The sequence below is a fragment of the Lepidochelys kempii genome, chromosome 2 (assembly GCF_965140265.1).
Source record: "Lepidochelys kempii isolate rLepKem1 chromosome 2, rLepKem1.hap2, whole genome shotgun sequence".
Classification (NCBI taxonomy): domain Eukaryota; kingdom Metazoa; phylum Chordata; order Testudines; family Cheloniidae; genus Lepidochelys; species Lepidochelys kempii.
Window position 1 is genome coordinate 263,396,747 of NC_133257.1, and position 72,089 is coordinate 263,468,835.

General features: G+C 44.9%; 1 long non-coding RNA gene across 1 annotated transcript; it reads left to right on the forward strand.

Annotated features, from left to right (window-relative positions):
* Positions 1–23,116: 23,116 nt before the first annotated feature.
* LOC140906090 (uncharacterized) lies at positions 23,117–46,709 on the forward strand. Its single transcript, XR_012157039.1, has 3 exons — positions 23,117–23,188; positions 23,830–23,877; positions 46,598–46,709. It is a non-coding gene; the product is annotated as an uncharacterized lncRNA (long non-coding RNA).
* The last annotated feature ends 25,380 nt before the right edge of the window (positions 46,710–72,089 follow it).

Consider the following 72,089-nt stretch of genomic DNA (forward strand, 5'->3'; position numbering starts at 1 on the left):
GGACTGGAAGAAAGCTAATGTTCTGCCAATATTTAGAAAGGGTAAATAGAATGACATGTCTAATCACAGGCCTTTTAACATAAAGTGTGATCTTATGTATCACTTTTAACATAATCAAGGGATTTTCCAAAAGATTAGGCACATTGTACATCTTTACAGCTTTTGGTGATAGCAACACATTAGTTACAAGAAGTACAATTAGCAATAACAACAAATTCATTGCAAGTGTCCATTCACAATCATTTCTGTCAGGCCACACCTTTGGCTCAATACCATTGAGGTTTGGGCCTTTTAGGGTTAGCCTGTGGCTTCCCTTTGCAAAATTAAGGTCTCTCTTTCCTCCTTGTCCTGAAGGATCAAACCCTGATTTCTCTTGCTTAACAGAATTCACTGGCTGATTGGGTGTGCTCTTTGTGCTAACCGCTACTAGCAAGTCCTCCTCCTCCCTGCCAGCCAAGTAATTTGCATTACCACAGACAGGAGCCAGTTCACCAGTTTTCAGATCCTTAACTGCTACCAATTCCAATGCTGGACTCTGTCTTAAAGAGGTACCATCCATTTTCACGAACAAGCCAGACTCAAAGTTCTGTTGTCCTTCCCTTACCAACCTCTGCTTCCACATGGAATCAGATGTTACGTTCACTGAGAGAATACAAGTCCTATCCAAAATGTCTAGAGATGAGTTTACCTGCCCTCCCCTGCATTCTCGAGAGAGTAACTACACAGCTGTTCTGCTCTGCAGACTCAGCTACCCAGTCTTCCCTATGAACCTGAGACACAGACTGTTCACTTACAGAATCAGCATGGAGACATTCCTCTCTCAACAACCTTGTCTCCCCAACAAGCTGGCCAAACATAGCCACTTGCTTATAGGACTGTTCAACTTTCTTAACAGCTTTCACTCCATCTGAAACCTTCTCAAAGCTATCCACACTGGATCTTTCAAAAGGAAAGTCAGTGGATCCATTCACCACAGAAAATTTCTGGCTGTTAGAAACTGAAACTTTCTTGATTAAATCACTTTCACACCCTTCCATTGCAGTAAACTGCTTGCAAAGACTACCCTGAGGATTCCTTTCCCCAGGAGCTTTTCTAAGCAGCAATTCACCCCTCACAGAAATTCTGCCTTTACCCTCTTCACCTAGGGCTTGCTCTAAAGGAACACTTCCCTGAGCAACAACAGACTCTTTCTGGGTCTCACTTACATCCAGAATCACCTCTGGCCCATCAGGCAGATTCCTACACAATCCCCCTTCAGGCAAACTTCTAGACTTTCTAGATAAAAGGTTAGAAGCATTCTCCTTCCCTTTGCCACACACACGCTCAGGAATCTTTTTCCTTCTTGCTACAAGTTTCCACACCATCAGTAGGTAACACAATCAAATCACCTTTCTGCTCTCCTTGTGCCCTGGCTAGGGTATCACCCTGATCAAACAGAGTTGCCACACCCTTTCCCAACAACACATTAGCAACAGGCAAAATACAACCACCAGAATTTTCTGGTCTCTGGGATTTTGCTAGGACACTAACTGGATGCAACCTTGTTACAGCGCCATTCTTCCTAGCAGACACAAACTTAGGACGGTTCCCTTCCTGAGCTTTTTTTGCCAAGGCCCTCATATGCTCTTTGCTCACCCATTGCAACCGCTTTTTAATCAACCCAACTCTCAATCCCAAAATTCAAATTGGGATAGCATGGGGTTCTGACCCAAAGTTTAATTGACTTGGTTCTGTGGATCCAAGCGTGACTACGCCACTGTAACGATGCTGATTCTGGTGGGACCCCACTGAGAGTGTTAATTCAGGACAAATTGCTTAAAACAGGGCAGTTACAACCCAAGGCTGGGGTTTCTATGCACACAAAGGCAAAACAAACCAGCCAGACAGAGAAGACTTTGGCTTTACCCCACTGGCTAACCACAAGTCACACAAGCAATTCCCTTAAGACACTCCAGTTTCCCCATATCACCACCAGCGCCACTCGTTATGGGGACAAATGGTTATGAAAACCAATGCCCCAGTAAAAGAAGAAAAGGTTCTCTCGATCCCAATGGACCAAGCCCCAGATCCAGGTCAATATACAAATCAGATCTTACCCACAAATCACGCTGTTGCCAATCCTTTAGAATCTAAAATCTAAAGGTTTATTCATAATAGGAAAAAGATATAGATGAGAGCTAGAATTGGTTAAATGGAATCCATTACATACAGTAATGGCAAAGTTTTTAGTTCAGGCTTGTAGCAGTGATGGAATAAACTGCAGGTTCAAATCAAGTCTCTGGAGAACATCCACAGTTGGGAGGGGTCTTTCAGTCCTTGGTTCAATGCTTTAGTGCAGCAAAGTCCCTCCAGAGGTAAGAAGCAGGACTGAAGACAAGATGGAGGAGCTGCAGCAGCTTTTTAGACTGCATGGCAAGAGAATATTTCTTTCTTTGTCCCAAAGACCAGCTGTCCATCACATGGCCTGGAAAAACCTCAGAGTTCTGTCCATAGGCAGGTCCCTGCATACCTTGCTGAGTCCCAAGGCGTGTCTGTCTTCTCTCAATGGGTCAGTTGTGTAGCTGATGGTCCTTAATGGGCTATCAAGCAGGCTAGGCAGAGCTGACACCAACTTGTCTGTGGTGTCACCCAGATGCAGAGCATAAGTTTGGAATACAGACAGTATAGAGCCAATACTTATATCTTTAAATACAAAAATGATACATGCAAACAGATAGCATAATCCTAACCAGCAAACCATAATCTTGTCTTAGATACCTTATTTGACCCCCTTTATACAAGATTTGGTGCCACTACAGGACCTTGGTTGCAACAATGTTCTATATGGTCCCAGTTCAAGTCAATAACGTCACAGGAGGAAAGATGGTATTGTGGTTAAAACACTGGCCTGGGCATAGGAGACCTTTAATTATCAGCTTTGCTAAAGACTTGTCTGAGAACATATATTAAATAGAATAGACTGTGGTCAAGTAATTTAATGTCTGTTTGCCTTAGCACCCCATCTGTAAAATGGAGATAATGCTTCCTTTCTGTCTTGTCTATTTAGATTAGATTATTAGATTCTGAGGGTATGGATTGGCTCTAATGATGTATATGTACAGCACCTAGCACAACAGGACCCTGATCTTAGTGGCCCTTCCAGACATGACTATAATGAAAATAATGTTAAGTATTCCATGTGCAATTGTGTCATTGCCTGTTGGAACAGGTGAATCTGTCCTGACTCATCTCTTCTTGTGCTTTAAATCCAAAGGTCTGGATGGATCTTCACTTTCTCGTAACACCAGGGTATGGAATGTGCTGACTTCTCCATTCTTATATTCTTGTTTGTATTGTTCTGTGCCTTTACATTTCCCGTGCTAGTAGTTGGATGGGACCCACCTAACCATTGCCTGTTACCATACGCTTCTCAATAATTCTGTGCCTTAGCTTTGACTGCTAGTCTCCGCCTAGACAAAAGCAATGAGGGGGAGAATTTGGCCCTGGGGACTGGCTATAAAAGTTTTTTTTACTGTCTTCTGAACTCAGCGCCCCTTGACATCTGGCAACAAGGAATAAGAACACAATCACTGTTGCTGAAGGGAGTGTCATGTAGGGATTGTGTTTGAACTAATAAAAAAAAATAACGTAATGATTCTCAATTAATAGTCTTAGGAAGACTCTGCTGATCAGGTATTTAAATGATGCTGTGTATTCTGGCACCTGCTATGTGGCAGTACTAAGCAATCATGAAGTATTGGGAGTGGAGATATGGAGGAAGCTATACCCTGGAGACTGGATCTGGACCTGATAACAATAACCCATCTCAGTGACAGGACAAGGAATTCTTAAAAGCATCCCAATTTGTAAATAATAATAATAATTAATAATAAATAATATAATAATTAATTTAATACAATGTCAGGTACCCGAATAAGTTCCAGGTTAATATTAATGGCTGGAGACTTCTGCTGAACAGAAAAGGCACAGCACAAGCAAAATCACTGCTAACGTTCCTGACACTTCAGCTATGGAGAGGACTGCTTTTCTCTGAGAACGGATTTCAGCCTCCTCTGTGCTTATCTCTTGCTCTCCATGTTGACAATGAAAGCACAGGCACAATGCATTTCCAGTTGTGAAGACTGGCTGTGTGATGAACTGTCGACACTTTGAGATAGCAGAGTTCTCCGTCTGTGTACACTGGACCTATACCCATTGCACTGGAAAAGGGGGAGATCAACCCAATGATAGAATGCATATAAGAACATAACATAAGAACAACCATATTGGCTCAGACCAAAGGTCCATCTAGCCCAGTATCCTGTCTTCCGACAGTGGCCAATGCCAGGTGCCTCAGAGGCAATGAACAGAACAGGTAATTATCAAGTGATCCATCCCTTGTCGCCCATTCCCAGCTTCTGGCAAACAGAGGCTAAGGACACTTCAGAGCATGGCTTTGCATCTCTGTCCATCCTGGTTAATAGCTATTGAAGGACCTATCCTCTTGTTCTTTTTTGAAAACTGTTACAGTCTTGGCCTTCACAACATCCTCTGGCAAAGAGTTCCACGGGTTGATTATGCATTATGTGAAGAAATACTTCCTTTTTTTTGTTTTAAACCTGCTGCCTATTAATTTCATTTGGTGACCCCTAGTTCCTGTGTAATGAGAAGGAGTGAATAACCCTTCCTTATTTACTTTCGCCACACCAGTCATGATTTTATAGACCTCTATCATATCCCCCCCTTAGTCGTCTTTTTTGCAAGCTGAAAAGTCCCAGTCTTATTAATCTCTCCTCATATGGAAGCTTTTCCATACCCCTAATCCTTTTTGTCACTCCAATTCCAATAGATCTTTTTGAGATGGGGCGACAAGATCTGCACACAATATTCAAGCTGTGGGCATACCATGGATTTATATAGAGGCAATATGATATTTTCTGTCTTATCTATCCCTTTCCTAATGAGTCCCAACAGTCTGTTTGTTTTTTTGCCTGCCGCTACATATTGAACAAATATTTTCAGAGAACTATCCATAGCGACTCCAAGATCTTTGTCATAAGAGATGACAGCTAATTTAGACCCCATCGTTTTATGTGTACATTTGGGATGAAGTTTTCCAATGTGCATTACTTTACCTTTATCAACATTAAATTTTACCTGCCATTTTGTTGCCTAGTCAGCCAGTTTTGTGATACCCCTTTGTAACTTTTGCAATCTGCTTTGCATTTAACTATCTTGAGTAATTTAATATCATCTGCAAATTTTGTCACCTCACTGTTTACCCCTTTTCCAGATCATTTATGAATATGTTGACCAGAACTGGTCCCAGTACAGACCCCTGGGGGACACCACTATTTACCTCTCTCCATTCTGAAAATTGACCATTTGTTTCTACCCTTTGTGTCCTGTCTTTAACAGGTTACTGATCCATGAGAGGACAGGCAGGTAAAATTGAACTAGCCTGCTGGTTCCATTTATAGCAGACAATGAGGTCCATTTGCTTGAACACTAAATTGGTTAATGTACATTCTGGGCTTCTAGTATAGATTTAGACAACCATTTCCAGGATCTCTTACTCCACCTCTCTCTCTCTCTTGGTTGCGTGCACACACAATAAAATTTCTTTTAAAGGGAGTTATTTCCCCTCCTTTTTGAAGGGATGAACCTCAGCAAATCTCCTGTCTATCATTTAAAGGCACAGAGCTACCACTGGCTGTTAATTTTATTTCAGCTGTGCCTAGAGGAGACAACTAGAATTGGAGCCCCATTGTGTTAGGTGCTGTACGTGCAGTTAATGAGAGACAGTCCCTGCCTCTGAATTCGTTCTGACAATGAAAATTGACATGTGTGCATGCAGAGAAAATGGCACAGAATTCCTTCACACCATGCTGCCATCTGACCCTAGATACTTTTGTTGTTAGACTAACTGAGAACGTGTTTGTGGGTTTTGGTCACTTCCTAGTCAATGAACGTGCACATCCCAAGAAAGCCCATTAGAATCATAGAATATCAGGATTGGAAGGGACCTCAGGAGGTCGTCTAGTCCAACCCCCTGCTCAAAGCAGGACCAACCCCAACTAAATCCCAGCCAGGGCTTTGTCAAGCCTGACCTTAAAACCTCTAAGGAAGGAGATTCCACCACCTCCCTAGATAATACATTCCAGTGCTTCACCACCCTCCTAGTGAAACAGTGTTTCCTAATATCCAACCTAGACCCCCCCCTGCAACTTGAGACGATTGCTTCTTGTTCTGTCATTTGGTATCACTGAGAACAGTCTAGCTCCATCCTCTTTGGAACCCCCTTTCAGGTAGTTGAAGGCTGCTATCAAATCCCCCCTCATTCTTCTCTTCTGCAGACTAAATAATCCCAATTGCCTCAGCTTTTCCTCATAAGTCATGTGCTCCAGCCCCCTACTCATTTTTGTTGCCCTCCGCTGGACGTTTTCCAATTTTTCCACATCCTTCTTGTAGTGTGGGGCCCGAAACTGGACACAGTACTCCAGATGAGGCCTTACCAATGCCGAATAGAGGGGAATGATCATGTTCCTCGATCTGCTGGCAATGCTCCTACTTATACAGCCCCAAATGCTGTTAACCTTCTTGGCAACAAGGGCACACTGTTGACTCATATCCATCTTCTCATCTACTCTAATCCCTAGGTAGGCAGCAGTTCTGCAGAAAAGGACCTAGTCGGTCCCCAGCCTGTAGCAGTGCATGGGATTCTTCCGTCCTAAGAGCACGACTCTTGGAAATTGACTGACATCTTTGTTACCAGACTCAAGGACTGAGTGGGTCATGGACAATGAGTTTCCACTTGTGGGATAGGGTTGTTGGGTTTTTTGGGGTTTTTTAGACTCTTACGCTGCTGCTGGCTATGCTAGTACAGTGCAGAGGGCTTCAGTCTTCAGGACTGTGATTACTGCATGGGATAGACCACGGATGCACTCGCATGAAGCTTTTAGGCTGCAGTAGACAAAACAAGAAAGAATCCGAAGCCACATACTCTCCTGCTGCCACCCAGAGGGTTATAATTGTGGCCAGTAGTGAGAGGCCGACAGAATGAGAGAGAGAGAGAGAGAGAGAGAGTGAGCGAATGTGATTGCTGCGTTGAGAGGTGTGGTCTGAAGAAAACGTTAATTTTATGAGAGCTAGGGCCAGCAAGAAAGGGGTGGGGGCTGGGGGTGAGAGTGCCAGGAGCGCGAGATGAAGGAAAAGGTGGGGGATTGTGTACCTAGTTGGAAACTGCCTAATGTCACTTGCCTGGCATTGCCAGGTACTTGATTCAAGACCACCCAGGTGGGGACACTTCTGAACGCCTTAGCGCAGCCCACAGGGCCTGTCAGAGCATTAAACAGGAGCCATCTACCCCCCCCACCCCACCCCCCCGCGTTAAAGAAGGAGTCATTTCAAAACAGAGTTGGGAAGGGGAAAAAGGAAAAAAAAAAAAACCCAGCAAGCCACACAACGTCTCCGAGAAGAACAGACGAGGTCTCACAAGCAGGGCCGTGACAGTCAGGAGCGCCTGGCTGTGAGCACCTGGGGCTCCACACTGATGCGGTATTGTCCTTCTCAGGCGTGGTGTGGAATGCCAGCTTGGCAGAATGAATCAGGCTCCCTAATTCTTTGGACATAAAACGCTGCCTGAGGTCCAGGGGAGAGCCTCGCCTTTGACAGAGGCCACCTAGAAAAGCTAGGGTTTTTTGTTTTTTTTTTTCAGTGGGGTGAGTTACCTCATCTCAGGCCTATAGGTGGGAAAAATCCGAGCCTTTCACCCTCCACCACTCTGACTTTCCAGCTAGCTGTTTGCTGCAGCTCCTTTAGAGCTACAGAAAAGCCTTTGGATGCTCTCCAAGCTAGAGAAGCCTCAGGAGGCTTCCTGAAAGTAATAAAACAGCTTGTTGCTGGTCCCTGTTTTTCTTTCCTCTGTCTTTTACTGCAGGTAGAGGTGGACAGCAAGATGCCAAACTCCAGAAGTTCTGTGGTTTTGTTCACTCAGTGTTGCAAAGTTTGGACCCAGATCCTGAACTGGCATAAATTATCCTTGGTTTCACCAGAGAGCTCTTCCAGTCCAATAGAAGCTGTGTTGATTTACATCAGCTAAGAATCTTGGTCCACAGAAGATGTTGATTCAAACCTATTTGGTGATGGGACATCTTGAACGATCAAGCTATCCTGTGTTATTTATTCAGTCTTATCTGGTTTCAGACAGGATGGAAGTACCATAAGAACTGTCCTAGCATATGGTGTTGCTTCTTCCAGCTGCAGCCAGGAATGGATATGAAATCTCTGTGTTTGTACAAAGAAAAGGAGGACTTGTGGCACCTTAGAGACTAACCAATTTATTTGAGCATAAGCTTTCGTGAGCTACAGCTCACTTCATCCGATGAATGCGAATACAGACTAACACGGCTGTTACTCTGAAACCTGTGTTTGTACGTGGTTTACGTTTTTCAACTTTCAAACAAAAAAACCCCACAACCACAGATTTGGAGCTTAGTGTGAGATTTGAGCTAGAACTTTTTTATCTGAAAGGGTTTGCCTACTTCTAATTCCCATTATCTCAGCGCCTGAAAGGCACCCCTGGCATTGCAGGGGTTAGCGGCAAATTTGAATTGAAACTTCGTCACGAAAGAACCCACCTGGTGTCAGGTTCCGTTACAAAACCTCAGAACTCAGCATGGAGTTACAAGAGGATTGGGGCCAAATTTCAAGTGAGTTTGGGGCAAATGTTGAGTGGCCTTTAAGTATTATTATTTGTCCCACCTAGAGGCGCCATCTGAGGTCAAGGTTTCATTGGGTGTGTTTACACTGCAACTGGAGGGGTGATCGCGGCATGTGCAGATGTAGCTCAGCTAGCTTTAATCGAGCTACTTGGGTACCAATTGCCGTGAAGCTGCAGCAGTACGGACCTCAGCTTGGGCTCGCTTCTTGAATTCATACCCTGGGATCTTGTACAGCCTTGGTTGCTGCTGCAGCTTCACGGCTATTGGTACCTCACGATTGCAGCTCATGCTGACCCCCCTCCCCGTCCCCCGATCACAGTGTAGACCTGCCCATTGTGTTAGTGCTGTACGGACACCCAGTAAGGAACGATCCCTGCCTTAAAGAGCTTGCAATCTCGAATGGCAAGAGGGAATCATTATCCCCATTTTACAGAAGGGGAATTGAGGCACAGAGATGAAGCCGCTCCTGCGGCAGAGCTGACAGAGTCCAATGCTGTAGTTCTGAGGCCAGCCGTCCTGTGAAAGTCCATCGGCTGTTTAAAGCAAAACTCAACTGGTGCAAATGCATAAAGCTTCAGAATCAGAAATGTTTATTTAAAAAAAAAACAAACACATAACGTTACGCAAATGCCCTGAGAGCTGAGTTTGCCAAGTTTCACACAGACCTAGTTCATCGCTGAGGAAGAAGCAAGTCTTCTGACTCTCCGTCATCTCCTAAAATTCTTCCTCAGGAAGGCTTCACACTGCTGCGGGGCAGCAACACAGGTAGGTTTGCTGCTGTGACTCCTCTAATCCCTTTCTAATGAGGAAGTGGAGCCACTGAGATGAAAGCTGGAGCCCTCGCTGTGCAAAGGTCTGCATGAGTAAAGCAAAGCTAAACTAACACGGAGAGCTGGATATTCCTGGAGGGGATATGAACCAAAATGCCTCTGGTGTTTTTGATCAAACTTGGTTCCAAAAAAATGCTACTAAGGTTCCAGGAAAAGAAAGCCAAAACCCAGTAATACCCCCCACCTGTCTACTCATTCAGAACTGTATTAAAGGTTCAGCAGAAAAGCAAAGCTAAACGAGTCCCAAATTTCAATGGCTATCAGAACATTAATTATCAATAAAGTTCCTTCTTTGTGGATGACCAGCGTTCTTGGACTAAATTATTTCTCTGCATATAGACCAGGTGTCCCAAATACGAGTATTGAAAACCCCATGGAGGGAGAGGATTTGTTTAGAATGGATCAAGGGATATAAATAATAGGATGAAATTAGGCAAAGGGAAAATCAAGACTGAGATAAACCTTAATAATAGTTTGAGTTATTAGAGTGAGTGTTATGAGAAAGGCAGCATGGCCTAGTGGCGAGCGCTCAGGACTGCAGCTCAGGAAATCTGGATCTAATCTCAGCTACTGTAGCCTGCAGGGTGACCTTGCAGAAGTCACCTCCCTGCTCTTTGCACCAAATTCCCCCTCTGTAAATAACAGTAATGATACTGACCCCCTTTGTAAAGTGCTTTGAGATCCATATTTGAAAAACACCGTGTACGACCTAGGTATATATTAATATTATAGTTTGCGAGAAATGGCCCCATTGTCTGGAGAAACTTAAAAATGAGCCCAATACAAAGTACCTGAGAACATGCTATAGGGAAAAATCATTTGTTAGCAGAATGTGATGGACCTAACTTGTGTTTTCCATCTCTATGAAGGATAAGTTCCGTGAGTTAATTATATTACTGTGGGTCCTAGAGGCTCCAGTGTGTTAGGTGCTGTACATGCATGTAGTGAGAGACAAAAACTACCCTGAAGAATTTATATTCTGCAGTCTCGGTTCAGCAATGCATGTAATCATGTGCTTTATTTTAATCTTGTGCCTAAATCCATCCCGGTTTAGCAAAGCATCCAGACTTGCTGATGTTTAAGTGGGTTTGGCACTTGCTCAAGTTCTTTTCTGAATCGGGGGATAAACAGACAAGGGATGGGAAACCAAGGCACACAAAGATTAAGGCTGTAATTTTTTTCAAAAGATCTGAGGCAGCTCAACTCTCCTGAAATGTCACCTTTGAGATTCTGGGGAGTAAATGGAAACTAGAGAGAGACTGATGCTCAACTGGCTTAAAAATAAAACATGGGGAGGAACTGTGATTTGGTATCGAGTTGGGAAGCATTCATTGCTGCAATATTTCATTCTGTGCTGTGTATTATTTATTTATTCTTTGTATTGTAGTCATGGATGAGAACCCCTATATTATTGATTGAGAGGATACACTGAAGATTTCACTACTTAAGGCCCTTATTCTGCAAGGTCCTGATCACCTCTTGGGAGGTTGGTTATTGATTATTATTAATGTCTATATTTCTATCACCGTTGCACTTATAGGCACCAAGCAGTTGTGCTGCACACCATCCAGAAAGGCAGGTCAAAGGAAGGCCCTGCCCCAAACAGCTCGCTATCTATCTTCTATGACATGATGCAACAGATGGACGAGACCCTATTGCACACGCATGAGGGGGTCTCAGCTGACTCTCCTTGTCAGCTGGTAGTGGATGGTGGGTGGCTCAGCAAAGATGAGCCTGAAAGAGGATTGTAGGGAGTTTCTCCCCTGCCTAGGGGTCACAATGGGAAGAAGTGTGCAGATGTCTGAGGGGGAGATGTGGACTGGCGCATAGCAAAGGCTGGGAATCTTGGCAAAGTCAAGGTGGGGGTTGACAGTGCTGCAAAATGATAGACCAGATAGGCAGGGCGAGGCTAAACTCTAGCGGTTCAATCTTTGCAAAAGTCAGTCATAAATAGGTATGTTTGTTAATGAACAATTTAATTGTAACTAATTTAGATAGATCTAATTTTGATTTGGAGTTTGTCAGGCAATGTGGCCAGTTGTTTGATGGAATGCAGATCGAAATTCAGAAGTTCACTGAGCAAACCACCATGATATTACTGTAGGAGTAATCGCTATATTATAGCAACCACTTATGTACTGTCATATAATAAAACATTATCCGTGTATAAATTGTTTGGTTATCATAATCAAACTCAGTGGAAAATATAAAATCCAGTTCCAGCTAAAGCAACATGGTGCTGGGGTCATCATCAAGATTATCATCCCAGTACAGATATATACACCCCTCTTGTTGGGATGAAGTCTTGTTACCTATTTGTTTTGGATTTTGCCCTTGTAGAATTTGTATTATTCTGGTGTTTTGTTTAGGGATAGTGAAAGGAATGAAGTTATCAAATTAAAAGCTTGTAAATGCCCATGACATGAAGGCCCACAATATTGTACCAGGAAGAGGACAGCAACATGATCTTCAGAGGAGACCCAGGCCCTGTTGAACCAACAACAAAAGCTGTAGAGTCTGTTGATGAGGCTCCACCAAACCAAACACTATCGGAGTGATTAGAAAAGGAGAAGGACAGGGTCATTTAGCTCAGTGAGGACAAGATCCCCACTTTATAATAGCAGCATGATGGCAGGCTAGCATAGAATAAATCCATTTGTATTGTCTGGGGATACCAGGAAGCAGCTTGTTGGGCCAGGGTCTTCTCCTGACCTTCCTTTGTTCTAGTGGGAGCTGTTCTGAGCTCACCCCGGCTGGTCATCTTCTCCAGCACCCTCTCCATTCTTCATCTGAGCGTATTCAGAAAAGCCAGGGTCTACCCCTGCTCAGTCATCCAGAGAGAAGGAGGTACACATAACTGGGCCTAGCCCGCTGGGTGCTTTTGCAGGCTGCCAGCATCTTTGTTCAAGTCACGGATGGAGAACAAGTGCAGACAATCCTAGACCAAGCGGAAAAGCCTCTGCTGACATCCTGTTATGCCCATGAAGGACAGGCAGAGACAGCAAGTGGCTTGTGCTAGTTAAAAAACCTACAGTGTGAGCAGACAATGGTCCTGGCTTTGCTCACTGAGGTACCCAACCTTGTTCCCTGTGCACTGCGGGCCTTGTCTGGGGGCCCTAAAGAGGAACCTAGAGAGGGGTGGAAAGATCTCCCTCCAAGCGGAGGACAGAGTGGTCACTGCCACGATAGCAGCTATTGGCTCAACCCAGACCCTCTGATCTACTATGTAAGCCTTGAATGGGGAGGTTTGGCACATGGCTCCTCAGCATTTGCAGACCCACTGACCTTGCCCTCGCCCCAACCCACAGCTGCAATGCCATGGCGAGACCCTCTGCAGAGCATGGAGCGGGCTTAGCAACCCCTCTTTTCATGGGTTCAACTGCTTTCTAAGCCTGAAGGGCCAAATCCAAAAGCCACTGAAATCTCTCATTGACAGCAGTGCACTTTGGTTCAGGCCAGCCATGCAACAGAGGGGCAGGACTTGCCTGAAAGGTAGTAACCCGCTTGTCTCCAGTAAAGAGCATCTTGGCCTACATCTATTCTGCCCTCCCCCTTTGACTTCAATGAGCGTAATGGCCATGTCCGGGCAGGGCAGAGTTGTGGCTACTGTATTCTATCCTCTCTTGTAGAGAAAGGGCTGATGGAAAAAGGGAAAGAGTTCTATCTTGAGAAGGGATCACTCTCACTGGTTTGAATGGCAGTGACTATCATGGGAAGGAGGGCAGAATTAGGCCCATTGGTCCCAATTCTCTGTTATATCATGGCCCAGTAGCTTAAAGGGGCTGCACAGACAGTGGAACGAACATCCAGGAATACAAGCGGATTCCCTGCACAGTGTAGAGCTAGAAAAAGGGTTCAACTTTACTGTTCCCTGGCATAGTGTGTGTGTTAGGGGTACCGTGGGATGGTGGGCGTTGCTCGAGTTCCTCTATGCTCTGGCTTATCTTGGCAGCTGGACTGTCCCCTTGTGGGAGCACTGAAGCTGACAGTAGCTTAGAGCACCCTTGAGGCTGATATAATTTATACCTGGAGCCTCATAGACACTCTCTCCCCTCACTCCCCCCGCCAATCCTAGACTGCAAGTAATCCTGAAGGTAATTTAACTGTTGCCTCCCACTTTGATCCCGAGCCAAATGTAGCTCAGCTAGGATGGAGAATTGAGGCCTGTTGAATGTAGAAAGTTCATCACTAAGTTTAAAAAAAAAAACCAAAAAAACACAGATATTCTGATAACACAGACCCTAATCCACGTATTACAGGCGCCTTGATAGAGACCTGGGATCTGTTAAAAGGGGACTTCTTAATAAGCCTGGGAGCTAGGAGATAAGGATAAGAGCTATGTTAACACAAGAACCTTAATCCGTGTGTTGATGAGGACGGGGATTGTTTTCTGTGCCCCCTGCTCCATTAGATCTGATCACAGAGGGGGTTTTTTTCTTTCGCTGTTTTTGTATTATTATTATTATTAGTCAAACTCTCAGCTATTGACTGAGGATTGCAAATCCCAGTGTAGGTTTTTCTTGGTAATCAAGCAAGCATCTAGCAACTCAGATGAGAAGGTGAACACCTGGAAATCTGTCATCAGAGGGCAAACATGTTAAAGTGATAACACAGGGAGGAAAAAACAGCCCTTTGTGCTCACTTCCCACACGGTGAGTCAGCGGCCAGCCACTTGTATTTACTAGCGGGGCCTATGTCGTTTCGCTCAGGAGCATCATAATCAAGGGGGAAGAAAATTCTTCTTTTAAGGGGTCAGTTTCAGGGTGGTTCTGTTCCCTTTGCCCTGTGTCCTGCCGAAGTCAAAACCAGTGTTGATATCTGATAAGACTGCTTCTGGCAGAGAGCTCTGCTAGGAAGCAGAGGAGCATTTGGCTTGTAAGGCGTGTCTGGTGAGAGGCAACATCACAGATCAGAAGCTGTCTCTGGCGGGTGCTCACCCCCAAGCAGCCTGGTTAGAAAGGATGGAAGATCCTTCTGAAGTGAGACTTAGGCGAGCTCCATTCAAGTCCCAGCCATAACGCAGACTTCTTTAGACAGCCACAGTTCTCTTTTTGTAAAACCAGGCTGGTGGCGATGGGGAGAGTCATGCTTCCCTACCTCACGGAGCTGTCGGGAGGGTAAATCCATCCATGTTCCTGGGGTGCACAGATACTGCAGTGTGGGAGGCTGTATAAGTCATCCCGATGGACTCTGGCAATGTTTCGCAACCAGCGGCTTTGGACCCTCAGCGGGATCAAGGAAAACAGTCCCGGGGGGTGGGGATGGTGATAGGGTGACCAGATGTCCTGATTTTATAGGGACAGTCCCGATATTTGGGGCTTTTTCTTATATAGGCTCCTATCACACCCCCCCCCCCATCTTGATTTGTCACACTTGCTGTCTGGTCAGCCTAGACGGTGATGAGTTTGTGCGAATTTCATTACAATCGAAAACAAAGAAAGACTACCCCACACCCTTCCCCTTCAAAGTCAAGTATTTTCTGTCAACCTCTTGAAACACGCACACAAATCAAATATCTAGGCTTGGCATGGTTAGCATTGATTTTTTCTCTCTCTCTCTTTTATGGTACATGTAAAGGGGGTGTGAAAACATTTGACTTCAAATAAGTGGCCACCAACCTGAAAAAGTTGAGAAATATTGGGCTATAGCAATATTGGCTTAAAAATCTGCGAGTGGAAGCAAAACATTAGTTATTTCCCCAGATTTTGTTCCTGACTCTGTGGCTTTTGACAGGCCACTTGACCTTCTTGTTCCTCAGTTTCCCCATCTGTTAAAGCAGAACAACAATTTTTACCTCCCCAGAGGGTTGCAATGGCTTCATTAACCTTTGTAAAAGTGCTTTGAGATCCTCACATGAAAGGTGCCATTTATAGATGTGGATTGTAAGGGTATGTCTTCATGGCTGCTGGGAGCAAGTCTCGCAGCCTGGGTAAGAACATAAGAATGGCCACACTGGGTCAGACCAATGGTCCAACTCACCCAGTACCCTGTCTTCTGCCAGTAACCCATGTCAGATGCTTCAGGGGGAATGAACAGCACAGGCTATCCTTGAGCGATCCATCATAGCTTCTGGCAGTGGACAGATTTGAGCTAGTGTGCTAAAAATGACAAAGTAGATGAGTAATTGCTCATTCATGTGACTAACAGGTTAACGATGTGGCCACAAGGTAGTTCAAGAATATGTGTCATGACTAGAACTGAGTGAAATTTTTCACACTGAACACTTTTTTCAGTGAGAAAAGGGGATTCCATGATGCCAAATCATTCTGTGAATTTGTGTTGTTTTTGCCAAATTGTTTTTCGTTTAGGAAAAAACCTCAGAACATTTCATTTTGATATTTTTTTTAAAGGAAACATTTTGATTTTTCAGTTTGAAATGATTTTTTTTTTTGTTTCAAAATTTCCTTGGATTTTGTTTTTTTTTTAAAAAAAGTTTCAAAAACATTTTAAAATGGTCAACATGGAAATGAAATGTTTCAGTTTGGTTGAAACAAAATGTTTCGATCGACCACAATGACGTTTTCTACTTGTCGATTCAACGAAAATTCCAAAAAAATTAATTTTTGGACCGATCCGAAATAGGTTTTTCTCCTGGACTTTTTGAAATTGTCAATGAACTGAAAAAAACTATTTATTTTTTTTTTATCAGACCTAGTTATGGTGACTTAAGAGGGAAACTGGATAACAGTCTAGAGGAGGTGTGTAGCTGTAAAGGAGGTGGAGAATTTGCTAGGGCTGTGAATGAAACTATAACTAATAGTAATGATATGCAATTAGGAAAGGGAAAAATTAAGCTGAATATCAGTAAAAACTTATGGACGGTGTGACCTGGGCCATTTTTTATATTACAGCTACATTTCTAAAGGATTCATAAATTTTACAGGCCTAAGCAGTATGTGCTTTAACTGTAAGCACATGAGCAGAAGGTGATATACAAGGTTTCAAGCAACCTATTTAGCAGCTGGACTCTATAACAATAGACTAAACTCTCTTATTAAATATCTGGTGCTTAACTTGGGTGCAAATTGAGTTCTGGGCAAAAGAACTTATCAGTCAACCAAACCCGTTTGCCCATTCACAGTGTATATCTGCACTTGCATCAAGGTATGCTTAAATTTGTCCATATTCTGCAAAGCACTTAATCCTGTGCTTAAATCCCATTGACCTCATTTAATTTCAATGGGACTTAAACGCATGCTGAAACCTAAGCACATGCTTTGCTGAATCAGGGCCGTATTTAACATGCAGGATCACAAGAAGAAGAGGGATTAAAAAAATACCACAATACATTTCAAGCAGCATAAGCCTAGGATGTCAAGGGAGGAGCCAATGTGTAGTTTTTTACTCTCTGTAGAAAATCTGTAATTGTAATTCACTCCACGATGAATCTATATGTCACAGATGATGGTGGCTGACTCCCCATGTATGCCCTGGATGAATTTGTGGGTAAAAATCATGGCTGTTCTGGGGATAAACCAACAGGAGGACTATGAAACTACATTGTGTTACAACACAATTATGAAGGATGTGGTGTGTATATTGTGTTTCTGTTAGAGATGCATTGTATAACCATGTGTTTCCTTGAAATATATTATCCATTCATTAGATGTGTCTCTGTGATGTATAGAGTTGCAGGGTTCCTGGTAGACAAAGGAGACAAAGCTGGAACTCAATCTGTGTGGAAATCTGCTTATAGAGACAATGCGGGAGAGGTAATATCTTTTTTTACCTCACCCTCTTGCATCCCTAATATCCTGGAACCAGTATGGCTACAACAACAATGGAAATCTGTTCATTTGTCTGGAATTTGTAGCTGTTTTCTTTACTAAATGCCTCCTGTTTTAAGATGAACTGTGACTCCATATATCATGGCACACGGAACTCACTTATGGAGGGGTGGGAAGATTGGTTTGTACCAATAACAGTGTTCAGAGGGTTCATTTCACATTCTTCTCTGAACTACACAAAACTCTTGGATCTATAAAGTTGTGCCAGAAATAGCATGGGAATAGGCTCGCTGATGAAATTTCTGGTACTGCCTGCTTCCCATCAGCCTGGGAATATCTCAAGAAATACCCTTTTCCTGCTGTTCCAGCACTTTTAGCATCTAGTCTTAGAAGGGATCAGGAAGTGAGCAAAAGTTAAGTCGTGGGGGTGGGGAGGGGAGAGAGCAGTGACTCAAACTTACCTTTAAAAGGTTTGGGGCCAAGTCAACAGCTAGTGTAAATGGCTGTAGCTCCATTGACGTCCATTAGATACCAAGGAACGCATGGGAACATAGGCATTGCCCTACTGGATCAGATCCATAGTCTGGTATCCCATCTCCAAAAGTGGCTGGTGTCAGATGTCCCAGAGGAAGTGGCGACACGCCCTCTAGTGGGCAGTTATGGAAGAATTTACCCATCGGGAAATTTCTTCCCAGCCCACACGGTGCAGGTCATCTCATGCCCTGAAGCATGCATGTGCAGGCCCCTGATTCTTACAACAGATTGTTCAATTGTATTTCTGACTTCATGTTGCTTCTCCACCACTTGCGTTGCTTAGCATGTCTGCGATGAGCCCTCAATTTGTTTGCTGTGACGTGTGCGTGCACACACAGGCTGCATCCCAGCTCATCCTGGGCAAAATACTTTTGCACCGGAGCCCACTTGTGACTCACTCCAGTGCTAACTTTACCTCAAGTTTGTTTGTCCTTTCTTGACTGGACTAACATTTGCATGTTTCGAGGACTACTCGTAGCCTCCCACACTGAGCTCTGCCCAGGCCCACTTCTGTCTGAGCAGCTCTGATGAGCCTCCTTAGGACATACAGCAAGGAAAGGTAGGGGGGCAGGAATAGGGGACGGGAAAGAGAACCAACTCATTTATGAAAATCCCATTCCCATGACTTTTAAATCTGCTGCGCAGACGGCTCGTTCACTGGCTGCAGGGCGCGTCAGGCGAAGGTCAGGCTCAAGAGTGGAAGGAGGGGCGAGAGGGGGAGCCAGCCCTGTGCTTGAATTAGGAGGTAAGAATTGGAGTATTAAACCCTGAAGGATCCTGCACGTAGTCTGTCTCTCTCTCTCTCTCTCTCTCTCGTCAGAAGGCAGCATTGTAAACACTGACTCTGGGACTGATGGGTGTCAGTTATCAATTTCCCCCCCCACACACACATACCCCCTCTTGCTTGCCCTCTTTTACACAGAGAAATATAGTGTGTGAGAGAAGAGGGGCAACAGGGGAAGATTTGTGCTGAGAATACAAGAGGGCTTTATGCATTCACCATTGCACGGCTGGAATGTTTCAATGCAGCCATATTTAAAAGAAAAAAAACAGGCAATTCGGAGACTGCAAAAGAGGATCCCAGAGGATGGTCCATGAGGAAGTTAGCTGGCTAGTGAGGGACAGGCCAGTTGTCACTTTGTGACTGCAAATGTATGTCTGTGGTAAAAGAAAGAGAGGCTTCCCTTCAAAACCACATTCAGTAGCTCTTGGCCGTCGAAATTCCTTCACTATCTACAGTTGATGGAGTTTGAGATTAGACACAGGCATCACTCCACAAGTCTAGATCCTCAGATCTTGCCCCCAGCTGGTTGCTCTGAGGCAGACTTGCCAACACGTCTGGTTAATAATCTTAATGCTAACTCAGGTTACATGTACAGATGAAAAAAGAACGATGCATGTTTAGTACTTTCTATTCCTCCCGCTTCGCCACTGTCCTCACACCTGCTTTTTACTCCTAAAGCAGACAGCAGGGATAAGGTGCCACAAAACTGAAACTTTTTCTTGGGATTTTGCTAAAATATTTTGATTTTCTCATTGGGAAAACTGAAACGAAATATTCCATGTTGGGGGCAGTTTGACCCAAATCAATATATTTTGGTTTGTTGAACTGACCCAAAATATTTTGTTTCTAGTCAGTTCAGTATTAAATTTCATTTCCCTGTGATGCCACATTGACTTATGGGAGTTGTGGTGCAGGGGCTTGATGCCCCCCATTCTCTTCTGTGGGCCAGGTTTCCTGACTGGACTTCATCTCCTATAATGCATCGTGGTTTCCCCTCTGACCAGCCTGTGTGGGGTTTCCTGGTGTGGGCTTAGGCTGGGTGGCGCTTGGCTCAGGCGGCTCCTGGCAGTCCGCGCAGCGGGGCTAAGGCAGCCTCCCTGCCTGCCATGGCTCCATGCTGCTCCCGTAAGTGGCTGGCATGTCCGGCACCTAGGCGGAGGCATGGCCCACATCTGCAGGCACTGCCCCCGCAGCTCCCATTGGCCGCAGTTCCCGGCCAATAAGAACTGCAGAGCCAGTGCTGGGGGAGGGGGCAGCACACGGAGCTTCCCTGGTTGTCCCTGTGCCTAGGAGCTGCAAGGACATACCAGCCACTTCTGGGAGCTACGCGGCGCCAACCGGACTTTTAACCCTGGCTTCTCCCCACAGTGGGGCAAGACGGTGCTTGCAGCTCCAGCCCTGTGTGGTGGGAGGGCATCGAGGCTCAGGGCTTCCAGCCCACAGTGCAGAGACTTGCTGTGGGCTGGATGAAATTAAGCAGTGGGCCAGATCCGGCCTGCGGGCCGCAGGTTCCCCAACTCTGCTTTAGACTGTCGCCCGAAGTGAAGAGAAACTGTCCGTGTTCTGGCTGCAATCACAATAAGAAAACACCGGAGGCAGGACCAAATGGTGATTGACCAAACAAAGAGGATGAATCTGCTTCAGGTTCCTAACACCCACTCATCTGAGGCAAGGGGACATCAGTGGCTGAAAGCAGCCTTCAGACAGCCTTCTCTGTCTCAGATTTCTGACCTGCGGGCTGATACTCGATGTGTCTTGTCACTGAACTGGCATGATCATCACTGGCTTCTCTCGCTGTGAGGAGGCTCTTTCAGATCCCTCAAAATAATCCAGCCTGAGGTCTTCCAAAGAAAATACCAAAAAGAAAGTAGATGTAGAGTTTGAAAACTACTCTCGTGTTCTGCAGATGCCAATGCTGATCAGCCAGTATTTATGGCTGGGAACTTGAGTCAATGATCTCTGAACCAAACCGATGGTGGGTAGACCCTGTGCCAGGATTGAAAGGCCCCTGGAATGTCCCAGGGAGATGTTTCATTTTTATGACTTTGGAGGGAGACCTTTTTAAGAATGTTTCCTGCACACCTTCTCTTGCAACTTGTAAATGTTGTGAGCAAAGACAGCAAGGGTGGAGCTGGCTACACATGGCAGCATACAGGAAAGAGACAAAGGCATGAGTGAGATTCAGCACTAATTTCTAGAGTTATTCCTTTTTTTTTTTAAAGGAAAAGGACTCAGCTAATTACTTGTTTCAGCCACACTTTCTGGGGGGTGACAAGGAGGGGTATTCTGTTAAGGATGGAGGTAACATAGTATAATAGTACCGTAGGGCTGGAAGGGACAGTCATCTTGTCCATTCCCTTGCACTAAAGTAGGGCCAAGTAACTCTAGACCATCCCTGACAATTGCTTCTCTAACCTGTTCTTAAAAACCTCCAGTGATGGGGATTCCATGACTCCCCCTTGGTAACTTATCCCAGTAGTGAACTATCCGTACATTCAGAAAGCTTTTGCTAATATCTAACTTAAATCTGACTTGCTGCAGATTAAGCTAATTTCTTTGAATCTTGCATACATGGGCATGTGTGTGTGTTTGGGGGGCGGGGTACCAGGCACTTGTTCCCCCCGCCTTCTGCCCCTGCTGGAAAACCTGCTGCCTTGGTGTACCCTGTTCAAGGAAGCAGGCCTTTAAGAAAAGAGAGGCAGCAAGTTTGGGACCTCACGGGTTGGCTAGAAAGGCCTGTCTAGGTCAGCTGCTGATGGAACCAGCAAGACTTGGTGCTCCAGTGCCTTGAAGGGCTGGGAGTAGGCAGCAGCCAATCAGGGCCCAGCATGCCAAATAAGAGGGGCTGTCTGCTTCTACCAAATGGCAGTTCTGGATTTTCCCGCTACCATACACCAAGAGGCCAGGATGGCTCAGGGCCCATTGCTGACCACACTTTCTGTTAGGGTCACTGAGAGGCCTTTTCCATATAGTTTGTGTGAAATGACCAAAACGTTTCAGTGGCAAGTTTTGAAAAGAATGAAAATATTTTTTCTTTCAAAAATTGCCACAGAAAATACATACCTTGTACTGATCAGCTCCAATCCAGACACTAGACTGCTCAAATCTAGGGAGCCAGGACAGCCCAGGAAGACTCCATCTATGTTGTTCAGTGGTCCATTTTGTTAGAAAGAGGTCCTTTCATGAAGCACATCACCTAGTAATACCTCATTTCACCCTTGATTAGGCTGAGCTCCATGGATATATCATGGCCACTGACTACAGTTTGTGAACCAGGGTGGATGGATTATAGGCTTGGGCAAAAAGGATCCCTGAGTCTTCATGTCTGCTCTGCCACTGATTTATTATGCAGCCTTGGGCAAGTCAATTACCTTCTACATATCTCAGGTTTAACTATTATTATGTCAATCTCAGTGGCCTGGAAATTAGGTTGGAAGTATCACAAAAACAAGTTTCACATGCCTTCCTGGTGATGGCCTGCCCACACCTCTTGCTTATTTCAGTACTTCTGCTTCAGCCCCAGGTGAAACCAAGACATGCAAAGACGCACAAAAATTGAGGAACACACATAGAAATTAATGAGGAAAAAATAAACCAAACTTTTTCAGATCCCTACAAAGAAGGTTCTGGGTTCAAATTGGATTTCTGGGGGAAGATTTGGGTTGGTTCGTATTTTGGCCAAACCAGTTTGCCCATTGTTGGTTCTTAGCTGCCATACGTGGGCCTGGGGAAATGAAAATTGCCTCCTTGAAGGTTTCCATTAATGATTTGTGCTAAACCCATTGACGCTGGGGTGGGGTTTTGAAAAGTGCCTAGGGGAGTTAGATGCCCAGTTCCCGCTAAATCTGAATGGGAGATGCTTTTGAAAACACAATTCCCTCTGCTTATTCAAGTGAGCAAATGGACTCCTTAATGCGGCTGAGTGGCCACGTGAAGAGAAAGTGACGGAGCGCCCAAAAATTTATCAGACAAAGGCATGCAGGCAAATCCCCTTATCTTTCTACCTTGCAAGCAATATCTGGGTATATATCTTATGGAGAAAAGGATTAAACATCTACAGATCTATCTAATCTCAGATATTTCTAACATGATTATCCCATGCAGTATCAAGCCTGTCTGACAAAAAGCTGGCAGAGGAATCAATGTGCCAACCTTGCCCAGAGATAATTCTTTGCAAGAATCCTATCACCTGTTGTAAACCAGCACACACAAGGCTCCATTGAGTTCACAACCATTGACAGTTGCCCTCTGACTACCATTCACTTCTCATGTGAAGCAGGTGGGTGGAGTCTGAGGCAGGTCAGCTGTATAAGGAAACAAGCAAGGGAACTCCACCTTGAAAAAATAACATGACAGCATTCTGCAGGGGGCTGCTCTGAGACAGACCAGGGCTGTGGCTTATTGCCACGTGTTTTCATAATAAAGGAAATGTGTGAAATGCCAAAGGCGGCTGAAGGAAGCATGCTGCTATGTGAGCTTTGTATCACTAGTGATTTATATTGCAGCTTTCATCCTGAGTGAGCTACCTATCTATGCAGAGAGAGAGAGAGAGAGAGAGAGAGAGAGAGAGGCGGAGGTAGCGGTCTGGGGCTCCCCCTATCCCAAGGAATGGTGAGAGGGAGCTCAGGGTTGGGGCAGGGGTGCGGCTTTGGGAGGGAGTTAGGGTGTGGGAGGGGGTGCAGGGCTGGGTCAGGATGTTGGGGGGCAGGAGAAGGCTCAGGGCTGGGGAAGGGGTTTGGGATGGGGATCAGGGAACGGGCTCCAGCCAGGCGGTGCTTATCTCAGGCAGCTCTCAGTTGGCAATGCAACAGGGCTAAGGCAGGCTCCCTGCCTGCCCTGGCTCCACACTGATCCTTTTAACAGCCCGGTCAGCCCTGCTGACCAGAGCCGCCAGGATCCCCTTTCGACCGGGCGTTCTGGTTGAAAACCGCATGCCTGGCAACCCTACTTACATTCCAGGCTAGAGGCCTAACCCCTAGATAATCCTTCCCTCCAAGTTCTGAGTCCCTCCAGCAGTAGGCTGTAGTACAGATTCACACTAAGCATTTTAAGGGTTTAATCCAAAGCCCATCAAAATCAATGGGAGACTTTCTGTGGAATGCAATGTGCTCTGGGTTTGGTCCTAAAACACTCTGGGGAGAGATTCTCAACTACTGTAAATCAACGTAGCTTTGTTGGAGTCAATGCTTTGCCACTGATTTGTTCCAGCTAGGAACCTGGCCCAATTATTCTGCCGTTTGTTTTTTGTCTAGGTCTTACCTTACATGTAGCACATGGAACGGTGACTTGTCAATCGAGAGGTGAGCCCGATTCGGTAGCTGTTGCAATGTTATCTATAGGATACCCAGGCGATAAGAACCCTTGGCTTTGGAAATCAGGCCAGGAATTTCACAAAGGATTCCTTCACACTCAGTAACACCTCTTGACCTGCCAAGCTGGGATCCCAAGGTGTGACAAAGACCCAAAATGAGGGACAACAAAAAATTCAGCTTTGCAGCAACCTTAAAATTATTACTATGAACCATATTTATTATGGGAGTGCAACCAAGACCGGGACCCCATTTTGCTAGGTTCTGTACTAACTCAGCATAGCCGACAGTTCCTGTCTGAAAGAGTTCACAATCTAAATAGGCAAGACAGATACCGGGTGGGGGAAGGGAAGAACGCACAAGCGGGGCGAACAATGTGATGGCAGCAAATGTCATCATTGTTGTCTCCCATCATCATTGTTCCATGATTTCTCTTGGTTTTGGAGGGGGGAGTTAGTCAGGAGGGGATCCATAGGACAGGGCTGAGGAGAAGGGAAATAAGAGGGACAGGAGCAAAGCTGAGGAGAAGAGGTTGGGAGGGAGAAGGTTGGAGCAATAAGCCCAGCTGCACAAGACATAGAAAGCCCAGTCAGAACAGTAGAAAGTTCTCTGAATGTCCAGATATCCCTGCTTTGGCTGCTCTTGCAGGCTGGAGTCTCTGTGTAGTGTTTCCCCAAGGCCACAGGGCTGGAGGACAGGACACCGCAACTGGGTCCCACTGCCCCGAGGGTGGTTTGGGGCACCTTCCTTTGGCCTCAGTGAGTGTTTCTATCACCTCTGGCTCGTTAATCCTTATTTCTGATAAGTAACTTTCAACAGTAAACAGGAGGGGAAATGGAGTTATTAACGAATGGTGTCCGGTCGGATGAGGGTTGTTTGAAATGCACATCCAGCACTTCTGCTTGGACAGCCCGGGAGGGAAGAGGCATGGAAATTACAGTGATAAGTGTAATATCCTGGGACCAACACAGTGACAACTACACTATATACAAGGATAAGTGTCATTGAAATGGCTTGCGTGGTTTCCCTGTGTTAGCTGCCTCTACATCCCACACCAAACTGGGGATGTTGTAACTTGGATTTTGAAAAGCTTTGCTGAGCTGGCTGGGATTAGTTACGTGGTGAACGTGAAGCATGTGTCTGCTAAACTGGGGCCTAGGAAAGGCACCCGGCAAGCTACCCCGTTGATCTCAGTCGAACTAGTCAATTAAACAGACCCGCACAATTTTGGTCCAAGCATTTGGTGTGATTTAGCCCTAAGACTATTCTGCCCTCTAGAGCTTTAAGGACAACTTGGTTATGAAGCCTTTGGGATGTGTTTGTTCTTGAATAACATCTCTGGAGGAGTCTCTATTCCTTCTTACAGGTGTGATTTTCACCTGTGTTTTATTGAGGTTATTCTATTACCTCGGAAGTTTTATTGTCCTGGTTATTATAGGAAGGAGGGTTGAGCAGAGGTGGGTAAGATGTTGAATCAGAATACTCGGGTGTTAACATAGCCAGATCTCCGAGTATTTATAACTTTATTAGCTTGATATCTCACCTGCCATTTGCCAGTTATTCTCTCACCTGCCGTTCTTATCTCTTTCCTTTAATGACTGACTGTGCATGGTGTAAAGTATCAAAGCTGTGAACGGAGCTGGAAAGGCCCTTGAAATACACCTGGTTTTAGTTGAGACTCTGCTTGAAACGCTGGTCTGTCGTTCATCTCTACTGACCTAGGCCCTGATCCTGGAAGGTCTTAGGCCACGACACACTTTTTGTAGTCCCACTGACTTCAGTGACTTGGTGACTTCAGTGGGACTTCTTACAGGGCATTGAGTTAGGAAGCTGGGCTGTAAGCCTTTCCAGTATTGGGCCTTAATTTGGAGTGACTCTTGGGTTAAAATAGAATACATATAATTTCCCCCGCAGTTTTTAAGGTCTTCTTCCCCAACATTCCTGAGACCCCCAGCGAAACTTTAAACTGGATTTTTATCTCTAAAGGCAAACTATTAGGGAGAATTAACTTTTTTGGTGTAAATTACTGATTTGGGTTCTGATCCAGGAAAGGACACACTCACGTGCTTAACATTAAGTATGTGCTTAAGTTCTTTGCTGAATGGAGTTTTAATTCACATTCAGATGACTAGGTAGGATAGCATTCAAAGAAATATTAATGGTTATTAATACAAGAGCTCCCCAACAAACTAAAAAGAATCTAAGCTCAGCTGTATGGTAACGTCCTTGTTAGCTGGATCAACCTCTTGTTGGTTATGTGTTTTCAGATTGCTTTTTGGATGCCTCTTGCTTCTAGTATCCTCTATATGTCTTTATTTTCCTTCTGTCTATACTATTGTTGTTGTTGTTGTTGTTATTTATTATTTATTAATAATTATTATTTATTTCTATTACAGTTGCACTTAAGAGCCCATGTCATGTGAAATTGTGACCCGTTGTTATTTTGGGATATGTTGTTACAGGTAGTGATGGCCAAAACATTGTAAATTTTGGCAAAAATTTGCTGCACAGTTAATTTTGTCTGGTTTTGACCAGCTTACAGACTGCTTGAGATTGTTTGAAAATTCAACATTTCAGTAAAAAATTTCAAAACGTTTCCATGAAAATCTGTTGGCCCTTTTTCTCCAGCTCTAGTTACTGATGATTATTTGGGAGGTCTGTCACTACAGAGCAGCACCAGTGAAATTTCCCAGAAGACATTTTGATTTGGGAAGGAACACAGAATAGCAGCTGAGTTAAAAGCAAAATATCAAACAAAAAACCCAAAATAACAACAAAAAACACCAGGAGAACTGAGCGGAGGGGCCTAAACATGGCCATCAGCTCATTTCAGTGTGGCCATCCAGCATAAATGAATGCAGGGTCAAGGCTACCATATGGGGGATGCAATTAAGGGAATAAAGCTTTTTCTAATCGTTAACCATGGACTGACTTGTTCTACTACCTTAGTGAAGTGGAAGGACTGTGGTAAATGAGTATTGTGAGGAGTTCACTTGAATAAAAAGATATACTACCTCTGATGAAGCCTGGAAGCACAGAAACAATATTTCTCTGCTGTGGAGATGAGGACTTTGGGGTCACATGGTGAGAGCTGGACATTTGGATTTAGGGCTTCTGTTTTTTATTTCTGGCTCTTCCACTGACTTCCTGCATGGCCTCTATTCTTTCTCCTAACTTCTCTCCATTGAGAGATTATTACAATTTGTTAAGCACCGACAGTATGCTCAGCGCTGTACAATACCGAAAATGCAGATGGTCTCTGCCCCGTAGAGCATACAGAGTAGTATAAAGAAGGGACTTACTAGGAATTTGGGTGAGGGGAGCTGGTAGAGCTGTTGACACCTCTTATGGGGATGGGGTACGAAGTGGATCTGAAAGAAGGATTTAAATGGGGAGTGATAGTGTTTGTGCGAACTGGGATTGGGAGAAATTCCCTGTGTAACTCCATGCTGTGGGAGAGTGGGTCTTTGTCGCTCTGCGGAGGTTGGGCCATTTAAGAGGTTTATGAGTCTACTCCTAAATGAAGTGATGGGACTGGGGGTAAAATTTTCAAAAGCACTTAAGTGACTTAGGAGCGTATCTCTGTTTTTCAAGGAAGACTTAGGCAATTAGGCCCGGATCATCAAAGATACTTAGGTGCCTCTCTCCCACCAATATCAGTTGGAATCAATGAGAGCTAGGTGCCTAAATACCTTTGGGGATCTGAGCCTGAGGAACATAAGTTTCATTAACTGGGGCATCAGCTCTGAAGTGCCTTGGAGTATGTCTACACAGCCCATGTCAGTGAGCCTCCGAGCCTGGGTTGGCAGACCTGGGCTTGTGTTATGGCCCTAAAAATAGCTGCGTAGACAGCCCTCTTAAGTTGTGGCCAACCCCTCTCCCTGAGCTTCAGAGCCCAAGCTGCAATGTCTACGCTGCCATTTTTTGCACCATAGCGTGGGCCCCATGAGTCTGAATCTGTCGACCCAGGCTCAGAACCTTGCTGCTGTGGGCTGTGGAGATGTAACCTAATCACTTATGGAAACGGGACCTAGCCTCCTAAGTCACTTAAGTACTTATGTCAACATTACCCTTTAATTTTTAGCTCAATTGACAGCAATTCTTGCATTTTAGCAGATTCAAATCCTGTTGTCAGGGGCAGATTGATTACATATACTTCTGTAAAATATGTCCAATAAACTTCTTTGCATCTTAGGGAGAGCAGGTGAAAAAAAATCCATTTTTGTTTCTGTGACAAGATTGAAACAAAATGATTTTGTTTGAAATTTTTTCACAGAAAACGTTGATTTTTTTTTCACCAGCAAAATCCCAAACAAAACTAATTTTTTGGGTCTCATTTCGAATCAGCATTTTCCTGGTGTTCTGCTTTTTCGAAAACCAAGTGTCCGTTGGAATTAAAATGAAAGGAACATTTTTGTTTTGTTTCATATTCTTTTTCAGCTGAAAAATCAACCAATGTAGCTGACAACAAACTGCTTTCAAGAAAAAAATTTTTTTCAGGAAACATTTCTTTGATTAAAAGAAAATTTTGGTCAAAAATGATCAACCAGCTCTATGCTCAGGATGGATGGAAAGTTTACTTAGTTAATGGAAAACGTATTGAGATTCTCAGAGGGACTGTGATTTTAAAACCCAACTCATTAATACATCAATGGGGTAGACACCAAAGAGGGAGAAGAGCTATTTAAACTAAAGGACAATGTTGGCACAAGTACAAAGGAGGGTAAACTGGCCGTGAATATATTTAAGCAGGAAATTAGAAGAAAGTTTTTAACCATCAGAGGAGTGAGGTTCTTGAACGGCCTCCCAAATAGGAGTAGTGGGGGGAAACAACGTGACTAGGACTAAGATGTCACTTGACAAGTGTATGAATGGAATTATATGGCAGGGTTGCTTGTGATGTCATGGGACTGGACTCAATGACTCGGGTGGTCTCTTCCAGTCCTGAGTCTGTAATTCATGTGTATTTCCAACTCTTTCAAAGGCTATTTGCAAAGACACCAGTCTTTCCATCCAGCCCTTGATGAGGCAAGACTGCAATAGTCATTGCTACCTTCGACAAAAGAAAAAGAAATGTTTTTGGACTACACAACATCTGGCCACAATTAATTTGGTATCTCCCATTTTTTGAGCTGACATCAGCAATAATTTCTATTGCCCCCCCTTTTTTATGTTTTGTAGTACGTGAGACATTCTTCCGTGGGGAGCAAAACCATAATGTAAGATGGTCATTCTTTGTCTGCATCATTTCTTTCCAAAATGGATTAGTCTCAGGACAACCTGATGGCTCACACACTGAAGTCCATTTTTTCCTCCTGTGTCATTTCCAGCATTTGTCATCACCTCATACTTTCAGCTTTAAGTACTGTCTGGGGAGTTGCATAACTTCTGTGCAAAATTCAGATACAAATCAATCCATAATTTAGGCATTAAAAAGAAGCCAGATTGTCCTCTGCTGGAACGCAGTCAGTTAAATCATATTTTTTTTGCTATTTGTGTTGGGTCCATGAAGACAACACTCATTTTTCATTTTTATGGCCTCTTAACATGAACTCCTTGTAAGCTCGTAACCTGCCACGTGATTAAATACACAGAAAAACAAAACCCAGTACAGGCTTAATTTTAAAACAGACCCGAAGAAGAGCTCTGTGTAAGCATGTCTCTTTCACCAACACAAGTCGGTCCAATTGGAGACATTCCTTCACTCACCTTTTCTTTTTAAAACAATGCTGAATTTGGGGATTAAACTGAGAGAAGTGAGGCAGGGTGGTTCTCTCAGTAGGACGCTGGCAGTTGAGTAAGGAGACCTGAGTTCTGTTTCTGGAACAACCATTGGCTTCATATGTAACCCTTGGGCAACTCACTTTCCTGCTCTGTGCCTCAGTTTACCCATCTGTAAAATGTGGATCATGATGGTGTTAGAGTAGGAGGGCATCCTAGCTGGTAGGATACTAGACAGGGACTCAGGAGAACTGCAGCCAATTCCTGGCTGAATCAAAAGATCTTTTGTGTGATCTTGGGCAAGTCACTTAATCAAACCTTGCCCCTCAGTTCCCCATCTTTACAATGGGTATAATGCTTCTTTACCTCACAGGGATGTTACGAGGGCATAATCCGTTAGCGATTGTGAGGTGCTGAGCTGTCATAGCAATGAGGGCCATGTACGTAAATAGATGTTTATCCACTTTGGTGAAGTGCTTTGAGACCAACCAATAAAAAGACTAGTGTTATCTTTTGGGCTGGTTGGAAAAAAGGGGGAGAAATATCTGCTGTGAACATTTTTTTTCATTTTTTCCTCATTTGTTTTTACATTTGAAATAGGGCTAATAATAATACCTTTCTCCTACCCTTTGTCTTGCTGGTCTACTTAGATTGTAAGATGTCTCTTGCTGCATGAATGTCTATGTTGCAATCGGAGGTGTGTGACGGCAGCACGGGGAGTCATGCCCAAGCTAGCTTTGATCTAACTAGCTTGAATATCAATAGCAGGGAAGGCCCAGCAGCATGGGCTCGCGCTTGAGTACATACCCGGGGCCCAGGTGGAGTTAGATGGCCTACAGTGCCACGGCTTCACTGCGGTTCTTATTCAAGCTTCGTGACTGCTAGCTTGAGGATGTTTACACACACTGCAGCCTCACCTCTGATTGCAGTTTTCAGAGTAACAGCCGTGTTAGTCTGTATTTGCAAAAAGAAAAGGAGGACTTGTGGCACCTTAGAGACTAACCAATTTATTTGAGCATAAGCTTTCGTGAGCTACAGCTCACTTCATCGGATGCATCCTGTGGAAAGTACAGAAGACATTTTTATACACACAAACCATGAAAAAATGGGTGATTATCACTACAAAAGGTTTTCTCTCCCCCCACCCCACTCTCCTGCTGGTAATAGCTTATGTAAAGTGATCACTCTCCTTACAATGTGTATGATAATCAAGGTGGGCCATTTCCAGCACAAATTCAGGTTTTCTCCCCCACCCCCGCCCCAACACCCTGATTGCAGTGTGGACCTTATGTGTATGGACCGTGTCTAGTAGATTGGGCCTGTACATGCGACTGTAACATCATAACTAAGAAGAAGAGTGATTTGTCAGATGAAGGGAATGGCCTGTAATAGGAGAAACAGCTTTGTTGAGATTAAGTCACTGAGCCTTTGGGAAAACAGGGGTTCTAGTTACTGCTACGTAAATGGAGACCGAGCAGGATCTGAGCATTTAAAACTGTTCCAGCTTCAGAATTAACATGAAACAGGAGGTCCTGAATGGTTACTAAGGAAGGCCAAGTCCAAGCTGGATTCATCCACACCGTGGCTCACCTGTGGGATAATTTGCCTGCAGAAGTAATAGTGTCCTAATGGAGTTAAGGCTGAACAGATATCAAAGTGAGACTCGTTGGCTGAGATTTTCAGAAGTGGCCATGGCATTTGGACGAGGGGCCAGATCCAGTTGGGGTGGAGCCATTGATTTCAGTGGAGCTATGCTGATTTACACCAGTTGGGGACTCTAGCCCAAAGGTTATTTGTAACCGAGATAGCCTTTGAGCCATCTACCCACCTATCCCTTACGGGACTCATGACTGCAGTATCTGATCCTTTCTCACAGCATTTTTGCACATCTGTTTCTAGTTCAGCATGAAAACTAGGAAGCTTCTAAACTAGATATTTATGCCACGCCTCTCAGTGTGGGTATCCAAGTGCTCTTCTTGGGCAGGAAAAGGTGGGCATATGTTAATGCAGCTATTGTAAAGCTCAGAACAAGATTCAGGCTTTGAGAAGCTGCGTGTATTACAGGGCCAGACCTTTAGCTGATGTGAATTGGCCATACTTTAAGTTTGGTGCAGCTGCACTGATTTAAAGCAGGTGAGGATCGGGTCTTATTTCTCATTTTATTCCAGGAGGGCCCAAGATATAGCTTGTGGATTTCTAAAATGTGAACCCAGCCACCTTCTCCCTGTACATGTAGGGTGAGGAGGAAGTAGAGAGTACTACTTGTTTATTAATCTTTGACCCCAAACAATAATCAGTTTTCTTCAATCCAGGAAGAAAATAGAATAAGTAATTAATAGATTCATAGTTTCCAAGGCCAGAAGGGATCAATGTAAACATCTAGTCAGACCTCCTGCATAACACTCTTTGAACTAGAGCATTTCTCTTTTAAAAAAAAATACAGTTTTGACAAATTTCTCAATTCTACAAAATTTTTGAAAAAAAAAAGTTTTGAAAGTTTCACAATGTTTCATTTTTGACATTTTCAAAATGAAAAAAACAATCCATTGTTTCTGGTTCAAAATGACTTTGTTTAGAAAGTCAAGCTAATTAGAGTAAACCGTGGAAATCCAAATGAAACATTTAGAAATGATCCATAGGAAATGTTTGGATTGACCTGAACTATAGTTTGTTTCAGATTGTTTCTGTGAAAATGTTAGATTTTGACTTTTCATCCCCATTCAGGACAGGAAAATGTTTTGAAATCTTGAAAATTTTCATGGACAGAAAAACCGTTTCCCACCCAGCTTTACTTCCACCATGTTTCCACCCTAATAGAAGTCACCAATGGGAATTTTTCCTTCTTTCAGCTTCATTATATTCCTCCTACTTCTACTTAATTTCTCCCTTGTGGAAGAGGAAAGATCCATGTGCAGAAGATCTCTTCCACACGTGGATTTAAGTGAGGTTGTCTAAATCCAGTTAGGTTGGCACTAGGGTGACCAGATGTCTCAATTTTATAGAGACAGTGCTGATATTTGGGGCTTTGTCTTATTAGGCACCTATTACCCCACACCCCGTCCTGATTTTTCACACTTGCTCTCTGGTCACCATAGGTGACTCTGACCCATCCTTTATCCTTATGGCTTCATTTCAGCAAAGTCTTTAAACACATGTATAACTTAAGCCCCCATCAATAACCCCACTGGGGGGGGGCATCTGTAAGGGTATGTTTACTCTGTAAAAAGCCCACCTTCAACCGTGAGTCTCAGAGCCTGAGACAACAGACTTGGCCTTGCAAGACTTGCGCGACAGCAATAAAAATAGCCGTGTCGATGTTCCGGCTCCAGCTGGAGCTTGGGTTCTGACGCCGGGGGAGCAGGTGGGTCTCAAAGCTTGAGCTCAAGCCCTTGCCACAATTCAAAGCAGTGTCTGTGCAACTAGCTTTTAGCATGGTAGCACGATCCCTGCCAGCCCAAGTCTGTTGAGACGGGCTTTGAGACTCGCAGCTGCGGGGCTTTGATTTTTGTCTTAAGAGCTTTTCTCCACTAGGATGGGGCTGAATGAAAGCACCAGCATTTCAGACTGGGCCAAGGGCTCAGCTCCTGCAGGAGTATAATTATATCAGAATCTCAGCTGTAATTTTTTCTTTTAAGTAAGTTTCGAGCCCTTCTGGTTGCAAAGAAAATGTGATCTGAGAGTAACCCAATGCATTGACCTCTGCTAGAGTCTGCAGAGAGCCTGAAATAATTGCTCTGCGAGGGATTATGCCTACAGGGGGTGTTGAATGCAAGAGCCATCCTCTTAGGGGTTCTCTGCCCCAATTAAGGGTGGGGCCATATGGGTGAAGCAATGGGGATCCTCATATTGTGATGTGCCTCGGGCCCCAGTTGTCTTAATTTGGTCCTGCACTAAGGACACTGGTGAAGTGACATTGATGCAGTTACACTGGGGTAACCCACTAACCTTGCACCAGTACAAAACAGGCCATTGTGCACCAGGTCAACTTACCCATCTTGCATTGGCCCCGTGCGTCGGGACTGGGGGTTAGCACCAGATAAGCTCGGCAGGCAGGGCCTCAGTCACGGTGCCTCCTGGGGCACTGCCATTTACGTATCACTGCTTGCTTCGTGCTGTGCCTGAAGGCACAATCTAGCCCATTTGATCCACACAGCACCTTCTACAAGCCTCTATGTGCTTCACAATTTTAGGGGGTTCTTTTTGGTGTTGTTCACCTTCCTAAACTTCTCCTGGATCAGATGAGAAGGATGTTTCCAGGGTAGAGGGTTTTGCTGTGTATATTTCAGCGAGAGATTACTCCTGCGCCCTTCTCCAGCAAAGTGGCACGGGAACGGCGTCTCTCCCTGCACCTGTTAGGCAGGGCTGGCAGAATATGCTCGGTGACACGTACGGCGAAGCTCTTAGCAAATGCTGACTGAGTGTGCTCAGAAGTGATGGCTGAAATTCATTTAGAGCGTTAGTATTACACAACCAAGTTTTTTTATTTTTTTTTTCCCCCTGCACATAATTGTGGCTGTACTCCAAGGGAGTCTGTTTCCAAGGACAAGTTTCAAAGTTCAGCTGTTTTTGAATTATCTGTCTGGATAAAAATAAAAAAAGTATGGCAATCAAATTTTTAATTTCTTTTTTTTTGCAATGGAAAACGTGTATCCCCACCCCCCCAAGCCCGGCTTAAATCAAAGACCACCCAATGCATTTTTCTCATACTTTTCAGCTGAGCTCAAGCATGAAACATGTCAGCCTCTGACCCAAGGCAGAATGTTTCAGGAAAGGCTACGGGCTGGTAAGAATAAGGGATTACACCTGCAATTGTGTTACAGCCTTAATCACAGAGGGTTCGACAATAACATACTTGTTTCAGTCAAGCTTAAATATTTATATGGCTCCTCTGCTCATAGTTCCTAAGTATCTCACAACTAGAGTCAGTTGGGGTCTTTTTGACAAGACGTTTTTCTGACGGAAAATGCTAAATTGTCAAAACCAAAACATGTTGTGGGAATGGATCAGTTTCTGTGTCACTTTCTCCGAAAGGGGTCCCAGGTCCAGGATGGAATTTCTGGTCGGAGAGGGAGAACAGTAGACCCATGCTAGCATGGCCAGAAGGTAAGAGCACTTATATGGGAGATCCAGGTCCAACTCTCCCCTCTGTCTGAGTCTAAGTAAGGATTTCAAGGTGGATTTCTCACATCCCTGGTCAGTGTCTAACCTTTGGGCACTGGCTATTCTAGGGTAAGATTTTCTCGTGCAAAAAATTAAAAGGTCTGTCTTGTTCCGACTCAAATTTGAACCCTTAAATTTTTTCGTGAAACAGAATTCTTCTTTCTCAGCCAGCCCTACTCACAACACTGCCGTGAGGTAGGGCTGTGTTACCGTCCCCTTTGTACAGAGGGGGAACTGAGGCACAAAGCAACTAGGTGACTTGGCCAAGGTCCCAAAGGAAGTCTATGGCAGAGCAGTAATTCAAACCCAGGTTTCCAAATCTTAGGCTAATGCCCTAAACACTGGATCGTCCTTCCTTAATGAGACAGTTTTATTGAGATTGGTTGCAGAACATGCCTGTAATACTCTGCCATAAAGACAGTTGCAATTGTTTTGATTTTTGAACTTTTAAACACGTTTTGAATCAGTTTTGATGATTTTTGTTTTGTTTTGTGCAACTTTGTTCATATTTCGACCAGCTTTGCTTCCAACCCATTCTCTACTAACATGCCAGAGCAGTCTCATTTTCTCCTTTGTATGTGAACTAAAATTACATCTTTGCTCCAGGGAGATTATCTTGGCTGATTATTTTTAATTAATGGTATGAGATATTGAAATGGAATGTGCCCAGTGATCCAGTCCTGGAGGTTTAGAAGGAACAGGAAAAAAATATGGAGAAATCTGCAAGAAGGAACAGGAAGGTGGTACTGCCATTTTTACCTCTTCTCAGTCTATTTCATTGTTCCCCTCTTCCTGATCTCTCAGCATGAATGAGAGCCAAAGACTATGAGCTGGTGTAAATCAGCATAGTTCCACTGAAATAAATGAAGTTACACCAGTTGACATCAGCCAAGGATCTGACCTTACAGCCCAGTGAAAATGTAACCCATGCCTGCTTGGTGTGACGCTCTGTCCCCCTCTAGTCACACCTAGAGCAGCTAGAAATTGATGAGTTTGCTACAGCCGTAGTTAAGAGCTCAGTGGCTTTTAGCTCATGCAGCAGAGGCTCATACACTAAGCTTCAGAGGTTGCAGGTTCGATCCCACCCATTTGCAAAAATTTAAAGGGAACAAGTAAAGCTAAGGAGACCTAAAATAAAAACCAGAACAGGTACTTGGCTATTGCACTGAGGTGAGTGTTAGAAATGCCTATGAGACAGGCATACCAGAACTCAAAATATAACTCAGGCGGACCTATTTTGCACGTTCGATGTATTTTTCATGCCTGTGCATATCTGCACTTTCTGGTGTAAGCCAGAAATCTTGAGAAAGAGCCTGTACTTGTGAGCTTCCCAGCTCATACTTTATAGACTCACGAGGCTCAGGTTTGGTTCTGAGCTATATCAAGGCTATTTTCTTTTTCAAATCAAGGCTCAGATCCTTTTGTGGTGCCCTTGTCACTTGCTAAAATGGGGCCTAGTAGCTATGTTTTGATGCTTGAGCACCTATGTGAAAGGGAAATGATGCAACCCTCTTGCCTGCCTGTCAGTCAGTAGCCTGACACTCTAAGGGCCATAAGCAATTCATGGCGTCCACTACCTTGTGGGGATGAGGCTTGCTGCAAATGTGACGGGGAATTAAACCAGGACCCCAGAGGTTCGCTGGCAGCTGCTCTGCTAGACTAACTAAAATGAATCCTTCACCTGGAAGAGCCAGAGAGATCGGAACTAAATTTGTCTCAGATGGATGTCACTCTTTGCATATCTTCCGGTCCATGCTTGGGAACAGGCTGGGCATGTAAATGTATAGCAAGGCTGCACAGCAAGACCATAAGCCTAGTCAATTTCAGCAGCGAGCAGAGAGACAATGTGGAGTACCTGCTTTGTTCTTGGGAGATGGAAAACATTTCTCTTTCTTTCTTTCTTTCTTTCTTTCTTTCTTTCTTTCTTTCTTTCTTTCTTTCTTTCTTTCTTTCTTTCTTTCTTTCTTTCTTTCTTTCTTTCTTTCTTTCTTTCTTTTCTTCTGATAAACAATGGGTCCCTACCCTCGTCTCACAGGATGAGAAGTTAATATGGCTGATTTTTGTTTGCCTTGCTGTTTTATGTCTCTTTGATTCGCCACTGTCCCAGAAGATGTGATGGGGAGCACTGGCATAGAACCAGCAGGGTGCAGCAGTGTGCAAAACATTTGTTCTGCATTACACAAGTATTTTAACTATGGAGCCCACTCCAGAGGGTGCGATTCTGTTGACATTAGTGAAATTACATAGATTTGAATTTGGCCCATCGTGGGTTATTTTGGTACGTTCAGTGCAACAGATCTGCAGAGCTGACAATGATGATTTTAAGAGAGATTTATCATCCAACAGAAATTCCCTGTAGTATGTTTGTTAGAGATGGAACTCCATTCTGTTGGGTCCTGTACAAAGATGGAGAAAAGAGAACCATTGCCCTGGAGGAGATATAATCTAAAAGATGCTAACCATAAAAAGGGTAAAGGACAAGGGTATCACGTAAAAGCAAATGAATATAGAGAAGAATTGGCACAGCTTTGTTAATGACAAACTTAACACACTGTGAATCATTATGTAGGCAGGACACAAGTCTCTGACACCAGCTGCTCATGTTGAACTCGGGGCTGCAACAAACGTTTATCCTGCAGCAAATATTTTTGTTGTGTCTTCACTAGAATTTGCAGTCATGTTAGTTAACACCTATTAAAACATGACTAAAACATCAAGCATAGACTGGGCCAGGCAGGACATAGTTTTCCAACCCATTTCAAGAGTTGGACATTTTTGGTTTTGAGGCAGTCAAAATTCCCAGCCAGCTCTAACATAGGCATAGCCATTCACACCAAGAGACACCCACATCAACCTGCACACACGTCCATCCCGCAGAAGTGCCGTGACATTTTTAGTAAGGCATGCAACAAAGTTTTAATGAACACATTTTGTGCTAAACTTTCCATCTTGACCAAGAGTTCACACCGCTAGTTCTGTCCGATCACAGACGTTTCAATCCCACACTTGCATGCCTTTGGTGGTCCAACCTCTTTAGTAATGTCCCACAAAATGGCATTGGCCATGCCATGTGACCTCGCATGTACAGGGCATGCTGTGTGGCGGATGCCATTTTGTTCTACAACATAGGTTCAGGGCTGAGACAGGGCCACCCACTGGACTACATTTTTGATGAATTCTGGGGCACGCAATGCATGCATAGACGGCACACCACTGATCCCTCTGCATCCACCAAAGCACACAGTACTGTATACAGATGCCTCCCTGCACAGCTAGAAAACATCCAGACACTCTCACAGCCATACGCGTGCACGTGGACCCCGCCCCCCCAGATACAGCTCTGTTCTCAACAAGATCCTTGTTTCACGGGATCCCCGCACTTCAGTCAATAGCACTGCTGCTCTCAGCTTCTGTGCTTTGAATGTCTGTGGCTGTTCAGCATTGTACTGCTTCAAGGTCATGCCTTAGTAGGGTTGCCAGGCATCCCGTTTTTGACTGGAACGCCCAGTTAAAAAGGGACCCTGGTGGGCTGTTAAAAGTCCAGTTGGTGGCACAGGCAGGCTCCCTACCCGGCTCCACGCAGCTCCCGAGAAGCAACCAGCATCTCCCTCTGGCTCCTAGGTGGATGGATGGCAATGGGGGCACTGCCCTGCCCCCAGTGCCAGCTCAGCAGCTCCCATTGGCCAGGAACTGTGGCCAATGGGAGCTGAGAGGGTGGCACCTGCAGGTGTGAGCAGCGCGCAGAGCCATATGGTCATGCCTCTGTCTAGGAGCCGGAAGGAGATGTTGCTGCTTCCTGGGAGCCGCCTGAGATAAGCACCGCCCGGAGCCCACTCCCCATACCCCCTCCCATGCCCCTGCACCAGCCCGGAGCCCCCTTCTGCACCCCAAACACCTCATCTCTGGCCCCACCCCAGAGCCCACACCCCCAGCCGGAGCCCTCACCCTCTCTCGTACCCCAACCCCCTGGCCCAGCCCAGGGAAAGTGAGCGAGTGTGCATGGGTGGGGGATAGCAAGTGACGGATGGAGTGAGCAGAGGCAGGGATCGGAGAAGGGGCAGGGCAAGGATGTTTGGTTTTCTGCAAATAGAAAGTTGGCAACCCTACTCCTTAATGGGCCTAATGGAACGATGCTGTGAAATTCTGGGAACTTTTTGCTTTAGAAAAGTGTCGGCGGGGGATCCTTGAAGAAGGGTGTTTCCAATCAGCAGCACCCCACCTCTGCTGTGCCTTGTGCTGCCCCTTAGTAAATTGCTCCTTCTCAGCACTTTGCCTCTCTCATCCCCCAGCAGACTTCACCAGTCCCCCTGTGTAAAGGAGACAGAACTAAATGAAGAAAGAAGCAGTGGCCTAGGCAATGGTATTGAATTTTCCAGGCCTATGTTTTAAACGTCGGCAAAGGGTCTAATTAATTTCCTTGTTATATAACCTTGTTGACGGATTCAATTATGGCTGGTTATAATCATAAAAAATTGATGTCCTTTGACATTATCTGCAAGGGTTGCTTTTGATACAGTTGAAGGGGATTTCCCAGGTGTTGTTCTCACCGACTCTTGCATTTCCTCATTGAATACCATTATCTCTCTCTCTCTCACACACACAGGTACGGCCCTGTGCCATAAATGGGAAGATGCCAGGGACAATTAACACAAGGGAAAACTTCTCGTCTTCTCTGCTCGGTGTTACTGTATTTAAAATGGACGAGTGGGTGTTTAAAATCAGAGCCAGTTGAACCATGCTAAAAGTGCCTGGTGAATGTTTCTGTGGATAAAGGCAATGGGACCAGCTAGCTCTTATACGTAGGCTCACATAATATTCATTTGTAGCTGGGCGCCCACCAAGCATTTGTGGAAATGTCAACACAGACTGAAAATTCTCAGCCAGCATAAAGGATTGTTCCTACTGAAAGCCCATTACTTGTTCTTCTCCTGCTTGGTCAGTCCTAGATTCATAGACTTTTAAGGCCAGAATGGACCATTAGAACATCTAGTCTGTCCCTGCGTTACCTAGGGAGGTGGTAGAATCTCCTTCCTTAGAGGTTTTTAAGGTCAGGCTTGACAAAGCCCTGATTGGGATGATTAGGTGGTGTTGGTCCTGCTTTGAGCAGGGGGTTGGACTAGGTGACCTCCTGGGGTCTCTTCCAACCCTGATATTCTATGATTCTAGTATAATACCGGCCCAAAAAAATTCATTTGAGTCACCTGAAGGACTAGTAACAATTTTTCACACAAAACTCTTTGAATGGAAAAATGGCCTTTGATTTCAAAATCACATGTGAAAAATTGACATGATGATGACATGGGCCAGTCTTTTGCTGAATTTTCTGCTATTTTTTTTACCAAATTTTGTCGCTGTGTCAACTTTTGGAATTGTTGTTGAATTTTTTTGGTTACCAGAAAAACATGTTTTCTTATTGTAAATCAGATTTTTGGGAAATTAATTTTTTAAAACATTAAAAATCCATAGAAAATATAGTCAGAAACATCACAGAAAATGAATATTTATAAAAAAAAAGAGATAAAATATGGTTACAAATATTGTGGAAATTTTAATGGAAAACGGGTCCCACTTTGAACTGTGTGAAATGGAAACAATAACGTGTGTTCTTGTGAAATTGCTTTTCCCATTTTTGGTTAGCTCTAGTCACATGGTATTCTCCTGGCTCCCAGCTTCATGAGTTTCAGAGTAACAGCCGTGTTAGTCTGTATTCGCAAAAAGAAAAGGAGTACTTGTGGCACCTTAGAGACTAACCAATTTATTTGAGCATGAGCTTTCGTGAGCTACAGCTCACTTCATCGGATGCATACTGTGGAAACTGCAGAAGACATTATATACACAGAGACCATGAAACAATACCTCCTCCCACCCCACTCTCCTGCTGGTAATAGCTTATCTAAAGTGATCATCAAGTTGGGCCATTTCCAGCACAAATCCAGGTTTTCTCACCCTCCGCCCCCCCCCCACACAAACTCACCTTGATGATCACTCTCGTCTAGCTTGATAAAAGTTTGAAAGCAAAGAAAAACAATGCAACCAATTGCAGCAACGACACCTCTCATTCCGCAGCACCAAAGCACATCATCTACTAATCGGCAGACACATTATTGTTGTTGTTTGTGTTACTGCAGTGCCTAAATCAGTGCAGATGAAGTCACGCTCCTACTGTGCTAGGTTCTGTACAGAGAAATACATAGTCAGAGGTAGTCCCTGCACCCAAGAGAGCTTACAGACCAAATAGACCAACCAGGCAAAGAGGAAATTAGTGACTTTCCCAAGGTCTTTCAGCAGGATGTTGGCAGAGCCAGAAATGACACTCTTGCCCTTGGCCTCCAAATCTGATGTCTTATGCACCGCCCTCTTACCTACCCCCTGGGACATAGAATCATAGAATATCAGGGTTGGAAGGGACCTCAGGAGGTCATCTAGTCCAACCCCCTGCTTAAAGCAGGACCAATCCCCAACTAAATCACCCCAGCCAGAGCTTTGTCAAGCCTGACCTTAAAAACTTCTAAGGAAGGAGATTCTACCACCTCCCTAGGTAATGCATTCCAGTGTTTCACCACCCTCCCAGTGAAAAAGATTTTCCTAATATCCAACCTAAACCTTCCCCACTGCAACTTGAGACCATTACTCCTCGTTCTGTCATCTGCTACCACTAAGAACAGTCTAGAGCCATCCTCTTTGGAACCCCCTTTCAGGTAGTTGAAAGCAGCTATCAAATCCCCCCCTCAGTCTTCTCTTTTGCAGACTAAACAATCCTAGTTCCCTCAGCCTCTCCTCATAAATCATGTGTTCCAGTCCCCTAATCATTTTTGTTGCCCTCTGCTGGACATTTTCCAATTTTTCCACATCCTTCTTGTAGCGTGGGGCCCAAAATTGGACACAGTGCTCCAGATGAGGCCTCACCAATGTCGAATAGAGGGGAAAGATCACGTCCCTCGATCTGCTGGCAATGCCCCTACGTATACATCCCAAAATGCCATTGGCCTTCTTGGCAACAAGGGCCCACTGTTGACTCATATCCAGCTTCTCGTCCACTGTAACCCCTAGGTCCTTTTCTGCAGAACTGCTGCCTAGCCACTCGGTCCCTAGTCTGTAGCGGTGCATGAGATTCTTCCGTCCTCAGTGCAGGACTCTGCACTTGTCCTTGTTGAACCTCATCAGATTTCTTTTGGCCCAATCCTCCAATTTGTCTAGGTCCCTCTGTATCCTATCCCTACCCTCCAGCGTATTTACCTCTCCTCCCAGTTTAGTGTCATCTGAAATCTTGAATTAAAACTCACACCCCACACCATGTTTGTCTCCTGGAGAGAAATCCCACCCCCTTAGCTGCTTCAGCTCTTCTCCAATGCCTGCTCAAACTGATGTCCAGGAGGACAACAGCTTCAGGCTATTTTGGAATGATGGAAGGGAATAGAGGAGAACATTCCCAAGGAAAAGGGCCCTCCTGACGAATGCTCACTTTTATAAAGGGAGGTGTGTGTAGCTTGAGCAGCTGTGTTGATCTCAGCCACGTGCACACACACACACCCCTACCTTGAGTTTTATAACTCCATCATATAAAAAAACCCAGGGAATTTAGTGCACTGTGTCCATTGTATTTCATCCTATTTCATTCAGGGCCTGATCCTTGCACTTCTTGAAGCCAGTGGGGATTTTTGCTATTGACTTTGATGGAAGTAGGATCCCCAGCCCTGGATCCAGGGAAAAACACAATGAACTAACTCACTCTTGCCCTGTGTGACATAATGTGTGTGTGAAGCAAGTGGCCTGGGAGCAGAGCTGACAGAACGTTGAAGGAATTACCCAAGCGAGAGCAGAGAAAGACACGGCATGTTTGTTCCCTGGATGCTGACTGTTTTTTCTGGTGCATTAGTCGGTGAGGACATTCCCATGTCCGCCTCGTTATTGTTCTTGGCATGGAGATCAGAATTCCACAAGACAGTGGAAATGGCGTGTCAGAGCGAGAGAGCAGGCTGGTGTGTGTGTCTGTTGCGATCATCTTCCTAAAGCACACATTCAACCCAACAGGGAGAGAGAGGCAAAGGAGAAATCAGGGGTTAGCTCATGCTGCTGATGAGATTCTTGGGTTGGGTCTGACCCAGGGAGGCAGTGGGAGAGGCTGCTGCAATCTTGTGAGTATCAGAGCAGGGAATGGAGACAGCAATGTCACAGGTTGATCCCTGGCTTTGGGTTCGAGTTGAGCTTGGATCCATTCTTTCTCAAAGTCAGATTTCCCTGTCCTGGGGTCCCTCTCCCCCCGTGGCCCGAGAGTTATTTCTTCCTGCCCATTTTTATTTGTTTTTTAAATGAATTCTGGGCTGGAGTCCTTTCTGTCTATCCACAGAACAGGTAAGGGGGAAGTGCAAGCTGCCCTTCCCCAGCCTTGTGGGAGGAAAGTGACCCATCACTCACAGCGGGTGTCAACAGCAGATGTTCTGCTCCCACATCTTGGGGCTCAGAAAACATAACAAATCTTCATGCCCCAGAGAAGATGCAATTAAAAATCAACCACATCCATGGCATTGGGGGGAACGGCACTGGAATGCCAATGTGCTAACTCCAGAACCCTAGCGATTTACCTCTTGAGTTAATGCAGGTCTCCCCTTGTTTGTAGGCCAGCCATTGGAGGACAACATTGCAATCCATGATCTCACAAGGACACACATCCTTCCCAAGGATATCACAGAGAGCCCATTGCAGGACCATGGCTCATCTGAGTCCTGCCGTAACACAATAAGTAGATCCTGGTGGAGGACAGTGGAATTACTCCTTATCCTGCCCACTTAAAATGGCTGCCTATACTTCCAAGATCAGAGTGGTGTGATAACACAAAGTACTAATTACACTCTACACTAGGCACTTGGTGGATATACTTCCAGCCCTGTGCTGATGTGTTTTTATTGGAGGATGGAGTCGCTGGTGGCATTTTGTCCTCATAAAACTTTGTTGAGTTCCATTAATATTTTTCCCTTAGTTTAAACTACTTTTTTAAAGGGGAAAATTAATTAAGAAAACCAGAGAAGCCACATTAGATAGCAGGTTGTACTTTGCTGGCAGTTATGGGCTTTGCCCTCATTCAAGAATGAACTGGTACTAGGATGTTAAAAACGACAAGACCAGCGCACCAGCAGGCCTTCCCCACGTGATTAATCAGTCTAACATCTGTGATTTTGAGTGGGTTTAGCATGTGGGGAAATATAATCTCCCAGTGTAAGCCACTGAACAGTGTGTGTTTTGTGTAGAACGGGGCACTTTTTTTTTTTTTTTTTGGCCAAAGCTTTTCTTCTTTGGAAAATACAGATCTGGGTCAACTGAAACTTTTTGCAAAATCAGGATGATTTGGATGGAATGGTTTTGGTCAAAGAATACCTAAAAACCAAAACCAAAACCAAAAACAAAAAGGGAAAAAATCAGAACGTTTTGAGTTCCTGCTGCACGCCCCCCAGTTCATTGGGTTGAAAAGCACATTGCCACTGCCAAGCTTTGAGGCATCTCCTGGGAGCTGGTGGACAGCCTCCACGCCAGTGTCGTGTGTGCAGAGTATCAGAGATATTTATGACGTGAGCCCGGAGGAGCTGAGTTTCTTGGCAGCCGGCAGCAGGCGCACATGTTGAATGAGGAGCAACGTCCATCTGGTCACTACTAGTCTGCGGTTCTGGTGCTCCCGGGTTACAGCTGGTTGGGGCTAATGACTAGGCTGCTGTTACCACAGCTGCTACTGTTGCTGTTGCCATCTGCGCTCCAACCCCAGCCCCAACTTCCGCCTTCATTTATATTAATGTCTAGTGCATGACACTGCATGATCCCATCTCCCGCTGCCTAGAAAAATCAAATAAGCAGGGTGTTAAAAAAATATTTGGTGACATAAGAACGGCCAGACTGGGTCAGACCAAAGGCCCATCTAGTTTAGTATCCTGTCTTCCGACAGTGGCCCATGCCAGGTGCCCCAGAGGGAATGAACAGAACAGGGAATCAAGTTATCCAAACATAAACAGGAAAACTCAGCTAGTTCTGGGTTTAAGTTACAGTCCCACAAAAGTCAGGAGATCCCCAAGGGTAAATGGAGCAGCTTCGCAAACAGGGTGGTTTCCATTTTTCTGTATTATTAATTATTATTGGCACCTTGGACGCAAACACCCCTTTGCTTTGGTGATGGGGTTGAAATCCAAATCCAGATCTGGAAGCCAATTTTGCAAATAGAAAGAGAGAGGTAGGTAGGACGGAAAGAAGAGTAGATAGATAGAGCAGGACAAGAATCTGTCTAATCTCCATGCCATACTCATCACCGTGGTATCTGAATGATTTGGGGCTGAACTCCCTGAATTCAGAATTCAAACCAGATCTGAGCGTGATGGCTTGAGCTCATCTCGACTCATACGAGCGCTTTTAATTTTAAAAGCACTTTATCGAGCTTGACTAATGATGATTGCTGTTACAGTTGGGGGAGCTGAAATAGAGCGGCCATGACTTGCTACAGGCTAGAGGTTATAATGGTGGCAGAACTTGGAGAAGAACTCCGGAGTTCCTGGTGGCCAATCTACTGCACCTTGCCTCTCTCTCAAATGTTTTGTTCTCAAATTAAATCAAGGACACATTTTTGGAAGCAGATGTCTAAGTGATGCCTGTAAAATAGGCTCAAATGGGGCCCAACAGCACAAATGCAGAGTCATATAATTCTGCTTATGCAGGGTGCATACACACATATATGTGTATTTTACAGGAATACCAAAAGCATCCCTTGTAACCCTTGTCCAGTACCGGGGACCAGCTGGGAGCAAACATTATCTGACTGAATAAAGCCTTGGAAATAATGGGCATGCTGACAGAACCTGAAGAGTGCCTACATGGCTGGGTGGATGGAAGTCTACAAGCTTAGGACATAGAGTCAACTTCTGTCCTCCCTTATTGTACTCCCTGTGCTAGCCATTAGGCTGCACAAGCATGTCAGCAAAGACAGATATTATCCATGTGCACATAAGCTCCTCCTTCTCTTTTTGCCCTTTGATTGGCAGCTCTAGGGCCTGGCTTTCCATACTAGAGATTAGTTTGCTGAAGGCAGTGTTGACAATGACACCTAATGTTCACCACATCACAGCACACTGCTGAAGGCCTGTGATGCTCCATTCTACACTGTCGATTCTCCTTGTCTCTTTGTGCCAGGAGAAACCAGTTGAGTCCAGCCTGGACAGGGTGTTCAGCAGTGATGTGCCATCTATATATATGCAATGTGTGTATTGCATGCCCCAGAATTCACAAAATACATGGTCCAACTGGCAGCCTGGGGGCTGGAGCCAGCCTGCAAGACGATTCTGTCCAGCTTTCAAACGTGCATTGTAGAACACAATGGTGTCCTCTGCACTGTGTGATCTTGCATGCATGGTATGTGCAAAGTCACACCACATAGATCATGCCCTTTTGTGGAACATCACTAAAAATGTTAGAGCACCTAAAGCATGCAAATGTAGAATGCAATCATCCATGATAGAACTGAGCTAGCTGCTCAAACTCCCCACAGGATGGAAAGTTTAGTGCAAAATTTGTTTACTAAACTATTGCGTTGCATTGCTTTACCAAAAATGTCACAAGAAACCACTGGTCTGCAGACAGATTGAGTCGGGTTGTTCAGCCCCACATAAGAGGAGGATTTGTTTTTCCTTGAAGAACTATAAACATATCTGGCTATGATCACAGAATTGTAGGAATGGAAGGGACCTTGAGAGGTCATCTAGTCCAGTCCCCTGCACTCAGGGCAGGACTAAGTATTATATCGATGTAGCACTGAGAAGAGGTCAGCTAGTTTCTGCATATTCCCATCTTTCTTTTGTAGAGAAGTTGGAGCTTCATCAAATGGGACACTCTTCAGAGACACAGATCAACAGCCATTGCACCTAGAACCTCAGACCACTCAGCAAGCACCCCCACGAAGAGTTCAAGCATCATTGCAGGTATTTTGGAGATGGGTAAACTAAGGCACAAGCCAGTTGTCCAAGGCAACAAAGACTTGCGTTAGGCAAGTCAGAATCATAGAATCATAGAAGATCAGGGTTGGAAGGGACCTCAGGAGGTCATCTAGTCCAAACCCCTGCTCAAAGCAGGACCAATCCCCAACTGGGAGAGAACCCAGGAGATTTAATCTGCCAATTCCCTGAGCCACTAGACCAGTGGGTCTCAACCTTTTTTGGCTCAGGATACTTTTGGAAACCTTGGTGGTGTGTCGCAACCCAGAGACCCTCTGAGATGCCCCCAGGCTCAATGTCCTCCTGCGAAGGGGTCCATCGGGGGGAGGAGGCTTGGAGATAAGATTCCTGATGCTCCAGCCAGATGTGAACAGCTGGGGAACACCCGCCCACTGGCAACTGGAGGGAGGGCAGGTGAGCCAAGACACCCCGAAAAACACAGAGACCTCCACAGCCCATTGGAAGAGAGGGTAAATATTGTGGGGGATATTTGGGGCCTGGAGGTGAAGTGTGGAGATGGGGGTGTAGTGATGAAGGAGTTGGGAATCTGGGGGGATGGGGAAGGAATTAGGAGGCAGAAGGGTGGGGGGAGTCAGTGATTGTGTGGGGGAAGCAGATGGGGGCCTAAGGGGGAGGTACAGTGGGTTAGTAGTTCCCCACAAAGCACACAGCCCCCTTATACAGACCATGGGGGTACAGCATAAAGCAGTGGGAGGATTTGGGCTTTTGAGGGTAAAGTCGGGGGGCTGAAGAAAGGAGTTATTGGGAAGAAGGGGCTGGGATACAGTGGGAAAGATCTGGGGGGCTGGGGGCCAGGATCAATGGTACGATGGGGGGGGAGTCACACAGGTGGGGGAAGGGATACACTGGGGTCCCGAGCTGCGGGGGCAGGACAGCAGTGTGGAAGACTGGGTTTTGCCTAGTTGCAAGGGCAGGGAGTACTTTGGGGGGCCATTACTTACCAGAGAATGTGATACCAACCTCTACCCCTGCTCCTGCCCTGGGGGTCTGGCTAGGCTAGGATCCCCATTACAGGCATTGTGAACTCCAGGGTCGCTGTGCTGCTTGGGTGTAGCCCGGCCCCTCTCACCGGGGCCAGCCGGGCCAAGTTTGTGTGAGTGGTCCATGGGAGTGGCCATGCCGCTTGCTCAGTTTTGGCCCAGAAGGCCCCCTGCCAAACCTGAGCAGCCCTGTGACCTCAGGCACTAGGTTGCAATGCCTGGAGCCGGGAGCTGAGCCCAGCCAGCCCTGTGACCCTTTGATTTGGTGACCCAGTTTTTGGTCGCTATACCACCCACCTTCCTGTGGACAGATAAAAGGAGAGGTTGACCGCCATCAGAGTTGGGGAGGGGGCCTCTTTTTTCACAGTATCTAATGGCAGGACAGAAGACCTGCTGAACTTTGCTTGCTGCAAAGTGTGATGGGCCTGGAGCCAGCTGTCTGCTCTCCAACCAGCAGAGCCGCCTCTGTTTCCAAGAGGTGACCTCAGAACAGGCTATTAATTCTCATGCTGTGTAACTGACTACGCCCAATGCTTTGCTACTGCATGAGTCTGGACTTTAAGACGTTGCAAGCCCTATGAAAGGCCACCCAAAGTCATGGACACGGGAGTAAATGGTGTCCTTCTTTGTGGGCTGTGTTTGCCTGGGCTGAGGAAGATTTATATTTGCCATGAGAGATGTTTCCCCCTCTACCCTCCCTTTCCTTTCTCCTACAGCACCTTTTACTCTTACCTTGAGAGCTACAACAGTGTCCTGGAACTCTCTTGTTCCTGACAATATCCCAATGTCCTCTGGATGTATCTTCTAATGCAATAACAATCACTGCATCCCAGCTCGATGTTGATATATCTTTCTGTATAATTCCAATGCCTGTTTCAAAGAAACCTCTCTCTGGAAACAATTAGTCGCCCTTTCCCCTCCCAGAAAAACCCAGGGATACCTTGTACTTTGCCATGAAGCCTAGAGAGAGAAGCTATATCCTGTCATTATTACAGTTGATCACAGTGCTCTGGGCCTCTCAGCAGGGCGAGACCATGACTTTTCTCAATGCTCAAGGCTTCACTGGTCTCCTCCCCTTCCTGAGATCTTAATGGCTAGGTGGAGATACGTGTCCTGTATGAGTGCTTGCTGGGCTCAAGGGAGTAATAGGTCAATTGATCATTCCTATGTAGAGAAGAGTGGGGCAAAGGGCAGACCGGGGAAAAAAAGCTAAATTTCCCTGCAGTTCTAAGGGCAGAGGGATGGTGGATCTATAGCTGTGGCCTGTGCCCAGCACTACCCTGGACCTGACTCTCCCCCAAGGTAAAACGGCGAGGGAAAATATTTAACCAACTTTACAGGAGCATTCAGCGGACAGGAGCTGCCCGGTATAGTGGCTAGAGCACAGGTCTGAGATGTGGGAAACCTGGGTTCTGCTGCAAGCCTACTTGGTGAGCCTGGGCAAGTCACCTGTTGTCCACATGAGCTGTAAATTCTTCTAGTCAGGGATTGTGTCCAGAAGCCATGGGCCCTGCTGCCAGCTGGGACCTCTAAGTACTCCTGAAATCACAGCCAGTGTTTATGAAACATTTTGAGGTGACTGAATGGAAAGAGGGCTGCCAGGGCAATTAGGTAGCCAAACATAATTAACCACAGATGTACAAAAGTATTACTGCACACTCAAAAAGTCTGAGACCTTCATACAACTGACTGTGAAATCCCCTTCAGAGCTTCAACTGGCAGCACAGTAGAACCTTTGAAAGCTCAAGATCCTAGCACTGAAGTACAACAGGGCAAGTTACAGAGGAGTGTGAATTAGTGTTGTATCCATGACCCAGTATGGCGGTAGATGGCACGATGCACCTGGAAGTAATGACAATGGGATCCCAGAACTGTAGGGCTGGCAAGGACCTTGAGCGGTCATCTACTCCATCACCCCATGCTGAGGCAGGACCAAATATATCTAGACCATCCCTGGCAGGTGTTTGCCCAACTTTTTCTTAAAAACCTCAAATGAAGAGGATTGCACAATCTCCCTAGGCAACCATTTCCAGGGCTTAACAATCCTTAAGGTTACAAAGTTTCCCCCTCCTCCCCCAATATTTAACCTAAATCTCCTATGCTGCAAACTAAGCTGATTACGTCTTGTTCTCCCCTCGGTGGGCATGGAGAACAATAGATCCCCATCTTCTTTATCACAACCTTTGACATATTTGAAGACTCTTGTTAAGTCCTCCCTCAGTTTCCACTTCTCTCGGCTAAATACATCCAGTTCTTTTAACTTTGACAGATTGGGGGTTAATGATGTAGTGGGGCTCACTCACCCTTGGACTGTCCCCATACGTTGGTGCCGGATGTCGCCGCTATTTTCAGCTTCAGTGCCTCACCTTCGCTGCCTGCCTCTGACTCCCGGTCTTTTCTGGTTCAGCCCTCTGGCCAAGTCACAATGTTCAAATCCTTTGCGGAGGCCAAAATAAACCTGGATAATTCTTCTGCCCCTTGGACTACTGAAGTCATCTTTTTGCACTTGCAAAACCCTATCTCGGGGATTCCCTTGCAAGAGCCTGTGCTGCCCTTGTTATCTCTGTTACTTTAACCCTGGGCTTCTCTCAGACAGCGACCTCTGTCTCTTCTATCATCTGTCTCCCAACTGGCTCCTTCAGTCTACTAATTATGGCTTAGCTCTGCCCACTCTGGCTGGGAGCCACTTAACTATGCACCTGCCCAGGCGCAAAGCTCTGGCTAACTGGGTGCATTCACTAGCCTTGCAGGTGATGGGATTTTAAGCCCCATCACTCGTGGGTATAACTGAGGGTAGAACTCAGCCATTAGGATACATAAAGCACTTTTCATGGACATAGCTCTGTACCAGGATGGAACACGATGAAGATCTAAAACTGACACCCTATTCACTAGTGGTCATCCAAGATCCTGGGGCACGCTTTGTCAGAGGAAGGGTGTTCACCCTGGAGTGCTGGACAAATTCCATACAGAATTATGTGTTCCGCAGTTCATGCACCATACAGCAGGGCTGTTATCTGTTAAACAGCTGCTCCATTTCATGCCTCCTTCACCAGGGACTGCCTTTTAGGGGTGGTTGAAATGACCCCTACTCTACATACAAGGCTAGGTTGTGATGTGGACTATATACCCAAGCAGGGGAGTCAGAGAGTAAAAATCACCTTCATTTCATGCCCCTGCATGGGCTACTCAGATCTTGAGGCGAGGCCCCACTCCTGAAGAAGGTGGGTGGGGAGTGGGTGGGGAAATGGGTGAAGTCGTGGCTCCACCCCCAATCGAGCAGCTGAGCTGGTGTCTGGGGGATTATTGTAATTGGCTGCTATAGGCCAATAGCAAATTCCTACTCCACAGAGCAAGGAGAGCGCAGGGGAGAGAATTCTGCCCAAGAGGGGGAGTCTGTATCAGAGCATCTCCTGGCGTTACTCCTGGGGGAATGATCTTACATGCCACCCCTTGCTTGAGGCGCTCCCCAAAAACACAGCCTGGCCCTATCCTTTGAATGGAGAGCCGTTCACTTCTGATGCACTGTAGCTTAGCTGTCTTTCTTGGAGAGAAGCTTTGTCTGTGGATGCAAATCAAAGTGAACCCCGTACAAAATATGCCAATATACACAGCACTTCATTCCCATCACTTTCTCAGATTAAACATGCTGTAGGTTCTGCTGCACTGGGGGGATAAAAATGCAGCGTTCTACATGAGTGAAACATATTTCTCCACCGAAATGTAAAAATATGCTTCCACCGAGCCATTTGCAGATCTGATCTTAATGATCTAGTAGTCCCTCCTGGGTCCATTTTTCAAAGCTGTATGCAGAGGATTAGAGCTGCTCTATTGTACATCCGGTAAAAAGGCCTGATGACTCCCAAAACACAGTTCCAGTAGCATTATTTTACTCCCGCCAGGCCGTGGGTATGCCAGACTCTCTGAGTTTAAGGAACAATATGGTTTCTGTTTCCTGAGCTATTTCTTGTGACCAGTTTTCTTCGACTGATTTCGGCCCTTGCTGCATATCCAGACCAGGCCTGATTCCAACAAGCGTCTCCCTCCTTTATAAGTATCCACCCAAAGGTTTATTGCTGACACTTTGCAGCCTATAGTTTGATCTCAAAGGGCCCCGCTTCTGCCCCTTGTTGCTCCTGTCGCATGAAGTGTCCCCCAAAGAGCCTACAAACTGTCACCAGGCAAAGGACTGGGTTGTTGCTTTGCCATGTGGTCTGTGCGTAGCTGGGCTGCCCCAGGAGCTGTGCATGGAAGGAAATGTTCCTCTCCCTCCTTGGTCTAGCTCAGCAGCAAATGTTGACACTCCACACATTAGCTTAGCTGTTTTGTTCATTACAGTGAGGGTGTGAGGTGAATGCTCCTCCTCAGTCCCCACCCGTGAAGCTGCAGGGAGTCTGTCATTCTTACTCCCAGTAAGGTCCTACTCAAGGTGATAAGGGTGGCAGAATCCACCAGCCCACACTGTCCACTGCATAGGCCTGTTGGTGATTCTCGGCATGCCACTGGTCACCTAGAGTCACATGGTGTTGTTTCTGTTACCCCACTGAATGAACTGTGCTTTTGAACCAGGAGAATAATGACTGACAAATAGCCAGCAAGGAATGGCTGATAATGTACTTCCCAGCAGCCAAATGACAAAGTATTATTCATGCTAAACTGTGTCAAACCCTTGGGATTCTCAGCCGTCTCCACAGAAGAAGCAGCGGACAGCCAAAGCCTCACAAAGAACAAATACCACCACGCTGCTATACTTGGAAAAGGCACCACTCACTCGCTGAGGTAAAGTCCGGTAACCCTTGTGACAAGGTAGAGGCCAGAAGGTCAAGAATCAGCCTCTCAGACGTCACTCAAGCACATTCCATCCTTTTTTTCATATGGAGCAGGGATTTTTTTTCTGCAAGTGAAATAATATTGTCTAATAATAATCCGGAGACCATGAGACAATTTTGCTCAGTGTTTTTCTTAATATAGACTCCATGAGAATCTACTCTGACCTGAGCTGCTATGTGTCTAAAGTCAGAAATGTGACCTCTGTCACCGTCTAATCTGACCTCCTGCAGAGTGAAGGCTGCAACCTGCACCTGGACCTCACTGAGTACTTTCTGCATCAAGCCAATAACTTCCATCTGAGCTATTGCATCTCTGTTTTGAAAGACATCCAGTCTTGATTAAAAGACCGCAAGTGATAGAGAATCCACCATGTCCCGGGTTCCAATGGTTAACTACTGTCACTTGGCATGCTGCTTCAGTGGAGACGCTCACATAAGCGAGGGCTGTTTGTGTGAATTAAGTTCTGCAGCATCAGGCCCTATAATTTGCTGGAGCATAAGCTTTCGTGAGCTACAGCTCACTTCATCGGATGCATACAGTGGAAAATATAGTAGGGAGATTTTATATACACAGAGAACATGAAACAGTGGGTGTTACCATGCAGACTGTAACAAGAGTGATCAGGAAAGGTGAGCTATTACCAGCAGGAGAGCGGGGAGTGGGGAGAGGGGGCAACCTTTTGTAGTGATAATCAAGGTGGGCTATTTCCAGCAGTTGACAAGAACAGTACGAGGGGAAATAAACAAGGGGAAATAGTTTTACTTTGCGTAATGACACATCCACTCCCAGTCTTTATTCAAGCCTAAGTTAATTGTATCCAGTTTGCAAATTAATTCCAGTTCAGCAGTCTCTCATTGGAGTCTGTTTTTGAAGATTTTTGTTGAAGAATTGGCACTTTTAGGTCTGTAATCGAGTGACCAAAGAGATTGAAGTGTTCTCCGACTTGTTTTTGAATGTTATAATTCTTGACGTCTGATTTGTGTCCATTTATTCTTTTACGTAGAGACTGTCCAGTTTGGCCAGTGTACATGGCAGAGGGGCATTGCTGGCACATGATGGCATATATCACATTGGTAGATGTGCAGGTGAACGAGCCTCTGATAGTGTGGCTGATGTGATTAGGCCCTATGATGGTGTCCCCTGAATAGATATGTGGACACAGTTGGCAACGGTCTTTGTTGCAAGGATAGCTTCCTGGGTTAGTGTTTTTGTTGTGTGGTGTGTGGTTGCTGGTGAGTATTTGCTTCAGATTGGGGGGCTCTCTGTAAGTGAGGACTGGCCAGTCTCCCAAGATCTGTGAGAGTGATGGGTCATCCTTCAGGATAGGTTGTAGATCCTTGATGATGCGTTGGAGAGGTTTTAGTTGGGGGCTGAAGGTGATGGCTAGTGGCGTTCTGTTATTTTCTTTGTTGGGCCTGATACAATTCTGTGGTGACCTAGAATCCTATTTTCGACGTCTCTGACTCAAGGAATATTTCCAACACACCTCTGAACAACATACTAACCCACAGAGACCTTCCTACCAACACTACAAAAAGAAGGTTTCTGGGTGGACTCCTCCTGAAGGTCGAAACAACAGACTGGACTTCTACATAGAGTGCGTCCGCCGATGTGCATGGGCTGAAATTGTGGAAAAGCAACATCTCTTGTCCCCATAACCTCAGCCATGCAGAAGACAATGCCATCCACAGCCTCAAAAACAACTCTGACATCATAATCAGAAAGGCTGACAAAGGAGGTGCTGTCGTCATGATGAATAGGTCGGCATATGAACAAGAGGCGGCTAGGCAGCTCTCCAACACCACTTTCTACAAGCCATTACCCTCTGATCCCACTGAGGGTTACCAAAAGAAATTACACCATCTGCTCAAGAAACCCCCTGAAAAAGAGCATGAACAAATCCGCACAGACACAACCCTAGAACCTTGACCAAGGGTATTCTATCTGCTACCCAAGATCCATAAACCTGGAAATACTGGATGCTCCATCATCTCAGGCATTGGCACCCTGACAGCAGGGTTGTCTGGCTATGTAGACTCCCTCCTCATGCCCTACACTACAAGCACTCCCAGCTATCTTCGAGACACCACTGACTTCCTGACGAAAATACAATCTATCAGTGATCTTCCTGAAAACATCATCCTAGCCACTATGGATGTAGAAGCCCTCTACACCAACATTCCACACAAAGATGGACTACAAGCCGTCAAGAACACTATCCCTGATAATGTCACGGCAAACCTGGTGGCTGAACTTTGTGACTTTGTCCTCACCCATAACTATTTCACATTTGGGGACAATGTATACTTTCAAATCAGCGGCACTGCTATGGGTACCCGCATGGCCCCACAGTATGCCAACATTTTTATGGCTGACTTAGAACAATGCTTCCACAGCTCTCATCCCCTAACGCCCCTACTCTACTTGCACTACATTGATGACATCTTCATCATCTGGACTCATGGAAAAGAAGCCCTTAAGAAATTCCACCATGATTTCAACAATTTCCCTCCCACCATCAACCTCAGCCTGGACCAATCCAGCACGTGTAACTCTTCAACTTTAAGCAGCTCTGCTTACGTCCACTGAGACCCTTAGATGAACCTGCAAATTATAGGTTTCAGAGTAGCAGCCGTGTTAGTCTGTATCAGTAAAAAGAAAAGGAGGACTTGTGGCACCTTAGAGACTAACCAATTTATTTGAGCATAAGCTTTCATGAGCTACAGCTCACTTCACTGGATGCATAAAGTGGAAAATATAGTGGGGAGATTTTATATACAAAGAGAACATGAAACAATGGCTGTTACCATACAGACTGTAACAAGAGTGATCAGGAAAGGTGAGCTATTACCAGCAGGAGAGCGGGGAGTGGGGAGAGGGGGCAACCTTTTGTAGTGATAATCAAGGTGGGCTATTTCCAGCAGTTGAAAAGAACAGTACGAGGGGAAATAAACAAGGGGAAATAGTTTTACTTTGTGTAGTGATACATCCTTGTAAATTACGCCTGCTTTCAGGTCCCTTTAGCAGAGCAAAGGGGCAAGGAGTCAATTCTTCTCAGCACATGCCTCAGGTGGCACATGACCACAATTCATCACCGAATTTGGTCAGCTGGCTGGATCATTAGCTCCCTGGCTTGGCCCGGGGACTGACAGGGAGCACCACGTGAATGCTGATCCATGCCCCCCTCAAGGAGTCAATGAAAGGGGCTAAGTGTCAAGGAGAATCAGGCCCTTGGTACATATTGTTCCATTTCTTTGTCTTTATGTTTTTTCTGACAAAGTGAAAAAACATAAAAACAAACCCGCAAATACCTTTTGAGTTTTCAACAATTATTTAGACTGAGATATTTCAGTTTTTGGCTGATGAACGCCCCAAATCTTCTGTTTTTTTTATTTTTTTCTGTGAAAACTGCAAAAATTTCAAAGAAAATTTTTGATGCAAATGATTTTTCCCCATTTTCATCTAAATTGTTTCAGGGGAAAATATTATTTCCTGACCAGCTCTAATGAATACTAGACTGGTGGCCCAAAGTTCTGATAATATTGCCATACTGAGCCATCAGAACATGTTGCCCATAGGGTGCCCCTCACCTTGATGGATGTGGCAGTGGTGAAGCTATCTTTCCTTGTTGAAGTCAGATTAGGTTAAGGCCTCTCTGACGTGACAGACTTGACTGTGACTAAGAAGGCCAGAGTGGGGAGATGATGATGTCTTTGTGGCCAGTCTGGGACAGCAAGACCATCTTCATGTTCTGGTGCATCTCGGGTTCACCTAGACTGGGTGGTCATCTCCCTCAAAGACTCTTGTGTCCCTAGAGTATCCCATTGCTTTTGCTGTGCTGCAAGACAAAACAACTCCTTCCATCCAGACAAATTGTAATTTCCAAAACATCACTGGCCTCCTCTTTTTTGTTGGCGTTGAGCTCCTATTCCTCATTCAGTTTGGGGAAAAATCAGTGCTATGTGTATGTTTCTCCAAAGGAGACACCAAGAAGGACCATGGGCGAGGACAAGAAAGAGGAACACTTGAGGCCTGGGGCTTTAAAAAAGATAGCAAAATATTTTTCAAGCCAGCAGCCCAACCAACCAGAGAGACAGGCTGGAAGAGTAACAGCTTCAGTCTCAGAGCTTTTGTAAATAAGACACAATAAGAAGTGTGCAGAGATCAGATGCACTTCTGACTGGGAACCTTTCCCTCCTTGCTAAAAGTTGCCCTCATCCCACAGGCTGAGTGAGATGTCTACAATCATCATTTGTTTGAAAGCACGTCCTTTTCACTTGGCGATCATGGAGGGCAGCATTGTGAGCTGTGTGCATCCGTGCCATGTTTGGGTGAATGTTGGCATCTCCCCATGGCCACAGCTGGCTTAGGTCAGGTCAACATGAGCAGGTGTGTAAGGTAGGGCATGCCATCTCGTAAATTAATTGCTCACTGGTTACTTTGTTGGCAGTCCTGTTGCTATTTCTGAGGTTGATCTCACATGCCCGCAGAAAGATTGGCTCTGGCCATGAGTGCAGAAGGGACATCTCCACCAGAGTGTACAAAGGTCTCTGGGTTTCTGACAACCAGGAGTCATGAGGAAGAAAGATGTTCTTGTGGGTGAGGCACTGGCCTTGGATTCAGCTGAACTTGGGCGAATCATTCAGCGGGAGATATTTTTAAGGCACAGCTGACTTCCAGTGGGAGTTAGGAATCTTGAGCCTTTGAAAATCTTCCTCTCAATCTCTCTGTTATCCCACTGAAAATTAGGGATAATAAGCCTTCCTTCATCTGGCTTGCTTATTTTGATTGCAAACTCTTGGTGGTAGAGAATGTCTCTTTCTGTGTGTATTTACTCTGCCTAGTGCCACGGGACCCTGATCTCAGTTGGGGATTCTAGGTCCTACAGGTACAATAATAATAGACTAGTCTTTCTAGCAATTCTACTTTCCATTCCCAAAACCTTTCACAGAACAGAGCACCCCCCTACTGCAGCCACTTCTGGGGTGGAAGAGAGCCATTAGGCCCATCACCCAGGTGAAAAAGGGTGGGGCGAGGGAAAATTTTGGCCCAGGGCACAAATGCAATGGGATCTTTACTCTCCACTAGAGCACGGGTAGAATAATATCTGCAGAATGATTGATGAATTCCACAGTCTTGTTCAAATAAAGTGGTTTTAAAAATGATTGACCCGGCGCCACTGGCCACATGGAGAAGACAACATCTTGGTTTTTCAGGTCTAACCCAAGCAAAAGGCAGAGTAGTCTGGTCGACAGGACACTGGCTTTGGTACTAGGAGCTCTGGGTTCTGCTATTTACCTGCTCTAGGACCTTGTCCAACTCATTTCATTCTTCTGTGCTTCAGTTTCCCCATCTGTGATATACTTATCTTCCTCACACCCCCTCTGAGATCCACTGATTATAAGAGCTACGTTTGTATTAAGGGCTCAACACAGAGAGCAAACTGCCTGTCTGTAGTTTACATCAGTGACTACTGGGAATCTATGCCAAATCTGATTCGTAGACTGTGAAGCCATCCCCTCCTTAGTGGTGTGTTCTGTCACGTGAATCATACGCAGCACCTGTGTTCTATTTCCCTTAGCTTAAAGATGCTCAGCTCCTCAGCTTGGCTATTGCCTCTTTAAGGTACTTAGCACCATTGGCACAAGGTATTGGACCAAGGATAGGGATAACTGGATGAAATTCTATGGTCTGTTTCGTACAAAAGATCAGACTAGAAGATCCAATGGTTCCTTCCAGCCTTATGAATCCTTTTCTTTTTTTTCTCCCTGTGGCCTGCAACAGATCATACCCACCCCCCCAGAGCAGAGTTTGCATCTGCTAACAGCCTTTGGATTAGCTCTAGACTTCAGAGGGGGATCTCTGTAGACAGCTGCTATTTCTACACAGAAAGAGCTAGAATGAATGAATGAAACGGATGTTGAAGTTTCATCATTTTTCATTTAAACCAGTTTTCCTTCTCTTGACCCACTCTGGCCCCATTGATTTCGATGTAGCGGGAGGTTCTCTTCATCGTCAGTAAAGGTGGCGGAATCTGGTCCTAAATCTGTCAAGTGACAGTGGAAAACACCCTAAAATATGACTTTGATTTGCCATTTATTTTGATCGTGCTGATAAAAAAAACGAACTAACAGAAATTATCTGTGGAAAAAAGAGGAAGGCAACGTTAAGTTCCAGGGGACTGGACACTGCAGGTTTATAAGCCATACTAGAAGGAGACCCATGATACATTATGATCAGGTGTAGGGAAGTGCTATGCAGATTTTCCTTAAGGGTTTCAGATAATACAATCCAGAATGGAATACAGTTTCTGTGCCAAAAAATCTTTGCTCTGCTCTTATTAAAAAAGAAAAAAAGGAAAGACAGAAAAAAACCTCCATTCCCCCCGTCCCTCACCCCAAATACCACAAGGGCAGTGCTTTGTGTAATGTTTTAAAGTCAGAGCCATGAGGTTTTTATTTGGAAATGCCACAAGAAACAATGTTTTTTGCGATACATCCAAATGAATAACACATGGTTGTAGGAAGCGCCCAGATTGGTATTCTCCTTTGTAAACACACGTTAAAACTGGTTAACAGAGTATTTTAGTTGGGTCTGGAGGAAGGATAGGCTGTGGGGTGGAGGAAGCGGGGGCGGAGACAGAAGACAGACAGCTGATATGTCACCTGACCTGCTGGAGGTGGTCACATGTTGTTAAATGCTTCAAGGGGATTTCGAAATTTGCCAGGGTGTTCATCCTGGCTGTAATATTCGTAGAGGAAAGTGCCATAAATGTAGATCAGAAGAGCAATCAATAGACGAGGAGCTGGGTGTGACACTTTAATCGGCATCCTCAAAGCATGGGAGAAATACAGGATAAAGACGCATTCTGTTCTCACTGCCGTTCTGTAAGCTTTCCCAGTCCCTGTTGCTATTCATGCCATTCCACCTTCTCTGCTCCTCTTAGGAGTTACAACACACATCACACCACTGGTGTGGTTAGCTTGGTAACTGTGTCAGGGGAAGCCCTGTTATGGGGCACATTTCAAACTAGCACTAGAAGACGGACTGTAGGGCGCAATCCTTGACCTGGCGAAGTGACTATCTGATCGAACTGGGGAGCGCCTGTGATTCTGTGGACCCCTCTCCTCACAGAGAAGTGTGCTGAGGATTTACTCTCACTGCTGTGTGCATGGAGGCTATTGTTTTTATTGTGGTCATGCTTAGAAACCAATACTGCACTCACCAATTGCTTTTAACAATTCTGCTGGTACATTATCTACCCCTGGTGCTTTTCCATGCTTCCTTTACCTAGCAGCATGTACCGTTTCCTCTCAAAGGACTGATGCTTCTGGCTCTGTACTCTGCTTTCTGTCATCCTGTATCGCGAGTGGCCTCTGATGAACCATACAGATTGGAGACATGAATGCGCCATCGGCATTTGCTACCATCACCTTCAGCGATGACTCTACCAACATGATCTTTTGTTATGCTTGATAGTGCGGGAAACATTCTGGTAAGAAGTGTGACCACTGTGAGCATACCTTTTGTGTTATTCTCTTTGTAGTTCTCTTCTCAAGTTCTGAGCATTTTGCCCTTAGGTATTCATTCGTGTTTCATCTCATCTGCCTTTGTATCTGTCTGCGCAGTTCCTTGTAATTCCAGCACAATTGTTAAAAGCAGCTGGTGACCGTGGTATGGATCTCATGTGGAAAAGGTCCAACAATTTATGGATTACTAGAAATTGGCCAGATGACTGGATGAAGGAAATTTTCTGTCCTTACCAAAGAAAGGAGACGTAACAGAATGCAGGAACAATCGTATCATCTCCTGGATATGGCACGTGACACGTTCTCCTCTACATAATCCAGAAATGCATGAAGCGAATGAAAGAAGCAGAACTACCACCAGCAGCAGCTGGTTTCATGCTCAAAAAGCAAACATCCATCACCTTATTGAAAAATGCAGGGAATACAATCACCCATTGACCATGTGTTTCACTGGCTACTCCAAAGCATTCTATACCCTCCAACATGACTAGCTTTGGAGGATCCTGACAGACATAGAGATTCCAAAGAGTCTCACTGAACTCTTCACAAGTTCCTAGCCTCACCAACAGACCATGGTGCAAAGAGCAGTAGATGACTGCAAATGGTTTTCCATTGGGTAGGCTATGAGACAAGGGCATATTTTGTCGCCAAGACTTTTCAGCATGTACCCAGAATTTATTATGAGACAAGCCCTGGAAGATTTTGATAAAGTAGAAGAAATTGTGATTTCCATTTGTGGACACTTCTTAAATGTTCTCAGATATGCTGATGACATGCTGCTTTTCGCTATAACCACTGATGCAATGCAACAAATGTTTTGAGTCTGTAAAAAGAGTTAGTGAGAAATATGGACTATCCCTGAATATGAAGTGTAGTTGTATCTGTGTTGGTCTCAGGATATTACACAAGGTGGGCGAGGAAATATCTTTTATGAGACCAACTTCTCGAAAGCTTGTCTCTTTCACCAACAGCAGTTGGTCCAATAGAAGATATTACCTCACCCACCTTGTCTCTCTAATATCCCCAAATATGGCAAAAATTAAATGCATACATGAGGCTACTTCAAAGAAATTGGGAGAAGACTAGGGGTGACACACTCAGGCATGGCCTCTCTTACAAAAGTTTGGAAAAAATCACGGCATCTTGAAATGTATGAAGCTTAATTTTTTTCTGTAGCAACTTATGGATGTGAATTATGAGAAATTAATGAGGCTGATAAGAAAATGAAAGCTTTTGAGATGTGGTGCTGGCAACGATTTGTTTGTATCTTATGCTTATGTTAGAAGTATTATTGGAGAGAAGCAGACCCTGCTGTTGGAATTCAGCAAGTGCAAACTTTAACTTGCGGGTACGGTGCTGCAGATGGGGCAGTGCATAGAGCCACCTGGCCGCGCCTCTGCTTCGGAGCCCGAGGATGGACATGCCAGTGCTTCTGGAAGCTGCTTGAGGTACGCGCCGCCCAGAGTCTGCACCCATGACCTCCTCCCGTGCCCCAATCTCCTGCCCCAGACCTGGTCCTCCTCCTGCCCTCCAAACTCCTTGGTACCAGCCTAGAGCACCCTCCTGCACCCCAAACCCTGCATCACCAGTCCCACCCCAGAGCCTGTACCCCCAGACGGAGCCCGCACCCCAACCCCCAATTTCACCCACCATACAATTTCCATACCCAGATGTTGTCCTCAAGCCAAAAAGTTTGCCCACCCCTGGACTAGGGGCTGGCCAGGGAGGAGATGGATAGACGACATGAGAGGTCAACTGATGAGTGCTCCAATATAGCAGTGGATTGAGGAGGCGTCTAAACATTCTGCTATGATGTCACTAGTATTCAGACACAAATAAATGGTCTTTACTTACTCACTTAGTGCATAGAGATTCCAACCAAGACTGGAGGGCCCATCATGCTAGGTGCTGTATAGTGAGAGACAGCATCTTGACCACATTCACAGAGAAGGCCTGTGACAAAGGCAGGAACTGAACCAATGTATCCTGAATCCCACACCATGGCACTACTCATAAGACCGTCCTTCTTCTTGGATTCAGGGTTTGAACACTAAAGGTACTTAAGGAGATCACGTGCATGGTTACCAAAGAGAAAACCAGATTCTGTCGACCTTGTCTCTCTCAGGAAGGTCTGTGTGTGGCAGTATCATGCTTACTCCCATTGTAACCTGCCTGGCATGGCTGGATCAGGTCAAAGCCTCATGCCGTTGTGAGATGAGTGCACTGTCTCTTCTGTTATTTTCCTCGACTCTGCGGAAACAACTTCCAAATGTCTCCACTCATCTACCGCAGGCTGGTGCTGAGGATTCCATCCCTTAGCCCTAAAAAAACAACGAGGAGTCTGGTGGCACCTTAAACACTAACAGATTTATTTGGGCATAAGCGTTCATGGGTAAAATCCCCACTTCTTCAGATGCATGGAGTGAAAATTACAGATACAGGCATAGATCTATATTGGCACCTGAAGGGAGTTACGTTACAAGGAGTACCAATGTTGAAGGCCAATTCAGTCAGGGTGGATGTGGTCCACTCCCAATAATTGATGAGGAGGTGTCAATACCAAGAGAGCCCTTAGCCCTGTGCTTGCTTCCTTCCTGGAGTGAGCAGCCTTGTTGCTTAGTTTGAGAAATTGGCCCTTTTGCAGTGGCTGCCTATGGCTCTTCTGTAGCTGCATGTCAGCAAGGAGTAAAGGTGTGGGGGGTTACACTGGGCTTCAGGAAGGAAGGTGTGTGCTTGTGATGGAGGCATTTGTGTGTTCCGAGGTGTGATTGTGACTGGGTGTGTCCGCCTGATTGTGCTTGTGTGTGCACATTTGTATGCTTGGGGTGTGTTGGGTGTGTGTGGGGGTGCAGTATGTACACTTGATGTGGGTATCTCCTACTGTTTAGAACTTCAGCCTCTGCCAGATAGTACTCATCACCAGTTCATAAGAACTGCCCTGCCCACTTGTGCTGTGGCTAAAAAGCATGTAGCCTCATTCCTCTTTCTCGGGGGAGTCTGCAGGGAATTCCTTTCATCAGCGTCGCAGAGGAGCAACAGAATATTTATGTCAAGATCACATTGCGAAAGATTCTAGCTGGGTTAAATCATTCTAAATGAGCACGCAGGAGAGTTTCTGGTGTGCAGCAGAGGTAGTAGGATAATCAGAGACATCCCCAGTTTGGGGTATTTGTGTGTAAAGGAGACATAAATAGCTTGGGAACGCAGGTCCATTTTGCCTTTGCACACTGTAAAAATAACAAATTGAAACCGAATACCACAGGCAGTGCAATTTAAACCCCCAGGATAATCCCACATTATTCCAGATGCACTGGGGAACATGAAATTATGAAATGAATAAACCAAACAAACACCAGAAAAGGATTGGAATGCTCTACAAACAAGGGGCTCGATTTTAATTTCTTTTACAGCAGTTTCACGCTGGGTGTATCCCCACCGAAAGTAATGCAGTTGGTCATGATTTTCACCAATATGAAGTGAAAGTAGGATCTTACCCAGTATTGGAAGTGGTTGGACATTTTCTGTCAAAACAAATTTTCAACAGAATCCCTCCCCTAATTTTTTTAATGGAAATGTTCATGGTAAAAAAAAATAATCATTTCATGTGACATTTTCCAGTTTTTCAACAATAACAAACTGAGGAACAAAACCCACTAGAATTGTTTTGGTTTTCAATTTCTGAAAACTAAAAAGATTGGTGGGTTTCGCTGACAACTGGAAAATGTGCACAAAATATCTGGAATAAAATGAAAACTTTTAGTGTCTTTTGGTTTTTCAGTGAAAATACTTACCATTTTCTAAGCAGTGTCTCAGCAATTTATGGTGATCTTTACAGAGAACAAATCTTAATCTCTCTCATTCCAGATAAACAGCCATTCAAGATAACTAGAGATTAAAAAGTCAAGTAATGGAGATTAAATAAACCTCTGGATTAAAACACTCCAAACATTTAGGGAAGTTCAGATCTTCTGGCATTGCAGGAGAGCTCTTGTATAACGTTCAAAGAAACACAACATAGCTGCACCATTAACCAGGTCTAACCACTGAGCAAAAGCTGGTCAGAAATGATTTCAAAATGAGGATTATTCAATGAGACTCAAGGCCTCTTAGCACCTCACTGTGTCAGACCTGTCCACAATACATTATAAAATTGAAAATTACCAAGAAAGACACTGATCCCATTTGCGCTGAAATCGATGACTAGACTCCCCAGTGCAGTGATGTAGGATTGGGTCCAAAGTGCACTCTGAAAAGAAATATATGAAAATAATTTCCTGATTTAGCATCCGACTTTGCAAGTCCTAACACAGCCAGGAGATCTTACGCAGGCAAGCCATTCCACTGAACACAGTGAGTCCACATGCATGAGTAAGAGCAAGCTGAATCTTGTTGGGACCCTTCTTTACCTGCTGGGACTTGTCTATTCACTAGAGTAAGAGCTAGCAGAATCTTGCTTGACATTCAATCTTCTATGCCTCTTCTACAAGAAGTGATGATATCACTGACCATTGAGTAATAAATAGCAAACAAAACCTATACTTAATGACAGTTGAGATTGCACCAGGGAATACCCCATCCCTTCAACACATGGAAATAAGAACATCAGGGGAAAGACTTCTACATTCATTTCCACCTTTATCCTGCCTACAACTCTATCCAGCAGCCCATAAGGCCTTCATTTCCATCTGCAACAGACACACAATATCTATTTCAAATAATGTTGGGTGAAATTTCTTCTCCGAAACTTTTTTTTTTTGGTGGTGAAAGATGCAGATTCGGTAACACCCAAATGTTTCACGAATTTGTGGCACCTCTGTCAAATTGTTCTGGCAGAAAACAAAACAACCTTTTCTTAAACTTGAATTGAAGGAAATTCAAGATCTCTAAAATAGTCAAAACATTTCAAAATTTCCTTCAAGTTTAAAAAAAATAAAAATCAATAAAAACTGCTCAAAATAAAAAAAATAAATATTGTTTTGCGTCAAACTAAATTCTTTGTCCACCCCAAAATGAGTTTTTCTGATTCACCAAAATTTTTGAAAATTTCATTTTTAGAGCAACCTGAAATTCTCTTCCCCCCACCCCAGCATCCTGAATTGCCAAAAAAACAGAAAAATTAAATATTCACACAGCTACATCAACTTAATCATACATACATTCAAAATGCAAAACCTTAACAGTGACCCCATATGCTTTTATATCAGTGATATCAGCAGATCAACATATTGGACAGTACCACATTCCATGTCATTTGTTCTGCCTTAACACTGCTGAGATTTTGCATTTTGGAAGGGTTTTTTTTCTTAGCACCTCTTAACCATATTTGTTATTCAAAGTGGATCAGTTTCAAAAAATTGTCAGTGGAACAATTTAGCCATTGAAAACTAAAGTTGCATTTTGATTAAAATGTTTTGTGGGAACATGTCAAATTTGACAACATTTTCAATGGGAAAAATCTAAACAAAACATTTTGACTTTCTAATTCATTTCAACTTTTTTGTTTTGATTCATTTGTTTTGCCCTTATGTTAAAATTAACATTTTAATATCATTATGTATAGTTATATGATATTTGAAATATTATACAAATAATAATTTTAATATAAAAATCTAAGCAAAATGAGAAGGCTAAAATGAAATATAACTACCTTAGTGAAACACCATATTTTGCAACATCAAAATGCAACCTTTCAGCGTTATTGAAAATAAATGATTTAATAGTGAAATGAAACATTATGGTCCCAATTTGAAATTTTTAGAATTTTTGTTTTGTGTGAAAGTTCAAAATTTAATTTTTTCTTCCAATTTAGAAATTTGTTTAAAACGTTGGAATTTCCCACAGAACAGAAATTCTGGTTCTGATCAGCTATAATTCCAAAGCTACACAGAGCTTCTGCTCACAAATTTCCTTAGAAGTTTTAAAAATATATTTATTATTGTTATTATTCTTTGTCTTACAATAGCATATAGAGTCTCCAGCTGAGACCAGAAACCCATGTGGTAGGCACTGTCCAAACACAAGAGTAGCAATCCCTGTCCCAAAGAGACTACAATTTAAGAGACTGTTCGACATTGGTGAGGCCTCATCTGGAGTACTGTGTCCAGTTTTGGGCCCCACACTTCAAGAAGGATGTGGATAAATTGGAGAGAGTCCAGCGAAGGGCAACAAAAATGATTAGGGGACTGGAACACGTGAGTTATGAGGAGAGGCTGAGGGAGCTGGGATTGTTTAGCCTGCAGAAGAGAAGAATGAGGGGGGATTTGATAGCTGCTTTCAACTACCTGAAAGGGGGTTCCAAAGAGGATGGCTCTAGACTGTTCTCAATGGTAGCAGATGACAGAACGAGGAGTAATGGTCTCAAGTTGCAGTGGGGGAGGTTTAGATTGGATATTAGGAAAAACTTTTTCACTAAGAGGGTGGTGAAACACTGGAATGCGTTACCTAGGGAGGTGGTAGAATCTCCTTCCTTAGAGGTTTTTAAGGTCAGGCTTGACAAAGCCCTGGCTGGGATGATTTAACTGGGAATTGGTCCTGCTTTGAGCAGGGTGTTGGACTAGATGACCTTCTGGGGTCCCTTCCAACCCTGATATTCTATGATTCTATGATTCTATGACTGTGTACACGGGAAAGTTTTTCCCCGGTTATACTGGTGTAATTGTACTGGTATAGGGCATGGCTACACTCAAAACTTCAGAGTGAGGGGATTAGACCGTTGGGGCACTGTTTACACTGGCGCTTTACAGTGCTGTAACTTGTTGCACTCAGGGGGGTGTTTTTTCACACCCCGAGTGAGAAAGTTGCAGCGCTCTAAGGTGACAGTGTAGCCATAGCAAAAATGATATAGTTATACTGGTATATCTCCCAGTGTAGACACTCTTATTCCAGAATAATAGTGTTTTTTTTTCCTCTTCAGTTTAGCTTAATCTCTCTTCTAAAGTGACATCAACTAAAGAAAAACGAGACAAAGTGGGTGTGGTACTATTTTTTATTGAAGCAAGAGACCAGCTTTCGAGCTTACAGAGAGTACTTCTTCCAGACAGCTCTGTGTAAGGTCAAAACTTGTCTCATTCCCAGACAGAGGTTGGTCCAATCAAAGATATTACCTCACCCACCTTGTCTCTCTAACATCCTGGGTCGTTCATACTTCACTAGGAGTGTCCTAACAAGGGGTTATGCCAGTATATTGAGTTAACGTCACACTTTAGCTTATGCTGGCATACCTTTGGATCAAAAATGGTAGAACAGAATTAACCCACTCCCATATTACAGAGGAGAAAAAGAGATATTAAGAACCTGATTCACTTCCCCTTGAATTCTTTCCAGTGATTTCAGCAGGCTTGTGATCAAGTCCTATGTAACTTGCCCAAGGTGACAAAGGAAGTCTGTAGAACCAAAATCCAGATCTGACTCCTGATGCCCTACCTTGACCAAAAGACTGCCCTTCCTCTCGTGTTCTTTTGACAACGATTTTGAACAACGATTTGAAGAGGTTTGTCAGCCCATCTGAAGCAATAAACAAGCTTCTTGCGAAACAGGACTCCAAGCCGAACAGAGGGAGATGGCCCGAAAGGCAGGAGTTTCCTACAGGAGACTTGGCAGTGAGCGTGGAATTATATCTCATTCCAGACTGTGAAAATAACCAAAGCCATGAGGTTTTTCACAGAACAAATGGGAACCATGTGACCCGACACAATGGAAAATGCCGAGCTGCTTTCAGCTCCTCAAGGCCTGACACTTCTTTTTGATTTAACCACAATAATCTAACTGGAAAACGAATAAATGTCAAGTCCTTTTCAATAAATCTGTGCACGAGTGAGAATAGGAACCAGAATAAAAGCTTTTCACGGCATAAAGGTCATAAGTTTGGAGCCCTGACAACATTTTCTTTCTATTATTCTTTTTTATTCTTATTATTAGACCTCATTGCACTATTTTATTTAAAAAACAAAATACTGGAGGACAGGGAACCTGCCAACGCTTTGCAAGTCTGGAATGAAACTGGAATGCATGGGGAGATGTCCCAAGGCAAGACACGTCAATTTATTTATTTATTTATTTTTAAATATTTCATAGAAATAAATAGGATATTTGCCTGGCGCCTGCTGGGGCAAAGCAGCCAAATGTTAATAGTGCAGCCTTAATTGTCCTGTTTTCTTCCACTTAGGACAACCCTCGTTTCTTCCACCATCGGAACCCTGCAGCTAGTTTTTGCCCGTGGGAAAAGGCTGACAAGCAACTGGGCAAGCGACTTAAAAATGAAAAAGATGGGGCTGTGAATGCCAGCTGAAAACCAATCAGACGGAGTGAAATGCTTGTTCTCCTTTGACTGAGATAAGGTTTACTTGATCCTGCCTCAGTGCTTGGAGCTGGACTTGATGATTTCTCGAGGTCCCTCCTTGCCCTGCATTTCTCTGATTCTGCAAGATGCACTGAGGGTGCAAATCTCAGAGAGGAGGGCTAGCACAAGAGCTGGAGGGGCTACGAAGCTAGCAAGATGCTTGTTGCTATTTGTGATAGGTAGTACCTAGGCTCCACAGTGATATCAGGAGCTCATTGTGCTGTACAAACACACAGCAAAGCCTGTCCCTGCCCCAAAGAATTTTAGTTTAGACAGACAAGGGACCCATGTTCTCTCGTGCCTAATTCAGTGCCCTAAACACTAGACCCACACTACTATCACACAGTGATGTCAATGTAAGTACCCTCCTGCTTCTAATTATGCATGTTCTGAAGTTCCTTGCTGGATCAGAGTCTTAAATGGGGATGAAGCAGTGCAGAGGCCTCTTGGTGTTTCAGTGTCTGGGGGAGAAATCTCACCTGCAAGATGTAAGGGGTTCCAGTGACCTGTTATGGGAGCACCAAGGGAAACATCCTGATCATTGGGGCATATGGAAAAGGTCTCTGTGTGATGAAATGGGAGAGGGACCTTTCATCTGGAGAAGAGCTGCTGCCTCCTGAATAAAGCATATCTGTTCTGGGGAAATCAGCGTCAGGTGATATTCACTTCCTCAGGCAGCTAGGTCAGGAGTCCTGACTTTGCAGGGTGGTGGATCTGGCTTTTAGAGATTTTTATGTGGTTTGGATTTTATCCTAAGGGTATGAACAAAATAACCCCACACATATACAACCAGCTGGCCAGATCACCATGCCATACTGCTATAAGAGGTACACATTTTTCATGTGTTAGAGAAGGAATGGGAGAAGTCTAGCCAGTTCCTCCACCCACCCCACACTCCTGCAGCTCTGCTGGGATGAAACCCCACAGTCACCCTGGAGGGGGTTCCAGGGAACAGGGAGAAGTATGCCACAGAGGTGGGACTGTGACCTCCTGGCTCCGATAACAGCACTCAGAGCTCCTATGGCCAGAATCAGCACTGGACTCAAAGGAGAAAGCTGGGCTTCCTCTTAGAAGGTGCGGCGATTGTGCTTTGCTGGTATCTCCTCCAAGATTAATACTGGGGCTCGGTGTGGTGGCCGATGATGTGGTACGGGTGAAGCTCAGAGGGCTGGGATTTAAGTGATGCGCTGGCCCTCTGCGAATTTCCCTCAAAGTGCAAAGCAATGACAGCATATGTAGAATTTCATGATTTTGCAGACCTCTCTTTTGGCCACTTGACAGCATCATCTGTGCAGATATTGGGACATGCTGCTGGGAAATTTGCACTGATGTTTTGTTGTGTAGTTTTCCTCAATATTTTGACCACTTGGGCCCCGTCTCCTCCTCTCTGTAGAAAGATTTAAGAATGGCCATGCTGGGTCAGACCAAAGGTCCATCTAGCTCAGTATCCTGTCTTCTGACAGGGGTCAATGCCAAGTGCCCCAGAGCGAGTGAACAGAACAGGTAACCATCAAGTGATCCATCCCCTGTCACCCATTCCCAGCTTCTGTGCAAACAGAGGCTAGGGACACTCAGAGCATGGGGTTGCATCCCTGTCCATCCTGGCTAATAGCCACTGATGGACCTATCCAGTTCTTTTTTCAACCCTGCTATGATTTTTGCCTTCACGACATCCCCTGGCAAAAAGTTCCACAGGGTGACTGTGCGTTGTGTGAAGAAACACTTTCTTATGTTTGTTTTTAATCTGCTGTCTGTTAGTTTCATTGGGTGACCCCTAGCTCTTGTGTTATGAGAAGGCGTAAATAACACTTCCTTCTTCACACCAGTCAAGATTTTATAGATCTGTATCATATCCTCTCTTTTCCAAACTGAAACGTCCCAGTCTTATTAATCTCTCCTCATACAGAAGCTGTTGTAACCCACACACCTCCTGGGTGTGGCATTCTGTCCCATCTAGTGGCACTGAGATCACTTAGAGAGAGAGATATAAAATGAGTCTGCTCTGCAGCCTTAGCTAACAGCCAGTTGGCTTCTAGCTGTAGAGTCTCATGCACTAAGCTCCAGAGATCCCCTGTTCGATCCTGCCTACCAACGACGGGGTCTGTCCGCATTACACTGTTCCGTACCCCTAATTGTTTTAGTCGCCCTTCTCTGTACCTTTTCCAATTCGGATATATCTTTTTTAAGATGGGGTGACCAGAGCTGCACACAGTATTCAATATGTGGGCATACCATGGATTTATATAGAGGAATGATGATATTTTCTGTCTTATCTATCAGTTTCTTAATGGTTCCTAACATTCAGATAGGTGGGTTTTTTTTGGCTGCCGCTGCACATTGAGTGGATGTTTTTAGAGAGTGATCTACAATGACTCCAAGATCTCTTTCTAGAGTGCTAGCAGCTAATTGAGATCGCATCATTTTATATGTAGTTGGGATTTTTTGGGACAACAAAATGGCAGATGAAATTCAGTGTTGATAAATGCAAACTAATGCACATTAGAAAAAATAATCCACTGGGGGACACCACTATTTACCCCTCTCCATTCTGAAAACTGACCATTTATTCCTACCCTCTGTTTCGTATCTTTCAACCAGTTACTAATCCATGAGAGGACCTTCCCTCTTATCCCGTGACAGCTTACTTTGCTTAAGAGCCTTTGTCAAAGGTTTTCTGAAAGTCTAAGTCAGGGGTGGCCAACCTCTGGCTCCGGAGCCACACGCGGCTCTTCAGAAGTTAACATGAGGCTCCTTGTCTAGGCACCGACTCCGGGGCTGGAGCTAGAGGTGCCAACTTTCCCATGTGCCAGGGGGCGCTCCCTGCTCAACCCCTGGCTCTGCCACAGGCCCTGCCCCCACTCCACCCCTTCCCACCCCCCTGCCATGCCCTCGCTCCTCCCCCTGAGCCCCAGAGCCCGAAACAGCGGATCGGGAGGTTTGTTGAGGAAGGGGGAGGTGCTGATTGGTGGGGCTGCTGGTGGGTGGGAGGCACTGGGAGAGCTGATGGGGGGCTGCTGACGTATTACTGTGGCTCTTTGGCAATATACGTTGGTAAATTCTGGCTCTTTCTGAGTCTTAGGTTGGCCACCCCTAGTCTAAGTACACTGTATCCACTGGATCACCTTTGTCAAACCCCTCAAAGAATTCTAATAGATTGGTGAGGCATGATTTCCCTTTACAAAAACAATGTTGACTCTTCCCTCAACAAATCATGTTCGTCTATGTGTCTGCTATTTCTGTTCTTTAGTGTAGTTTCAACCAATTTGCCTGGTATGGAAGTTAGGCTTACCGGCCTCTAGTTGCCAGGATCTCCTCTGGTGTCACATTAGCTATCCTCCAGTCATGTGGTACAGAAGCTGATTTAAATGATAGGACCTAATGCATCCCGGGAGCATTATCTGCTTATTAATAGAGAAAGACTTTACTGCAAAGTCTGGTCCAGCATTTTCCAAAGATGCTCTGATGTAAAACAAGCAGGCCGCCCTCCTTCCTGTAATAAAGTTTCACACAGCATTGCATGTGCCTGGAATTAAAAAGGAAACAGCCCTTTACCGTGGAACTTCATTTCTGCGGGAGCAGCAAAGAGTCACAGGACCTTGACAGCAGCCTTTGGGACAGCCGAGGGGAGTCATGTGCTGCTCCGTGTTACGTAGTTCACCTTGGA